Source organism: Vulpes lagopus, chromosome 12, assembly GCF_018345385.1.
Source record: "Vulpes lagopus strain Blue_001 chromosome 12, ASM1834538v1, whole genome shotgun sequence".
Taxonomy (NCBI): Eukaryota; Metazoa; Chordata; class Mammalia; order Carnivora; family Canidae; genus Vulpes; species Vulpes lagopus.
The window spans coordinates 81286423-81358511 of NC_054835.1; the positions used below are offsets into that span (position 1 = coordinate 81286423).

Genomic DNA, 72089 nt, shown 5'->3' on the forward strand with positions numbered 1-72089 from the left:
CTATTCATATTTTAGTAGATGCTCTTTAATCTCCAAGTGTTTGAGTTCCTTCCAAATTTCTTCTTGTGATTGATTCTAGTTTCAAAGCATTGTGGTCTGAAAATATGCAGGGGATAATCCCAATCTTTTGGTATCAGTTAGGATGTGATTTGTGACCCAGTATGTGGTCTATTCTGGAGAAAATTCCATGTGCACTGAAGAAGAATGTGTATTCAGTTGTATTAGGATGGAATGTTCTGTATATATCTGTGAATTCCATTTGGTTCAGTGTGTTATTCAAGGCTCTTGTTTCTTTGGTGATCCTCTGCTTAGAAGATCTGTCCTTTGTGGAGAGTGCTGTGTTGAAGTCTCCTACTATTAGCGTATTATTATCTATGTATCTCTTTACTTTGGTAATCAATTGATTGATATAATTGGCTGATCCCACATTAGGGGCATAAATATTCATAATTGTTAGGTCTCCTTGTTGGATAGGCCTTTTAAGTATGGTTTAGTGTCCCCCTTCATCTCTTTCTACAATCTTTGGTTTAAAATCTAATTTATCCAATATGAGGATTGCTACTTCAATTTTCTTTTGAGGACCATATACATGGTAAAAATTGTTCTTCACTGCCTCATTTTCGGTCTAAAGATGTCCTTAGGTCTAAAATGAATCTCTTGTCGACAGCATATAGATGGATCTTGCTTTTTTATCCAGTCTGATACCCTGTGTCTTTTGATGGGATCATTTAGCCCATTCACATTCAGAGTAACTATTTAAAAAGTTATGAATTTAGTGTCATAGCATTACCTATATAGTCCCTGTTTCTGAGGATTGTTTCCTTGGGTTCCCTCCTTTGCTTACAGGGTCCCCCTTAATATTTCTTGCATAGCTGGTTTGGTGGTCACATATTGTTTCAGTTTCTGTTTATCCTGGAAGCTCTTTATCTCTCCTTCTACTCTAAATGACAGCCTTGCCAGGTAAAGTATTCTTGGCTGCATGAAAGAATATTGGAAATTTTTAACCTAAAAGATAAATCATAAGGAAGAAACCTTGAGATCTCTATATACTATTTTTCCTCAGTCCTGGAGTTTCCAGGGCTGCTTGGTCAGTAAACTTGCTCATCCCTTGTTTTTCCATCTGGCCTTCTCGAGGAGGGGCCTGCTATACTGACTCTCAGGTGTCTGTGCCTGGGTAGAGATATCCCATCTCTTTTTGGGCTCAGTGTGAACTGCTTATCCTGTGAGACCTTTGTTCCCTAGAGGCCACACCTCTCCCAGATGAAATGCGAAAAGAAAAAAATTAAAATGGCGGTGGCCAGATCTCTAGCCCTGGAGCCAAGAGCTCCCCATGTGTACTGAACTGCAGTTTCTCAGTGCACACTGGCTCAGATCCTCCTGGGGGCAGGCGTGGGGGCCCTGATTCATACAAATTGGAGGGCAGCTAACAGTGGGAGAACTTTCATCATCCTGTGCACTCCCTGGTTCTGCCTCTCCTGGAGGGAACAGAGGATAGCACAATTCTGTTTGTTGCCAAGCCCTCGGAGTAGAGAGTGCTCAGCTGTTAGACTATGGACTGTGCATCCGGTACACCTCTTCCAGATGACCTGGGAGGGTTGCTGTGTTCCAGTCCTTTACCAGGACCTAGGACATCATCAGTCCCACAACCTGACCTCGGTTTGCAGTTTATGACACAAGTTGAGCTTTCTTCCTGGCGCCCCTATTCTTACTGTGTCTCTGAGATATTGAGACTTCACTGACCTCCTGTGATTCTTCCCTATTTCCCTACTGAGCACTTTTCAGGCAGGGGAGACTTTCTCAGGAGCAGATTCTAAAGGTCCTGATTATATGCTGCACTTCTTTCCTGCAGCAGCTTATAGAGGCTCTTTACCCTCCTCCCCTACATTTATCTTCTGATATATCCCCTCTGTTTCTCTTCTCCACATTCCTACTTTATCAGAAGTGATCACTTTTCTCTCTGTAGCATTCCAGCTGTTCTCACTTTACATCTCAGGTTGAATTCATTGATGTTCAGGATGGTCTGAAAGTTATCTAGGTAGGTTTGGGGGACCAGAGAAAAGGAGGACCCCCTACTCTTCCACCATCTTGCCTCTTCCCTTACTTCATTGTTTTTGTTTTGACTCCTATCTTATGAGATAATAGCATTGTTATTTTTTTGGCCTCTATTTGTTTTCTGTTTCTAAACTCATCCTTTAAAAATTGATATATGGGGCAGCCTGGGTGGCTAAGCGGTTTAGCACCGCTTTCTGCCCAGGGTGTGATCCTGGAGACCCAGGATCAAGTCCCACGTAGGGTTCCCTGCATGGAGCCTGCTTCTCCCTCTGCCTGTGTCTCTGCCTCTCTCTCTGTGTGTGTGTGTGTGTCTTAAATCAATCAATCAATAAAAATACAAAATAAAAATTGATATATGTGTATGATATATACACATATATATTTATTCTGTCTGAATGTTAAACCAATTCAAGCACTTCTGTTAACAGAAGCATTTCATCATTCTCCTTTAAAATGTTTCCTTCTTCCTTGTCTGTCTACAACTTCCATGAGAAATGTAATTTTTGTAGCAAAACATTCTTTGGAGGCTAGGATACAAAATTCCCAGTCTTTGAGAAATAATGACATTTATACAGGCTGAAAGCATTGATTTCTGCTAACTTGAGAAGACTGGAGTTATATCAAGCCTTAAATCCACATTGCCAAGAGCACAGTTGTCCATAGTGAGCTGGATGAGACCTAAAGAAAATTACCTGGGCAATGTCAGATCCCTTACCAATAAATCTTTTCCAAAACATTGAGTTTCTTTTCTCTAAGGAAGATTAGTGTTTTCTCCACTCCTCCTCCTCCTCCTCTCTAAAGTCTATTCTCAGGATGTGGTACTATGAGATTCGATGAGATGTGTACATTGTGAAGCTTAGTAAAGCTTCAGTCCTTCATAGAAGTAGATGACTTTGTCTTACTTGTGCATCTTAGACTGGAACATATTAGGTTCTGCCTGGACACAGATCCTTGAAAGTATTCTACAAATTTATAAAAGCTTTGGAAAGCTACTTCCTAATGACTTTTTAAATCAATTTCAAACTCTTTCAAGTTTATTTCTATCAAGTTTCAGAACACAAGAGGAAGTTGCTCTTAGATGCAATGAAGAAAGATATAAATTTGCCAACATTCCAAAGAAAACAGAGTCCAATTGTTGTTGAAAAATACCCTCTGCGTACTCTGAGCTATCACAAAATTCTAAGTGAGTCATGCGACCCCAAGTGAACTTTTTTTTAACCACATAAAATGCTTCTTTTTGTCTTTTAGTATATCTGGAAATTTAGGTGTCATATAATATCACAGGCTTCAACTACTTGTCCCCATATTCAGTGGGGGATATAATAAAAGTGAAGTTCAATATGGTTTTATAAATATTGATAACTAAAAATCTACATACCAAAAAGTAAAAATATAATTTTGGCACATTTTCAGAACACTTGGGCTTATAAATGTTCATGCACCTGAGGAAAATATTTCTATCTTTTTAGAAAAATGAAAGTGACTGTAAACATTTATCCACTTAAAAACTTGTATTGACTGGTCACAGGAATTAGCCTAAATAAATTAATCTGACTTACTAGAATTGCTTCAATTTAAAATATTTGGCTTTTTATCTGTTATTAAAATATAATGCTAAATATTCTTATTACTACAATTTAATGATGTAAAATAACTTCTCTACTGATGTGGGATTCTTAGAATATTGCTTTGATAATAAATCAAATAGATATAGAAAAGACCATTCTGAAGTGATTATAGAAGGGCGCATTTAAAAAAAAATAACATATCTCAAATTTTGTTTCAAAACTTTTAAGAGGGGATCTCTGGGTGGCTCAGCAGTTTAGTGTCTGCCTTCAGCCCAGGGCGTGATCTTGGAGTCCCAAGATCGAGTCCCACATCAGGATCTGTGCATGGAGCATACTTCTCCCTCTGCCTGTGTCTCTGCCTCTCTCTCTCTCTCTATATATATATGTGTGTGTCTCTCATGAATAAATAAATAAATCTTTAAAAAAAAAAGAAAGATACCTTTAAGAAAGTAATAAATTTCTAGAAATTGAAGAACACATTACTGTAGTGGTTCTCTAAAGATAAAAAAGATCACATATGTATTGTAGTGAAAAACATGCCACATAATCACATTACTTTTGAAAAAAGAAAATAAGGTAGTTATCAATGGAAAATGCATTTATCTAACATCTATCAATACAATTCTTTGGTAATCTCAAGAAGTAAACCAAAGCTGACTTGTATCTGATTGTATATAGATCTGATCTTCATATTGTTACATAAAGATTTTTAAAGAATTTAACCTAGCAGTGAACCATACAAGAATATTTCTTTGAACTAAACAGAAATACTGAGAAGATGGAAACTAATAAATAACCTTTAAAAATATTTTTAGCTTTATGAAGCTAAAATTAGCAGACTACCTCACGCAATCTTAAATATGAAAAATAATCTTGTGAATTTATGATAGAAAATCTGGAACTAAGAATTTCTGAATATTTCTGTTTTTATAACAAAACATCCACACTAGAATTTTCCATTTCTCATTTTCTAATTTTCAGTTGTTAAATTTAGTTTTATACAAAATATGGGCACTTTAAAGTTGATGAATTACTTACCAGATGCCTGTCTTAAAGAACTAGAGGTCCAGATTTTGTTTCTACAGAAATTGGTTACTGGAAATTTCCCTCTCTATATTGTTCAGTCAGCCAAGATAATCTGTTTTAAGCATTAAGAAGACAAAAGAAGTCTGTAGAGCTGTATGAGATTAATGATTAACTTTACAAAGACTGCTATTGGTTTAAGTGGTAAATGGTTAAGGGAGGCTTTTTGTTGTTACTTGTGGTGGTAGAAAGAAACAAAGAGCCCTTGGATATCTAAGCCTGGCCTCTGGAATTAACTGCTTTTCAATAATTATGTATAGTAAATGAAGCCCTTTACTTTTACTTTTGCTTCTCATTTCAACTGTAAAATCCACACAAAACACAGATGCTGTTTCATGACTCAAGTGCTCTTATTAGAAACCCTCACTTAAAGGTGATTTATCTGTACCTCTAGAACTGCATGGGCAAGTTAGACCAGCAAGAACATGTTCCCTGTATAGGAGCAAAGGGAGAAGGCTGTGAGGCCAAGAAAGTTGTAATATATTCTGTTCTTTAAATGATGCCTGTAATATCCAGAGGCAGATCTATATATTACTTTTTTTAGCCACCTAGTAATAGTGGTGATTGTGGTAAAAACTCTGTTTCAAAATAGGAAAAAATAGTTTGAAACTCTTGTCATTTTGCATATGATCAAAATATTACCTATGACATGGTTCCTTTTTGTCTCTAGGTCTTGAAATTATGCTGCTAACAAAAGTCAAAGTTATTTAAATCTATGGGTTTATCAATCTGTACAAAAATGGAATTTGAAGTTGAAGCCTGTCATTCAACAAAATATAAAGATGTGATTAAGTATAAAGATATATTATCATCCTCTGTGAACATCTCAAAGAGTGCCTTTGACACTAGTGGAAAAAGCTTTGTTAAGATTTTATCTTGTAGTCTGCTTAGGGAAGAAACTAAGAAACTAATTAACTATTAACTAATGTAAAGTTAATAAAGTTTGTAAAGCCTGAATGTCACATTGCTATGGAATTTCAGGAAGGCAAAATACCTGGAGACAATTGGATACTTTTTACAGATTAATCTGAAAAAAGGGGGAAATATTTCTAGTGTGCCTCCCCTTCAGGCTTTGCACCTAGAAAATGATCCTCAGGATTTTATCATGCGTCCAGTTATGTTCCTTGAAGGATATTGGAGATTTATGTTCTAGAATAATTGCAATTCCAGGATTCAGGATTTAGGGTCACTAGATGCTGCTGAGGAAAATGTGTCATTAATGAAAAGATAATTAAGTGATGAGAGGCCCTTCAAGTTAGTTTGATAGAAGAATATAGCCCACTTAATTTGACCTCATGCGAAAGACCCAGGGAAATAATCAACTTAACACTATTCTCCTCTCTCCTTCAGATCTCCTGCCAAATAGAAACTGGAGAGCCTCGCATCCTGTTGATGTAATCCATACACATTAGCCTTGCAGGGCAGAAAGCAGGATGGAATCTGGAAGGCTAAAATAAAGGTATCCAGCATAGTAAACTTGCCCCACTTTTCAGAGGGTCTACTTTCCCAAGCTCTAATTGCTATTAATTGTTATTTGTCTAAAAAAGCATTTCAATTAGATCGCTGAAACAATATTTTAAATATTCTTTTCTTGTAGGGATACATTTCATAAATAAATATTATTTAGGAATAAATTTTACAAATTTGCAGAACATTGTGAATGTGGAACATGTGTGACTATACACAAAACATGCACAGAGGGATCCCTTGGTGGCTCAGCTGTTTAGTGCCTGCCTCTGGCCCGGCGTGATCCTGGAGTCCTGGGATTGAGTCCTGCATCAGGCTCCTTGCATGGAGCCTGCTTTTCCATCTGCCTGTGTCTCTGCCTATCTCTCTCTCTCTCTCTCTCTCTGACTCTCATGAATAATAAATAAAATATTTTTAAAAATGCACAGACATAAATCATTATTGTAATAAGTGGAAAGATATTCTTTAAAGATAAATTATACATTGCATGAGACTATAAGTGTTTGAGGGATGGTGGTAACACAACAGTGGATTTCATCAACCCTACCCTCTTTAAACAATTCATCACACAGTACTCACATAAATCTTTGGACAAGACTGAACCTTAGGGCAAGATATCTCAAGCTTAAATCTCTGGTTTCTTATAATCATGTTAGTATGTATGTAGTATGTACTCTGAATAATCTTTAAGGTATGGAGCAAGGTATGCTATGGTAAGGTATGGTATGGGGAATTTCAGAGGCCTTTGTGTGAGCCTTATGTGATGATTTCAGCATTTTCACCAGAAGAAAATAAATAACTGACTGAGTTTTAGGTATTGGCAAGGGTTAAGAGCAAAACTGGGGAATGCTTGAACTCTTGATAGTAAAATTCTTCCTGTAGGATATCAAATCAATGTCATCAATTTTGCTTAAAAGGCTATAAAAAAATGTGAGAGAAAACCATGAGAGTTGATATATTAATGTGTGCAAATATTTACTGTCTTCCACTTTGCCTATGGAAGGAGAATACTTTCCTGCCCAGTGAATGACTTTGGATTTAGGTCATGATTTTTTTGACCAATTAAATGTGAATAGAAGTCAGAACATGCCAAAGACACTTTGAGAAACATTGCATTTTACTATGGATCTCTCATTTTTTGTCTACCTTGAGAAAGAACATGTTCATAAAAGGGTTGCTCCTTCAGCCTGAGACCTAAAATGAAAAACACATGTATCAGAGTTTAAGCCTGTCTAAAGTCTGGAACCATGGCAGAGTAAAGCACCATGAACAAGGAATAACCCTTTGTTGTAGTTAATAAGAAATTTGAGATTGTTTCATTTCTCTAGTAAAGCAGACTAATACAGTCTCTTTTCATAGAACTTCCCTAAGCAGTTGCTAGGTTGGAAACTAGTTTAATGTTTTTCCTATGAGCAGTTGCTCTAAAATGTCTACAATAAATATGACCCTTCGCTATATCATAAAGAGGGGGACTATCCAACAAGATCTAATGATTGTAAATATTTATGCCCCCATCTTGGGAGCACCCAAATATATAAAGCAATTAAATAACAAAAAGAAACTCATTGATAATAATAGTAGGGGACTTTAACACTACACTCCCTCAACAGACAGATTATCTAAGCAGAAAATCAACAAGGAAACAATAGCTTGAATAACACACTGGACTAGATGTACTTACCAGATATATTCAGAACATTTCATCTTAAAGCAGCAGAATACACATTCTTTTCAAGTGCACATGGGACATTCTCTAGAATAGATTGCATATTGGGTCACAAATCAGGCCTCAATAAGCACAAGATTAAGGTCATACCGTGCATCCTTTCTGACCACAATGCTATGAAACTTGAAGTCAACCACAAGAAAAATATTGGAAAGATCACAAGTACATGGAGGTTAAGGAACATCCTACTAAAGAATGAATGGCTCAACCAGGAAATTAAGAAATAAAAAAAAATACATGGAAGCAAATGAAAATGAAAACATGCTAATCCAAAATCTTTGAGATGCAGTCAAAGGGTTCATAGGAGGGAAGTACATACTTTCCTCAAGAAGAAAGAAAAATCTCAAATACACAACCTTCCCTTACACCTAAAGGAGCTAGAAAAGGAACATAAACAAAACCAAAGCCAACAGAAGAGAAATAATGAAGATTAGAGCAGAAATAAATGATCTAGAAAAAAAAAAAGTAGAACAGATCAAAGAAACTAGGAGATGGTTCTTCACAAAAAATAAAAATAAGTAAATAAAATTGATAAACTCCTAGCCAGACTTGTCAAAAAGATAAGAAAAAGGACCCAAATAAATAAAATCACAAATGAGAGAAGAAAAATAACAACCAAAAACACAAAACGACAAACAATTATACAAGAATATATGAAAAACTATATGCCGACAAATTTGACAATCTGGAAGAAATGGATAAATTCCTAGAAACATATAAACTACCAAAACTGAAATAGGAAGAAATAGAAAACTTGAAAAGACCCACAACCAGCTAAGAAATTAAATTGGTAATCAAAAATCTCCCAACAAACAAAAGTCCAGAGCCAGATGGCTTCACAGGTAAATTCTACCAAATGTTTAAAGAAGTAAATACCCACTCTTCTCAAACAACTCCAAAAAATAGAAATGGAAGGAAAACTTCCAAACTTATTCTATGAGGCCAACATTACCCAGATTCCAAAATCAGAGAATTCACTAAAAAAATAACGATAGGCCAATATCCCTGATGAGCATGGCTGCAAAAATTCTAGCCAGTTGAATCCAAAAGTTCATTAAAAGAATTATTCACCACAGTCAAGTAGGATTTATTCCTGGGCTACAAGTGTGGTTCAATATTTGCAAATCAGTGTGATACATCACATTAATAAAAGAAAGAACAAGAGCCATATGATCTTCTCAATAGATGCAGAAAAAGCATTTGACAAAGTACAACAGCATTCTTAATAAAAAAACCCTCAACAAAGTAGCGATAGAGGGAACATACCTCAACATTATCAAGGTTACATATGAAAGACCCACAGTTGATATCATCCTCAATGAAGAATAACTGAGAGTTTTTCCTTTACTGTCAGGAACAAGACAGGGATGTCTACACTCACCACTGGTGTTTATTTTTTTAATTTGTTTTAAAAAAATATTTATTTATTCATGAGAGACACAATGAGAGGCAGAGACATAGGCAGAGGGAGAAGTAGGCTCCTCACAGAGAGGCCGATGTAAGACTTGATCCCCAGACAGGGATCATGTCCTGAGCAAAGGCAGATGCTCAACTACTGAGCTATCCAGGTGTTCCTCACCACTGATGTTTAACACAGTACTGGAAGTCCTAGCCACAGTAATTAGCAATCAGATAACAAAAAGAAATCAAATGCATTGAATCAGCAAGGAAGAAGTCAAACTTTTCACTATTTGCAGATGACATGATACTCTATATAGAAAACCCAAAGACTCCACTAAAAAAATTACGAGAACTCATACATGAGTTCAGTAAAGCTGCAGGATACAAAATCAATGTACAGAAATCTGTTTCATTTCTATATACCAATAATGAAGTGAGGAAAGAGAAATCAAGGAGTCAATCCCATTTACAATTATACCAAAAACCATAAGATACCTAGGAATAAGTCTAAAGAGGCAAAAGATCTGTAGTCTGAAAACTATAACGCACTAATGAAAGAAATCAAAGATGACACAAAAAAGTGGAAAAACATTCCATGCTCATGGATCAAAACAACAAGTATTGTTAAAATGTCTATGCTACCCAAGGCAGTCTACACATATAATGCAACCCTTATCAAAATACCATCAACATTTTTTCACAGAGCTAGAACAAAAAATCCTAACATTTGTATGGAACCACAAAAGACTCCGGATAACAAAATTAATCTTGTGAAAGAAAAGCAAAGATAGGAGGCATCACAGTTTAAGACTTCAAGTTATATTACAAAGCTGTGGTCATCAAGACAGTATAGTAGTGGCACAAAAACAGACTTATAGATCAATGGAACAGAGTAGAAAACCTAGAAATGAACCACAGTTATAAGGCCAACTAATCTTCAACAAAGCAGGAAATAATATCCAATGGAAAAAAGACAGTCTCTTAAATTAATGGTGTTGGAAAAATTGGACAGCAATGTGTCAAAGAATGAAACTGGACAACAAAAATAAATTCAAGATGTATGAAAGACCTAAAAGTGAGACAGGAGATCATCAAAATCATAGAGAACACAGGCAATAACTTCTTTGATATTGGTCATAGAAACTTCTTACTAAATATGTCTCCTGAGGCAAGGGAAATAAAAGCAAAAATGAACTATTACGATAAAATTTTATGCACAGCACAGGAAACAATCAACAAAACTAAAAAGCAACCTACAGAATGGGAGATGATATTTGCAAATGACATATCTGATAAAGGGTTAGTATCCAAAATATACAAGGAACTTAAAAAACCAAACATCCAAAAAAAGCAAATAATCTAGTTAAAAGATGGGCAGAAGACAGGAATAGACATCTTTTCAAAGAAGGCATACAGATGGCTAACAGATAAATAAAAATATGCTCAACATTACTCGTCATCCCCACCTAGAAGCAGCTCCTCGCACTCCTTCTGGAACTTCTGCCAGGTTCAGCCTCCTTGCCTCCACACCAGCCTCAGCAGCAGCCTCCACCATGCCATCAGGGTGACTCAGAAGTCCTACAAGGTGTCCACCTCCGCTCCCCAGGTCTTCAGCAGCCGCTCCTACATGACAGGGCCCGACTCCCGCATCAGCTCCTCCACCTTCTCCCGGGTGGGCAGCAGCAGCGGCAGCTTCCGGGGTGGCCTGGACAGCAGCATGAGTGTGGTCGGGGGCTACGACGGGCCCGGAGCATGGGGGGCATCACGGCTGTCTCAGTGATAGAGCCTGCTGAGCCCCCTTAAGCTGGAGGGGGACCCCAACATCCAGGCGGTGCGCACCCAGGAGGGAGCAGATCAAGAGCCTCAACATCCAGTTTGCCTCCTTCATCGACAAGGTCAGACACCTGGAGCAGCAGAACAAAATCCTGGAGACCAAGTGGGGCCTCCTGCTGCAGCAGAAAACCACTCGGAACAACACAGACAACGTGTCTGAGAGCTCCATCAACAGCCTCTGGAGGCAGCTGGACACCCCGGGGCAGGGGAAGCTGAAGCTGGAAGTGGAGCTTGGCAACACGCAGGGGCTCGTGGAGGACTTCAAGAATAAATACAAGGATGAGATCAAATTGCGTGCAGACAGGGAGAATGAATTTGTCCTCATCAAGGAGGATGTGGATGGAGCTTACATGCACGAGATAGAACTGGAGTCCGGCCTGGAAGGGCTGACCCACGAGATCAACCTCTTACGGCAGCTGTAGGAAGAGGAGATCCAGGAGCTGCAGTCCCAGATCTCGGACCCGTCCGCGGTGCTGCCCATGGACAACGGCTGCTCCCTGGACCTGGACCGCATCATCGCCGAGGTCAAGGCCCACTGTGAGGACATCGCCAGCCGCAGCCGGGCGGAGGCCGAGACCATGCACCAGATCAAGTACGAGGAGCTGCAGACATTGGCCGGGGAGCGCGGGGATGACCTCGGCCGCACGCAGAGATTCCGAGGCGAACCGGAGCATCAGCTCGGGCTGAGATCGAAACCCTCAAAAACCAGGGGGCTGCCCAGGAGGCTGCCGTCGCGGATGCCGAGCAGCGCGGGGAGCTGGCATCAAGGACGCCAGTGCCAAGCTGGCCGAGCTGGAGGCCGCCCTGCAGCGAGCCAAGCGGGACATGGCCCAGCAGCTGCGAGTAGCAGGAGCTCATGAATGTCAAGCTGGCCCCGGACATCGAGATCGCCACCCCCCGCAAGCTGCTGGAGGGCGAGGAGAGCCGGCTGGAGTCTGGGATGCAGAACATGAGAATCCATACGTTGACCACCAGCAGCTACTCAGGTGGCCTGAACTTGGCCCATGGGGGACTCACAAGCCCTGGCCTCAACTATGGCCGGAGCTCCTTCCAGTCCAGCTTTGGCTCTGGCGGTTCCTTCAGCTGCAACAGCTTTAGCAAGGCTGTGGTTGTGAAAAAGATCAAGACTCAGATGGGAAGCTGGTGTATGAGTCATCTGACGCCCTGCCCAAGTGAACAGCCACCGTGGGCCCTCCCAGCCTCCTTGCTCTTGTGGCCCCCATAAAGTCTTTGGGGGAAGGCGCTATGCAGGGGAGCCTTGCCTACCAGAGACCCACCTAAGGCTCAGTCCCAGTCCTCAGCCTACCCTTAGGGGGAGTCTACTGCTCTGGGTACCCCTTCTGTCCATGCCCCCAACTGAAAGCCAATTCAAGTGTCTTTTCCCAAATAAAGCTGCTGCCAGGCCCCCCCCCCAAAAAAAAACCATTACTTATCATCTGGGAAATATAAACCAAAACTACAATAAGATATCACCTCACACCAGTCAGAATGGCCAAAATTAACAACATAGGCAATGACAGGGGGTTGTGAGGAAGCAGAGAAAGGAGAATCTTCTCAGACTGTTGGTAGGAATGCAAATTGGTGTAGCCACTCTGGAAAGAAAGATGGAGATTCCTCAGAAAGTTAAAAACAGAGCTACCCTATGATCCAGCAATTGCACTACTAGGTATTTATCCAAAGGATAAAAAAATATTGATTCGAAGGGATACATGCATCCCAAAGCTTATAGCAGCAATACCAACAGTAGCCAAATTATCAGAAGACTCAAATGGATAAAAAGAAGTTATATATACATATATATACACACACACACATATATATTACTTTTATTATATTATTAATTATATAATATATAATCATGTATATTATATATAATTAATATGTTAATATAATGTATATATGTGTGTATATAATATATATGTATTAATATATATATATATTAGTCACTGAAAAGAATGAGAATGAAATCTTTCCATTTGCAATGATGTGGATGGAGCTAATGAGTATTATCGTAAGCAAAATAGACCAGTCAGAGAAAGACAAATACCATAGGATTTCATTCATATGTAGAATTTAAGAAACAAAACAAATGAACATGGGGTGAGGTGTAAGAGGGACTAATCAGAAACAGACTCAACTATAGAGAACAAAGTGAGGGTTATTGGAGGGAAAGTGGGTGGGGAGATGGGTTAAATGGGTAATACATATAGAGAAGGGCACTTGTTATGAGCACTGGGCGTATATTGATATAAGTGATGAATCCCTAAATTCTATACCTGTAACTAACATTACATTGTATGTCAATGAACTGGAATTTAAATAAAAACTCGAATACAAAAGAAAAAGAAATAAATATGGCCTTTTATAGACAATTTTGGCTTTGATATTTAGAGATTTGAACAAAAGTACTACATAATTCAGTTAAAATTATGTCCAATGGTTTCAAAAATTGACATAAATGAAAAAAATAACATTTTCACTGGTAAATGAGTAAGGAATTTATTTTTTTAAATTCTCGCTAATAATAGATATGCATATGTACCTGAGTAGACATTCATTCATCAAATACTCATTAGTACTGTAGTGAATAAGTCTCCTTCCCATACTCTTTGCTTTGATCAGTGAATAAAACAAACTCTCTGCCTTTATGGAGTTTAACTTGATTTGGGTTAGAGAGAGACAAAGTAAATGTTGTCCTTGATTACTTGGTCAAGCTAGAGTCTGACAGCTTTTTATATCTTAATTTTAACATTTCTCTTTCTTTGTAATTAGTATTCTCTGGAGAGATACACTTAGTATTTGCAATATCCTATTCCACATTGGATTAGTTACATATTGTAGTGTAACAAATTACCCCAAAATACAGTGGCTTAAAACAAGAAATATTTATTATCTTACACAGTTTCAGAAAGTTAGAAACCTGGAAATGATTAGCAGGATGGTTCTCTCTTAGGGCTCTCACAAGTTTATAGTCAAATTGTTGGTTGGTGCTCCAATAATTTTAAGGCTTCATTTGTGTTGGAGAATTCAATTCTAAGATTCTTGACTTGATTGTTGGCAAGAAGCCTCAGTTCCATTCTAGTCAATGACAGATGACTTCATTTCTTTGCCATTAGGGTCTATCTACAGAGATATGTATACTTATAACATGGCAACTTTATTTGTAATCTGTTTTTATTTTCAGATGTTAAAAAGATAATTTATTTAGTTGAAGTAAGATTGACATATTACATTATATTGATTTTAGGTATACAACATAATAATTTGATATTTGTATTATTGCAAAAATCACTACTATAAGTGTACTTAACATCTGTCACCATACATAGGAATAATTTTTTTCTCATGATGAGAATTTTTAAAATGTACTCTCTTAGCAACTTTCAAATATACAATACAGTATTATTAACTATAGTCATCATGCTGTACATTACATCCCATAACTATTTATAACTAGAGGTTTGGGGATCCCTGGGTGGCGCAGCGGTTTGGCGCCTGCCTTTGGCCCAGGGCGCGATCCTGGAGACCCGGGATCGAATCCCACGTCGGGCTCCCGGTGCATGGAGCCTGCTTCTCCCTCTGCCTGTGTCTCTGCCTCTCTCTCTCTCTCTGTGACTATCATAAATAAATAAAAATTAAAAAAAAATTATAACTAGAGGTTTGTACCTTTTGACCATCTTCACTCATTTTGTTCATCCCCAGCTCTGCCTCTGGTTACCACAAATCTGTTCTCTGATCTATGACCTTACGGGGTTTTTTTGTGTGTTTAGGTTTTTTTTTTTTTTTTTTTTTTTTTTTTTTTAGGTTTCCAAAATAAATGAGATCATAGGGTGTTTATCTTTCTTTGTCTGAATTGTTTCACTTAAGCATAATGCCCTCAAACTTCATCCATGTTGCCCCAAATGGCAAAACTTTATGTTTTATGGATAAATAATACTACATATATGTATATGTATAATGTATGTATATATAAATACTACACACACTATATATGTGTGTGTGTGCATATATGTATATATATATATCCACTCATTTTCTTTATCCATTCATACATACACTGTTTCCACAGCTTGCTTATTGGATGGATATGAATATGATATATGAATTGCATGATGGCATTACATCAGTGTTGATTTCCTGATTTGGGTAGCTATGGTTACGTAGAAGGATGCCCCTTTTGGGGGGAATTACATGCTGGCATATTTGAGGGTGATTATATAAAGCTTGATCTCAGTTCAGGAAAAGAATAGTGATAGTGAATGGCTGTGAACATATCTGTGTGTGTGTGTGTGTGTGTGTGTGTGAACAAATGAGTGAGGGTGGGTGTGTATACACACAGAGAGAGTAGGAGAGAGAATGCATGTGGTGAGATGCGAATAATTGAAAAACATGCATGAAGCAGGTGTAGGATATTCATATCACTCTTTTAATTTCTCTAAGTTTGAAATTATGCTACAATGAATTATTATAAAAAAGAAGTAGGGCTAAATTGGAAATAAACCACTTAAAAATGTTTGAAATATCTCAATCCCTAGAAGTCAAATGATTTTAGGCATTTCCTTAGGCATATGGCAGAAATAAATGAATATTTTTCACTAGAGGAAGAAAATATTATCACAGGTTTTGAAATATTATCACAGGTTTTGAATTTAGGCCTATAAAATGTGATAAAAATGAGAGATAGCATTGTTGTACCGAAGCTTTAAGAGCTCATGCTTCTGCCATCTAATTACCCTTTGCCATGACACCAGCAATATGTATAGCCTTCTCCTTGAACTTCTCCTTGAACTTGAACTCCTGTGTTCTGGAATAACCATAATTAATTAGGGAAAGATGAAATAAAACCACCACAGCGAAATGTAATTTTATTCCCTGAAGATAGCAAATATTAATAATATGACAACAATAAATGTTAGCATCCACGAGAAAATAAATCAGGATTAAGAACAATGAAAATTGGGCAGCCCGGGTGGCTCAGCGGTTTAGCGCTGCCTTCGGTGGGTGTGATCCTGGACACCCCGGATCGAGTCCCGGTCCGGCTCCCTGCATAGAACCTGTTTCTCCCTCTGCCTGTGTCTCTGCCTCTGTCTCTCTCTCTCTCTGTGTCTCATGAATAAATAAATAAAATCTTTAAATAAATAAAAAAAAACAATGAAAATCTACAGAACTGACAACCCAGTCAATTGACTTGTATGTGGAAAAACAAGACATTTTTTAAGAACATATATACATAAATATTCAAAATGTTATTGCATAAAAGGAAGTTTTCTACTAATCAAATATCCATCAATATGAAAATGAGTAAATATATTACTACAAACATAGTGCAAATAAATATTCTATAGCTTCAAATGTCAAGATAAGTAGAATCTTAATAACATGACCTTGAGCCATGATAAAAGCAAGTCACAAAAGAACACACTGAATATGATAGTCTTTATATGCAATTAAAATTTGCCAATCAGCAAAAGGCTATGGGTTAACATGCAAGTGTGTTAAGCTATAAAGGAAATCCAAGGAAAATTAAATACAAAATTCAAAACAGTGATTATGTGGGGTGCCTGGCTGGCTCAGTAGATAGGGCATCCAACTCTTGATCTTAGGGTTTAAGTTTAAGGCCCTACACTGAGTGTAGAGGTACTTAAAAAAATTAAATCTTAAAAACAAAAACAAAAACATAGTGGTTATATTACATATGCACAGGAGATATATAGCAATGGGACTGGGAAGACATGCAGAGGGTCTTCACTGGTATTGATTAGTGCTCCATTTCTTAGGCTGATAGTGGCACAGTGATGTTCTTTTTGCTTTTATTCTTTATACCATATATATTTAGACAAATGCATATGTTTGTATGAATAGGTATATTCTTTTGTATTTGTAAATGTTTAATAAAATGATTTAATGAAACATTCAGAAAGATACAGTAGGAGAAGAGTAGGATAAGAGTAAAATGAAAAACTAGATACAGTGATTATAGATAATTCTTTAATGCTTCCAACATAAAGAAGAACAGAAAAATGTAGGAATATCTGGAAAATATTAGATGCAAATATTTGTTGTGCTTTCATTTGTAAGATATTCCAACATTTTTGTTGATGGGAATTGATCATGCAAGAGGAGAAAATAGTGAGGATACAGAAGAGAAATGTTAATTGCTAGAGTAGATGACAGTTGAATCTAGGGCACAAGTAGAGAGTTGGCATTACTCAGATACCAAAGACTGTTCATCCATAGTATAAGAAATTCAGATTTTAAGGAAAGAGCATATTTCTTGTTGATGGTGGAAGAGCTATTTTTCTTTCATTTGTGGTTAAAGGAAATAGCAAAAATCCCTGTAGCACTCATTCTAATTTTAATACTTATAATTTTTTTTTAAATATGATGTTTAATTATGGGTACAGATTAAGTCAAGATAAAGGTTTTAACTCCCAACACTTGTCTTAATAGACTCATGTACTTAATATAAGCTCTAAGACACTTGCTTCTAGCAATGTGGCTATCTAGATATTCTGAAAGACAGTCAACAAAGAGCAAGTAAGTTCCAGATAAAATATACCATTTGATGCATTCCTAGGCTTTCTAAAAATGGGAGATATCTCTTCACTTCTAAAAATGGAAGAAAGAAAAGTTATTATCTAGAGGAGAGGCTGGCAACTATAACCCTTAGGCCAAATCTGCATTTCCATTTGTTTTTGTAATTAAATTTTATTTTAACAAAGGTGACGCACTCATTCATTTATGTGTCGTTGTTTATGGCTGCCTTTAAGCTACAAAGACAGAGTCGAATATTTGTAACATAACCATATACCCTGCTAAATTGGAAATATTTACTATCTGGAATTTTACAGAAAAAAAAAAGTTACAAGAAAGAAAGAACTCCAAAGAGTTTCTGTATGTTCAGCATCCATTTTCCCCTATTATTAACCTCTTATACTTCTATGGTACATTTGTTGCATACTAATGAATCAAAGTTGACACATTATTATTTCCTAAAGGCCATATTTTATTAGAATTTTATAAATGTTAGTCTAATTCCTTTTCTTGTCTCAGGATTACATCTAGGGTACCACATTACATTTAAGAGTAATGTCTTTAGACTCCTCTTGACTATGACAGTTTCTCAGATTTTCCCTGTTTTTGATGGCCTTGATAAAACTGAAAAGAACTGGTCAGGTATTTTTTCTATTGTCCTTACTTCAACCTGATTTTATCTGATGTTTTTTTCTATGGTTATACAATGGTTTTAGGTTTGGAGGAGAGGGAAGATCAACAAAGTTAAGAGCCATTTTCATCATATACCAAGGACATGTCTATAATTACATCTTATTATTGAAGATCTTAACCTTGATCAACGAGCTGAGATAGTATTTGTCAAGTTTCTCCACTGTAAAGTTACTTTTTCTACACTATCCTATCCTTCATCCTTTCCATACTCTTTTGAGGGAAGTCACTATTGAATCCTGCACTTAAGGGATAGAATGGGGAGTTGTCCAATAGCTGGAATTCTTCTATATGAATATATATATATATATATATATATATCACTTAATTACTTATTCAATTAATTTATATCACTATGGATTTGTAGATATTTATATCTATGTGGATTATAATCTAGTACTATTCTATTTTTTATTTTGTTGTCCAAATTGAATTCTCAGGTGTTTTAGTCACATAAAGGAACTCTGTGGCATGGTTCAAGTTATATGCAGTTAAAATACTCATAAGTAAATGCTTACTAAACACTTTCTGGTCTCAACATGGTATTAATCAATCAGTCAACAAGCCTTTGTGTTTCTAAATATCTAGCACTTGTCCTGAAGATATTGCTCTAGAGATTTAATTATTGGGAAGCCTTAAAGACTAAGATAATCAGACATTTCTAGCTTTCCTGGAGGCACAGAACCAAAGCTACAATGGCTACCCTTGTAACCTCACCTCATGATGCTGTCCAAGGCTCTAAACTGTCTCCAGCTCACACAGACGTTAAGTCCAGGTTAAGGAAGACGACAAAGGAACTCAGAGGGTTTTAAGTTACTATTTGAATTTTAAGCAGATCCTAGTCTCTTTCTTTCTCCAAGAAAGTTACAAATATTTCTGGACATGCTATGGGGAAGTATGATTGGTCCAAATTTCAGTCAGGCCAATTTGGAATACATTGGTTCACTAAAGAACTAAAGTCAGAAAGATACATGAGTTTATTCTTGTTTAGTTTTAATATGTAGGCAAAACCAACAATTAGTTTTACAAACTACACAGTTAAAAAGCTGTTATTATAAACTATAATGATAAATGAAAAACAACCATGACAGAATAGATATTTAAAAAATAATAACAATTGTTTCTTTTATAGACTGAAATTCTACCTCACATCCCACCCCAACCAAATCTTAATAGTTTTTGAGATTCTCCAATTTTTGCATTATGTGTAACTGTTATACATTTTTTAAAAATTGCTTTGATTCTGAAAAATTATAGTTATTGAACAGAATGCTGATAAATCCCTAAATTTTTCTTCAAGGAAAAAGAGCACAAATCCTATCAGTTTATCTCTATCTTTCAGCTTAATAATAAAAGATGTAATATTCTAAAGACACAATTGTGATTGTGATCACAATCACAATTGTGATTTTTTCACAATCTTGTATGTCTTCCAAAGGAAGCTTTGAGTGTTATAATAAGCATAATATAGAAAAAAATCATCAATAAAATACAGAAAAATAGGAGACACAAGCCAAAACAGCAGTGCTTAAATAGAAAATAATAATTCCTCTTCTTACTTTTGTTTTTGCTTTGTTTTACAGGCAAATATCACATTCTTTAAAACTTTACCGAACTTATATTCATTACATTGCATATAGGAGAAAAGGACCTCTGGAGCATAAATATTTCTCAAGACATTCAAGCATAAATAGTACTCACTAGGATTATTGATATACATCTGGAAATCTGTTCTGTCCAAATTTATATTAGACTAAGGTAAATTCCAAATTGAGCCAGTTTGCAGAAAATGAAAGGATATCAAGAAGGAAATAGTAGGTATAGTTATTACCCCAAATGTATTTATTCTTTAATTTTTTCTCCCAAGGTCTTCAAAGTTCAGGCACAGTTATTAATATATATATTTGTGCATATATGTATATATAAATATATGCATATGCTAAATGTGTTACTAAATGGAAAAAAGTAACTACAAAAATAAAGAATTTGGAGTGTGATTCTGACAATTCAAACTATCTGTGTGTTCCTACATCATACACATAAATCAGAGATTTGTCATAATTTATAGATTAGAGATTTGTGTAATATTTGAAAAAAATCATAACAGGGAAAAAACTTCTTGTTTCTATATGAGCATCTTAATAATCATGTGAATCTGGGATCCCTGGGTGGCGCAGCGTTTTGGCGCCTGCCTTTGGCCCAGGGAGTGATCCTGGAGACCTGGGATCAAGTCCCACGTCGGGCTCCCTGCATGGAGCCTGCTTCTCCCTCTGCCTATGTCTCTGCCTCTCTCTCTCTCTCTCTCTGTGACTATCATAAATTTAAAAAAAAAGATTTATTAAAAAAAATAATAATAATCATGTGAATCTGATCATGATCCTTTATATAGTTCTCTACCAATCGATTTTTTTTTTTTTTTTTTTTTTTTGTAGAGAAAGAGAAAGAGGGAGGGAGAGCACAAGCGGGGGGATGGACAGAAGAGGGAGAAAGAGAGAAACTCTGAAGCAGGTTCCACACTCAGTGCAGAGCTCAATGCAAGGCTTGATCTCATTACCCTGAGATCATGACCTGAGCCAAAATCAAGAGTGGGACACTTAAGCGACTGAGCCACCTAAGCACCTAACAATTTAAAATTTGAAAAAAAAGTGAAGAATATGAGAAGAAATCTTAGATATATTTAATTTTAGGTATATTAAGAAAATCCTTTTTAAATCTCAGTTCTTAACTTCAGTGTAGACCCCTTCATTTGCTGCTCATAATGTATATCGAATTTCTCATTCAGGGCTACAGTAAAGTGATTCTTCCAGTCTCCAGCAATCCCTATAACAGAAGAGCAAACAGTAAAAAAATTATGTTTTCTAGCCAGAATTATGAAATTTTCTAATACTCATTACTTTCATTAATACCTGATCAAATTCTATTCTTAAATCTTCAATTATAAATAAAATATATACCATAAATAGTGTGTGTTTACATACATACATACATATATATATATGCACAAATATGTATATTCAAGCTTGCAAAGAAAGATTTGTCCTGATTCTTAACAAATAAGACCCAGCAAATTTCTTTCTCTGATTCTTTCTTCTTATGCTACTTAATTTTTCTTCTCTAATTGTCCCTGAAATACTAGAGCTCCTAAGATGAGGTCCATGCTTAGCCACGCTCTCCAAATTTCAACTATCATCTTCATACTAACTTCAAATCCAGGCTTATGTCTCCATGGCCAACTGTCTATATGATATTTCCACCTGGATTCCATACAACTAGCTCAAGTTCAACTTAGATCAAAATTAAATTCATTTTCTTCCCCACAAAATTGTGTTTTCTTTGTGTCCTTTTCCATAACCTGTTTAAAGTCAGCACCAGGTATCCAAAGCATAAATTTGGAAGTTGTCCTCAACTACATCTAATTCTATACTCATATTCAGACTTTCTTCCTATCCATTGCTTTCTCTCCATTTTTGCTGCCATTGACATGTAAGTTTCTCAGCATTTTCCACCTTGTGTTACTGCAAGACTAGTAGGTCCTTTTCTTTTGTTTTCCATCACATCTAACCTTCCCCTAGCAGAAGGAGTATTTTAAATTAGTAGTTCCCTTCCCCTTAGTTCAAGGAGCTCTAAACTTTCCCAGTAAAATAACCCCCAAAGACAGAAAATGTATGTTGAGAATTGGGTAGGGTCTAAGGGCATAGCACAAAGCAGCCCTTTACAAGGATAACTATTTTAAGTCCATTATGTCATCTTAAAAATACACGTGGACATTATGAAAAAGAAGACTGAGATCATCTGAAAACTAAACAATTAAAATATAATCCATATGCCAACTCTCTTTTCAGGGGCTTTCTGTTGGTGCCAGTGGCAGGTTTGTTATTCTTACTATCTTAAAAATTTCTGACACTGTCACTGAAAGTTTGGTCTAAAGAGCAAGATTTTCTCTATTCTGTTTCTGCTTCACTTACAAGTAGACCCATGCCCCAATACTCTACATATTCTACCTGCCTTTGGATTTATAAACTGACCACATCTCATCAGACCGTTCCTCCTTCCAATAGAATGTCACTTCACTGTATTTTGATATTTTGCTAAACAAAGCTGTTTTTTCCAGCAAGTGCTTTGAAATGTAATCTTTTTAAAACAGGTTTAATGAGGTTAACTGATATACAAAGAACTGTATGTATTTGTACAATTTGATGAATTTGGGTCTTGCCACTTGGTCTTGAAAAATATTTGCCACTTGGTCAAGGAAAAGCTAATTATTCTAGGCTTACTTCCTCATTTCAAAATGAGATAATAATAGAAGTTTTCCTTTGAGTGTCTGATTTTAATTTGAAGAGAATTAGAATTTTAAAATTATATACATTTATATAACATACACGGTACATCACCAAGGCATACAGGCTTTATTTATAATAGCTAGTAGGGTGTGGTATTAGTGCTGAGGCTGGGGTGGCTGCTGGCCATTCTTAATATGCTGCATATAATAAGTAATCATGAAGTAGTAGCAGTTTAGTAGCCGTAGTAGTAGTAGTACCATTTTAATGCCTCTACAGAACTGGTAACTCAGTAAAAAGATTGGTCAAATGTGCAACAGCTCTGAAGAAAACCAACTGGGTCCACAAGGCAAGAATAGACTTTAATAGGTGTTTGCCTATAACAATTTCAACTTGTAACTTCTGATAGCAACTGAGGCAAATTGCATGACTTTCTCACCCTTTCTCATGAAGGGAGAAACCTTTTGGTTCATGATTTCATCTGGTACTGTTGTATAATTGGTAGATGGATTGTTCTTCATCTCCTGGAATGAAGTATGCTGTACAATCTTGTCCACAAGCTCCTCTGTTGGCTGCCTTCCAAGAAATTGCATCACTTTTATCACCTCTTTTCTGATATCCTAAGAAGAAAAAATATTTTGAAGACTTAATTACTAAAGTTAAATACCAATAAATAAATAAATAAATAAATAAATAAAGTTAAATACATTTTGGAGGTATTTAAAGTTAATTATTTTAAATAATTACTAAATTAATTAGTAATTAATTACTAATTAGTAACTAATTACTAATTAATTAGTAATTAATTACTTTAGTAATTAAGTAATTACTAAAGTTAAATACTATTTGGAGGTGGCTGCATTATCTATATAAAGACAGATTTTTATATCTAGAGTGTTGTCAAATGCTAATATTTTAGAAATCACTAAATTGCCCATATGTTTTCTTTTTGTAAAATGTTTATTTAAATAACATAAAATGTTATATTAGTCTCAGATGTACAATAGGCCATATGTTTTCAATTTCTCACCTCCTTCATGTCTTCATAGAAAAGAAATAGCACATGTGGATTCTTTCTCTTTTCCCACCAAGATTTTGCATGTTTATACCAGGAACCATATGGCACTAAAGTCAGATAAAAATAATATAAGGGCATAGTATCATCCTTATACAGCTTGAAAACGAGTATTCAAACAACAGAAGCAACAAATAAATACAAATAAATGATCATGGAATGAAACCCAGAGATCAGTCACACATCTTAAGCGAATTTCTCTGCAGCAAGAGAGGCAAAGTTTGTTGAGTAATCCATGTTCAGGAACCTACTCTAAACTTTCATCATTCTGAAATTGTTTATGACACATAAAAAGTGCAGGAAATCCCTGTCCCATTAACTTGATTCAGAGCTTATAGGAGCATTTTTGAAGTATGTGTGTTTGCATGTGTGTGTAAAATCAAGTTGTCAGTGAAGAGAGTTGAGTTAGTAGAATTATTAATAATTTTATAATCTGAATTCAGTCTAGGTCTCCAATTTACCATTTACAAATTAGCTTTGGCAACTAAAGCTAGTAACTATGTAATTTTTTATTATACTACTTGCAGTTTATATAGTAGGGATGTTTTGTCAGGGCCTTTAGTGTTATTCTCATTTCAAAAAAGAAGATTTTGAAGATGATGTGATAAGCTGAAATGCTGTATCTCTCTTCCCTTATCTTGTCTCATATCCCAGTGTTTCACCCAATAACTTGCTGACAGAATAATGTAATGCTATGTGAGTCAAAGTATTCTGCTTTGTATTGTCATTAACTATCACTTCTGTTCTTTGACTCTATTGGCAATTGTTCTTAACAGAAAAAGTGAGATAATGATAATTATAGTGATCTTATTCATCCATTTTGCAGAGGTGCAATATTATCTTTCTCTGCCTTACGATGGGAATTTTGATGATCTTGAGGCATATGTTTAATTCATGATGCTTTAGCAGAATTTTTTCCAAAATGCAACAAACATAAAGTACATGTATTCTACTTTTATGAGTCAATAATATCTTGTATGGATATAAAGATGATATTATTATCAATTTTCCTGCAATTATTGCTACAGGATCAGAATGGCCTTCTTTACATAATACTGGACTTTCCTGAACACTTTCTTCCTCAATTTTAAATAGTTGCTGTAGTCTGGAGTTAAATAAAAAGGTAAAATTTCCCAGAATTTCTGCTCAAATAATTCTTGTATGGTTTTGAGAAATCTAGTTGAAACATTCAGACTATACCCTTAGTGGAAAAAAATAAGAACTTTGTAGATATTCAGACTTCTTTGTGAATTCTGACCCCATAAAGCATTTGAAACTTTCCTTGGAAACAAGTGAGCATTCTCTCTTCTCTATTTCCTTGCCCCCTTATTCAGTAGAGTTGTAAAGTTGTGAAACACCTTTTTTTTTCCCAACTGAAATGAAAGAATTGAACACCAAATCTGTCTTAGAGAGGAAAATCTCTTATTCCAACCTCCAAACACACTTTTATATATTTATTTTTAGGCACTGAACTGAAATGACCAGATTCTGCAATTTGCCATCCACATCTGGAAACCTTATGCTTGTTCTAGAGTTCAAAGGCTTTGGGAATTTCTGTGTTTTAATTAAGGATCAGGGAAGATAACAGATCAGAGCAGACAACAAAAATTTTTGCTCAGAAATGTCATTTGTCTTGTATAAAGAATTGAGAGAAAAGAAGCTGCCTTTACCTTGTCCATCCATGAATTTTTCCACAAACTCTTGAAAAGATCCAGGGTCTGGATGAGCAGTTATCATTCGAAAGAAATAATAATAAGAAACAACTACATCTTTGGCATTCCGGCAAAGATAGATCACCTAAGAAGATGAAATTATATATTAAATCACTAATTTTTTTCAAATGTAGTCTCATCAAGATGTAAAAAGAAAACACTTAATGCTTTCAACTACAAGTATCATACATATTCCCTGTAGATAGTGTTTAAAATATATAAAATTATAAAGAAGAAAAATTCTTCAGCAACTTGACATGACAGCATCCTCTGTACAGTTGTTCAGGGCTAGTTCTCATTTTTCGTTTTTCATGCCATTTTCACATTTTATAACTCATCTTAATGTTACAAATTTCATGTAATCTTAGAAGGGAAGAACATGTTTATTGGTCTAATTAAATGCTTATTGGTCTCAGTTAAAAAATAATCTTCACCAACATCAGAAGAATCACCAATATTACATACAGAAGAATCACCAATCAGAAATAGCTATCAGGAAGCCTTAGTTTTAATTGCCCATCTGGCACTAAAAAGTTCTATCATCTTGTGCAAAGCACCAATTTTGGCTCTAAATGTTCTGTACAATAAGTGAGTTGGGCCAGAACTTTATGATCTCTCCTAGGTCTGATACTCAATGCTGCAGGAAAAGATCTGCAGAAGTAACCTCCAGTATCTCCATGGGCTCCACTTCCATCTTAAGGCACCTGACCCATTGCCATCAGGGAAGGCTACTCATGACTCACCACTGTTTACTGAATTTGATTTGGCTCACTAGCTTGTCTTAACTCTTCAAGTTTCTATAGTGTCAAACAATTTTTAAAAATCCTCTAGTTTATTTTAAGAAATATAGCCCTCTCACTGTCTCTCAAAAAATATTTTAAAAAAAAATATGGCTCTCATTTTAAGATCCTGCTAGATAAACCTCCTATAAATAAAAAGTGAACTTTCTTTTCTTATCAAAGCTATCATTAGCCTTATGAACTTTTCCAACCTAATTTAATACTCTTCCTACTTCCTTTTGCATATTAGCTTTTTACATATAGCTTTGCCACTATATCCATGAATTTACTTCAGAATTTTTACTGCTTGCTTTTCTTCATTTTTACTGCTTGCATTTCCCTCTGTCTTGAATATTCTCTACATCTCAAAATTGGATCCATATTTAAAGCTTGGCTCCAGGTCTCTGTGAAGCTTTTTATTTCCCCAGATGGGATAGGGTGAACAAAAGTAATCCCTCTTCCCCTAAACTCCCATTAGTTTATCTTATCTCTGTTTTGGCAGAAACTATTCTATATCCCACTTTTTACCACACATGCTCTTCCTGTCTTGGAGGAAAATCTAGGTCTTTCCTGAAAATAGGACTTTGCCTACAGTCAAAGTTGCTAGTTTACCCACAATTCACTTGGGATCATAATCCATTTGAAACATTCTACATTTGAGGGATGTCTGGGTGGCTCAGTCGGTTAAGCATCTGCCTTCGGCTCAGGTCATGATCTCAGGGTCCTGGGATTGAGCCCTACCTTGGGCTCCTTGCTCCATGGGAAGCCTGTTTCTCCCTCTCCCCTCAACTTGTGCTTTCTTTTTCACTCTCAAATAAATAGAATCTTTAAAAATCTTACACTTGAAAAACCTCTGTTCCTGTGATATTCAGTTCATCCATTTCCCAGCTAAAGCCTTTATAAACTTGTGGTCATTCTCTTGCTGTAATTGAAAATGTGAACATCTGCCTTATAGTATTATTCTCCATTCCTAATCTTGTCCTCATCCAGTGTAATTTTAGTATCTGCATGAACCATCTGATTCTCTATGGTCTTGTATTCATTGATTGTTACTTTTATTTTTACTTCAGCTAACCACTTTTATGACCAAATTGTGAATCTTGTCATGAAACCCTAAAGGTTTCACTTTTGAAGCCCTATTCTGGAACATCATGTATTCTTCCAAGACAGTTTACGCTTCCCTTCTTCCTTATTAGTTATTCCCAATATACGTGTCCTGCAACAATTCTAGGGCCTCAAATTTTTTTATTTCAATTATTTCTCTTATCTATTGGTTTGATCCCTGTTCCCCTCTACTTTTAAAAAATCACATCTTACTTCTGGCTCACCACTCCAGATACACTTTTACAAATAGTTTCAATCCATCTATCTACTTGTCTCCCAGTGAATTATTCCAGAAATACTCAGTTCACTAATCCACTTGTTTGATGCATCTCTGAGGTGATGAGCAGTTTTGTGAAGATTAAGCAATTTAGTAAACATTGCAAAAAAAAAAAAAAACTAAGACTATTGCAAATATATCTATTTTCATTTGATAATTGAAGGGGCTACAGCCCATTGTGCAAAGGAAAAATGTGACTTGGTCAAGTCTCTTGAAAAATGATTACACATCTCCTGCAAAATACATAAATGGCATTCACTAATGAAAGAAAATTTATGTATGGAATAATATCAGCAAAATGTATATGTTCTATCTAGAATTGCTTTTGATAAAAAACAAACAAGAAACATTAGAATCTTTAGAATTTCGGACCATGGATCTCCATAAAAATGTCAAATAAACCAAGTAACTATGGAGCACAATGTACAGTAAAAATGTTTCATGACTGTGATAAGCCAGCCCCCTATTTTGTTATTATGACTGCATATAGTACTTCAACATCTCATATGTGTGTAGTATATATGGGTCATAGCTTATCCTAAGAAAAGCTAGAAAGGTCTTGAGAAACAGCATCAATGATCCAAGACTTAATATTTTAGGGTTACATGTATCACTGTTTGTAAAAAGCAAAACCGATAAAGTCAATCACCAACTTAAAAGGTCTGTAACTCATTGCTATCAAATATCATTCAAACTTCTTAACTTAGCTTCATTGTCTGTTGTGGTCAAGCTTTAGTTTATCTCCTTTCATTTATCCAGTCAATGTGTACATTCAACCTTGCAGCTAAACTGAACTTGTTTCAGATCCTCACTGCGGTTGCCTCTGGGATTATAAGAACTAACTCCTATACATCTTTTAAATATCAGCTGAGATGTTGCCTGCTTTTAGATACCGCCCCTGCTCTCAATGTCTGGGCTAGAATTCTCTTCTTACTTGACCTGTGGCACCTCCTACATTGTCTATTTGCCCCTTTCCCCCACTGGATCTTTGAAGACAAAGATTGCATGTGTCTTATTAATCATTGTGTTGCTGGCACATGATAGGCACATCACATGATAGGAACTTGGTAAATAATTATATGACACTTGTCTGGCTTATCTTTCTTTGACTAGTTCACTTGCATGCTTTATTATGCCAAGCACGATAGTTTGCAAAAAGGAATACGTCCAATACCATTAGTAAAAACAACAAATACAAAAGAAGCTACCATTTGTTGTTAACAATATACTAGATACTTTATTAAGCACTTAACAAGCATTACTTCATTTAATCCTTATAACAACTCCATGAAGAAGAAGATGGTATTAACCTTCTCTTACAGACGAGGAAGCTGTGGCTTATAGTTTCCAAATCATCCCTAGAGTTGGAGTTGAAATCTAGACTCTGACTATACTGACCTTAATCCACACTTATTAAATATCTGTCAATTGCATAAAAGAACAAACAAATGTGAAATTTTAAGAATAATTGACTCTGGTTACCTTACAGTTCTTTTCCCAAAATGAGGCTGGAAGAAGTTCAACTGGCAGATGGGTCTTCACTACTCTAGGAGATGCCATCTGTTTTAATTGTTTTACTCCTGTTTTTTAAAAAAAATTAAAGAATATATACAACTTCAAACATGATATTTATATGGATTTTACAGACATATTAAAAATGAAATTAACTTTAAGATTCCATATTGTATTCATAGTAATAACAACAATATATACCATGACAGAAGTTTAGATAGAGGAAATTGTAAATAAAAAATAAGACAAAATAAAATTTCACCATTCTGGGAAAATCATTATTAACATTTTGGTAGTCAGTCTTCCATATAAATACCCCTTGAACACCCCCTATAAATACCCCTTGAATACCCCCTATGCCCCTTGAACAACATGTGCTTGAACTGCACCAGTCCACTTATACATGGATTTTTTTTTTTTACAGTTCAGTAGTATAAATATAATTTCTCTTACTTATAATTTTCTTAATAACATTTGCTTTTCTCTATCTTACTTTATTGTAAGGGTACAGTATATAATATATATATATAACACACAAAATATGCTTCATCAGCTGTTTTTGTAATTAGTAAGGCTTCCAGTCTAATAGTAGACTATTAATAGTTAAATATGAAGAGAGTCAAAAGTTAATGTGCAGATTTTTTATTCTGTGAGATGTGGTATCTCTAACCCCAGCATTGTTCAAGCGTCAACTGTGGATCCATATGACCAGTCTCAGAACCATCTAAATACCACACATGCAGATGGAATTTTTAATACTTTCTAATTGATATTTTCCTCAATATATTTTACCAAAACTGCAATGTGAAGAAACATAAAACATCCTAAAATTTTTAATGATTTACATAGTGCTATTACTTTAAACTATTCTTTTGTTGACTAAAACATTGTTTCTAATTTTGCACAACATTAAAAGAATCTGTGATGAATATCTTTTTGTATATATCCTTGAAAATTTTGTGGATATTTTTCTAGTTTTTAATGTATTATCACATTCAGTTCATATAAAGATAAATGCTCACATATTACTAGGCTCTACTGAAGGCATATAAGAGCTATCCTTATTCACTCTATTTCAGACAAATGCTATACCATAAACTTTTTCAAGATTTATTTATTTTTTGTTTGTTTGTTGTTTTTGTTTTCATTTTTATTGAGGTTCAATTTGCCAACACATAGTATGATACTCAGTGCTCATCCCATCAAATGCCCTCCTCAGTACCCGTCACCCAGTTACCTCAAGATTTAAATTTAAATTTACATGCTTTCCATGGAGAGGACATAATACTAATTGTCTTTCTTACTTAACAGTCTTCTTTCTTGCACTGTCTATATCCATACTTTAAAATATATGTACATAGCTTTTGAAATCTACTTTTAAAAATCTACTTAAACATTACCATTCATGAGATTTTCTTTTCTGCATTCCAAATAAGGTATTCGATTAAAAATGACATCTTCTTTGCATTTTTCCACATCACCCTCTTTGCAGATCATGTATACAATTTCACTAACCCAGGTTGTACCTGTAAAAATTAGACAAACCTCAGTGTTCCACTGACCATGTCAGGCTGACAATGCAAGTAGTGTATTTATAACTGGACAAAGTAAGAATGTACTAATGCAATATTGTTTGAAAGATGTCAGAATAGCCACAGAACTCAAGAAACATTTCTTCTAATATTTAATCATGCAAGACCCCAAAATAGCTTCAATAAATGAGGATGAATATTGTAGTAAGACACAGCTGTCGTAGGAATCCAAATTTGTCCATGATGAATTGGGACATTGTGTAAGCAGTTGGGGATTTAAATTTTTAAATCTAAAAAGTAAGGAGGCTTGATTTATTGAATTCTTACTATATGAAAAGTATTGTATTTAATTAGTCATTATCAGGTAAAACAAAGATAAATAAGATATAGCTCCTGACCCCTAGGACAAGTTTTTTGTTGTTGTTGTTTCTTTAATGATTTTATTTATTTATTCATGAGAGACTAGAGAGAGATAAGAGGCAGAGAAATAGGCAGAGGGAGAGGCAGGCCCCATGCAAGGAGCCTGATGTGGGACTTGATTCTGGGACTCCAGGATCACGCCCTGAGACAAAAGCAGACACTTAACTACTGAGCCACCCAGGCATCCTCTGACATCTAGGATAAGTTAACAATAAATATATTTAAGCTGACTAAAGTTGTACAAGTGAAAATAATACACAATTGAATGCTGAGTTTAATTCAAAGAAAGAAAAGATGAGTATTGGGGAATGGAGGGAAAAAGCTTTCAGGTAAGTCTTGAATACAGATACTAAATACAGATGGTCAAGAAGGAAGAACGGAAAGAGTTGAAGAAGCCAGAAAGTAAGCATGCCCTCAGAATCTCCCATGCCCATATATGTGCTATTCTTTCAGCCTGGAACACTCTTCTAGGAGCTGAATCTCTTATGTCTTTGCTTTGCTTTGCTGACTCAAAGAAGCCTCTGAGGAGCCCCAAGCAAGGTGCTCCTCCCATATGTTCTCTCAATACCTTGGTGGACTTCCTTCAACCAAGGCACATTCATTCTGTAATATATCTGCCATCTAATTGATTTATACTTCCTACTGGATTATAAAATCTGAGAAGGTAGAGTTTAAATGTGTTTTATTCATCATTATATCTCTAGTGGCTAATATCACACTTGACCTGTAGCAGGAACTCAATAAAAATTTGCTGAAAGAATAAATGGGAAACAGAAATGGGGAAAATATGCAAAGAAATGATGAAGAGAGGGGTCAATGAGAAGATGTGTTCCCTACTTTTTTTGGGATAATGTGAGCAGGGAGGTGTCGTTCATTAATTGTTTTCAACACATATATATTGAATATCTGCTAAGTCACTATGCTAAATGCCAAGAATACACAATTAAATAAGATATATTCACTATGGTAGTGTTTCATGTGTTACAGAGACTTATTCTTCAAAGACATGTAGTTTGAGCATAGGATTTGGACTTTCTTTTCTGTCTAATAGATATATGCAAATACTGTACCAAAATAAAAATGTAAATTTGGAAAAAAGAAAAAAATATAAGGAGAAAAAAATAATAATAGATGATATACTCAAGCATGGTTCAACTACACATTTTACTGATAGTTTCTGATGCCTCGAACTGAGACCCAAGACAGAGGATACAGAAAAGAACATATCTGATCTTTGCCTTTTGGTGCTCAAAGGCACTTTTAAGAGTTGGAAACAGTGCCCAATAATTACAACACTTCTTTTTTCTTATGATGCTATAATACAAGTGGGCACAGGAATTGAAAGAACTGCAAAGGGGGAACATTTAAGTAAGCATGCTGCTCCCTCTGTGATGTTTTTACAAGAAATGCCTTCAAGACAACATGAGGATTCAACTTAGCCTTAACGTATTATTGAGATTAGTTCACCAGGTTTGTGAGGTAGAGAAGGGTTCTACCAGACAGAATTATTTTTTTCCAATCAAAGGTCAGACACTTAAGAATAGTACAGTGGTGAGGGAAAGAATTGGAAATAAATTATGAAGACACAATTGAAGAAGAAATGGGTGGGCAGAAGGCTGAAGAGGCAAGAATATGCCAAGCATAAAATGCCTAGGTGTTCACATTCGAGTTTAAGGTTTTAAAAAAGTCTGGAAGGGCAATGACATAAATTAAGCAAGAGAATGAGATTATCAGGGTGTGTTGGGGAAGAATTCCTACAGTGGCGGAGTAAGATAATAATGGAGTGAGATCTACTTAGTATTTAACTTATGTAAGTGTTAAATGTAACAACCAGAAAGAGAAGTCTAGGTTGGATCTTTCTAATTTCTAAAGGTGTATGATTGTGAGACTCCAGAACTATGATTAACAGTTGAGCTAATCTCAGGGAAAAAAAAAAAAAGATGTTGCTTAAAATAGAAGTTTGGGGGACAGATTTAAGGAAGGAGACCTGGTTAGCTGAAAAAGAATTTTTTAAAAGTTTGCAAAAATGACTTATACTCTGTTTATACAACAATGATAATAGTGACATTAGGTAAGCACAGTTGGTAGTTTAAAATTTTAGTTTTGGTTCTATAGTAATCCATTTATATCACATAGTTTTCTAAAGTGGCCAACAATACTACTGTCAATGTGCTGCTCAAGTTACAGGTACAGATTGTGCTCTTAGAATTGAATATCCACTTTTTTCCATATCTATACTAAAACTACTATATCTGGACTTTAATATGAAGAATGAATGTGGTAAAAGTGAACAGCTTAATATTTACCATTCAAGGTGGGTTTGCAATTTATAGATGAGAACAACATTAACATAAAGAAACTTACCAGATTTGGGATAGGTGGCAATGACAATATCATCTGGTCTTGCCTGGAATGTCTCCACATCATCCCAATATTCCATAAAGTCTTTATACATTAGAATTCCATGGATTTTGCCAAAGAATGTACAATAGTCAGGTTTGGAAGGCTCCATCCTAAGGATGGTGCACTGAAACAAAAAAGGTATGTTTTCCACTTTATATGTACTTTTAAATGTTTTAAAATTAATAATAGCTCTGTACATTGAGGTTCTCTTGAGTTTCCAGCATTTCTTAGCTATTGAGCATGTAGACTAAATGCATATTAAAGAACTGTATAATATAGTCTTGGCGCTTTAGGAATTTCTAATCCTATTAAGAAGGTAAGCCTAACAAGATAAAAGAGTAATAAAGTACAAAGCACTATAAAGTATTTAAAACTATGTAAAAAATAGGGGCACCTGGGTGGTTCAATTGGTTAAGCGTCTGACTCTTGGTTTCAGTCCAGGTCATGATCTCAGGGTCATTGGAACAAGCGCCACATGCTCAATGCAGAGTCTGCTTGGGATTCCCTCTTCCTCCCCCTCTGCCCACCCCTCATCTCTCCCTCTCTTTCTCTAAAATAAATGAATCTTTAAAAAATTGACATGAAAAATAATGTGAAGCATTTGTGTTATATTTATTTTTCAAAAAATTTAAAAATCTGATCCACACAGGCACCCTTGGATAATCCCCAAGATTTTTAATAATTATACTATGGTCTCTTCCACGCACCTAAAAAAACACCATTAGTGATGCCTAGGTGGCTCATTTGGTTAAACTTTTGCCTTCCACTCAGGTCATGATCCTGGGGTCCTGTGATCAAGTCCTGCTCAGTGGGGAGTCTGCTTCTCTCTTCCCCTCTTCCCCTCTCCCCACTAATGCACTCTCTCAAATAAATACTATAAAAATGTTGAATTATATTTATACATAATATATGCATAGCGAATTCCATGATGAATAAAGACAACAGAGCCTTCCATTTCTTTGTCAAAATTGATGGGGTATGTAAAAAGACTAAGAAGTTCAAAAATACAATAAAATTTTGGCAAATAATCACCCTGATTAATATGTATACATCAAATAACAATAAAAGATTGATGATCAGAATTGATAGCTACTGCCAGATCTCAGAGTCATAGCTTCCTTAGTTCCTGAATATTTTTCATTTAACAAAAAGATTCAAATGCTTGATGAGTGTATTTAAAAGATGAAATTAATGACACCAAAATGGATATATCTAAGACATGGGTTCTTGAAGCTATAGTAGATTCCTCTGGGACCTCTCACATTACCTTTACCTTACTCTCACACTTGATCACTAAGGTGGTAGATTTTCCCATTGAATGACTTATCTGAAACATATAAGGTTAAACAAGATGATTATCATTGATAATTCCCATGACAACACCTTTCATGTTTAGGGTTGGTCATAGGATTTTTAATTAAGCAAACTTTCCTTCGTTAACTTTCAACTTCTTTCACTATCTGCTCTTCTTCATTCTGAGTTTGTAATATAGCATCTCAATGAATTTTAGCCTTCTTTGATATTAGCCTCTCTAGATCTCCTTTTTACTCATCTTTGTGAACTGGACTAATACAAATCTGCCATGATGACTGCTCTGTGACCTGAAGCCTTCTTGAGCACATCACCTCCCCACATTCTTTTCTTTTGTTTAACCATACCCTTAAGTACACCCTTGAGGCAAAATGTCCTTGATTTGCTCTGGAGATATGACAATGACACATACTTGCTCTTTTAAAAATATTTTTTTTTTAAATTTGAATTTTAGGTTGTTAACATACAGTGCAATATTGGTTTCTAGAGTAGAACTCTGTGATTCATTACTTACGTACAACCCTCAATACTGATCATCACAAGTGCCCTCCTTAATACCTATCACCCATCTAGCCCATCCCCCACCCACTCTCCATCAACCCTCAGTTTGTTCTCTATCATTAAGAGTCTCTTATGGTTTATTTCCCTCTCTCCTTTTTTTTCTTTTCCCCTTTCCCATATGTTCATCTGTTTTCTTTCTTAGATTCCACATATGAGTGAGATCATACAGTATTTATCTTTCTATGACTGATTTATTTCACTTAACATATTATACTCTAGCTTCATCCATGATGTTTCATTCTTTTGATGGCTGAGTAATATTCCATTATATATCTATATCTATTATCTATCTATCTATCTATCTATCTATCTATCTATCATCTATCTCACATTTTCTTTATCCATTCCTCAGTCCATGGACACTTGAGCCCTCTCCATTCTTTGACTATTGCCAATAATGCTGCTATAATCATCAGGGTGGATATATTTCTTTGAATTTGTATTTTTGTATCCTTTGGGTAAACACCTTACTGGGTTGTAGAATAGTTCTATGTTTAACATTTTAAGGAATCTCCATGCTGTTCTCTAGAGTGGCTGCACCAGTTTGCATTCCCACCAACAGTATAAAACAGTTCCCCTTTCTCTGCATCCTTGCTAACAACTGTTGTTTCTAGTGCTGTTAATTTTAGCCATTTTGACAGGTGTGAAATGGTATCTCCTTGTGGTTTTGATTTGTAGTCCCCTGAGTAATATTAAGCATCTTTTCATGTGTCTGTTAGCCATCTGGATGTGTTCTTTGGAAAAGTGTCTATTCATGTTTTCTACCCATTGCTTAACTGGGTTTTTTGTATTTTGGGTGTTGAGCTTGTTAACTCCTTGTGGAGTTTGGATACTAACCTACACATTTACATATCTAACTTAATTTGTATTATATTTTACATTCTTTTTGTGCTCTATTTTTTCACTATATAATGTGAAATGTTAATACATAAATTCTCTTTATTCTTATAAATGACACCTAGCAGTCCCTAGTATGGGTGTAGCATAGATGACACAATTTTTTACTAATGGAAATTCCTGTTTTTCCCAAATGTTGTTTAGATATAAATAGTTCTGTAATTCATCTCTTTGAGTATATCTCCTTTCACACTTATCTTTGCAGTGACAATGGAAATACAAAAAAAAAAAAAGGTATGCCCATATAAAACATTGTTAAACTTTTTTTTAATGACTAAAATTATACCAGTTTGCACACTATATGAAATTGCCAGTATTTTCACATTCTCGCCATCATTGGAAAACCGTGTTTCAGGGATATTTTATATTTTTTCATGTTTTCATCTTTTATAAGTTTATTGGTTATTTTATTATTTTGATCCATTTTGCCCATCAAGATTGTTGCTTTTTCTTAACTGTTTCATAGCAAGTAGTTTATTGTTGATTTTATATTGAAAATATGTGTGGTATTTCTGTCTTATATGCCAGTAATCTTTAAGCTTAATTAATTATTTTAATAGTGTTGCATAGAAGTCTATTGTTCATATAATCAAATGTGTCAAATTTTTGCCATGGTTGGTATGGTTGATATGGTTGATATGGTTGCCTAAATATTTAAATGTGCTCATACAATGAGAAATATATATATGCTAAAAGTTTATATAATCATATTAATTTAGATGGCTAATGTGAACATAACAGAGAATAGAATATAGTTACTAAGAGTGTGGGTCATGGGAGTGCCTGAGTGGCTCAGTTGGTTAAGCATCTGCCTTAGCTCAGATCATGATCTCAGGATCCTGGGATCAAGCCCTGTATTGGGCTCTCTGCTTAGCTTAGAATCTGCTTCTCCCTCTCCCTCTGTGCTCTCTCTCTATATATTTCAAATAAATAAATTTTAAAAAGAATTTTTTTTTTGAAGAAGAGTGTGGGCCCTGAAGTAGACCATCTTGTTTAAATCCTAGCTCTGCTATTTGAAATTGCATTATCTTGGCAAATTACTTCAGCTCAACTGTGCTCCATTTTCTGAACTACAAGTCAAGGATAATAAAAATTATAATACTTACCTGAAACAGTTAACAGGAATTATAAATTCTCATTATAAATGTTTAATAAGTATGAGCTTATATTGTTATTATGCCAAATCCATATGGTAATACATAGAAGTTTGTAGAGCAAGATGGATGGAGTCTCTCATGTCAAGCAATAATGCAAGCAATTAAAGGTACTACAGCTAGGACATATCACTGGGACCAGCATCAATTGAACTGATAACAAGCAGAACCAGAGGACATCTGCAGGGATCAGAGACCGATTAAATCCCTTCAAAAAGGGGAGGATTTTGGCAACAAGCTGTCAGACTCTTCAGACACAACCCCCTCTATGTCTGACCACTTTAAAAAGGCAGCTGCCATCCAAGGCTCTTGCCCACTTGCTCTCTGAACAGAACTGAGATCCTTCACTGCTTGAGCATAAGAAGCAGAGAACTGACCCGAACTGGACCAAGGCCTTGTCTCAAATGCTAACCCACAGACTTCAGATTGGTTCCCTAACTAACTTCCTACACCCTTCTATTGTCTTTTTTTTTTTTTTAAGAGAGAGAAAGAACAAGTGGTGGGGGGGGAAAGGGGACAGAAGAGGGAGAGAGAGAATCCCCAGCAGGTTCCATACTTTGTGAGGAACTCCATGTAGGACTCAATCTCATGATCCTGAGATCATGACCTGAGCTGAAATCAAGAGTCAGACACTCAACAGACTGTTACCCAGGTTCTTCACCATTCTGTTATCTTGTTTGTTGTGTGGCTTTTCTTATGTTCTGCTCTGTATGCTATAAAAAGCCAGATTAATCATATAGTAGAAATGCCATTGAGTTTGAAATCTTGAAATCCACAGCATGCTCATGATAAGAAGCCAGATACTTAGGACCCTTTCAGAAACACTACACATTACATGGTAATGTCTCCCCTCTAAGCAGGGGAAATATATGTCGTCAAAATTCCCAAGAATATATTTCATAAATATAAAATTATCTGAAGAAGCATAATGAGTAATCTGTTTTCTCACCTGAGAGAATAAAATCTATAAATGTCCAACATGATTTTTACATGTGATTTCTATTTGTTTGTTTCTCTAAAAGTCTTTGGGACAACCGAATATGATATTTATTTCACTTTGGCCTCAGATTACACACCAGAAAAGAGACACAATGAAGGAGTTTTTCATTTGTTTGTTTGGTTTTGACTAAAGAATGGCTCACCATATGTTTTGGAACCCAGAACAACACTAGTCCTACATGTTCTTACTAAACATGAAAAAAATCCCAGTCCCTAATGGCAGGCTCAACTCTTTCAAGACCTCCCTCTCAGGTATGTTATATGTACTCTCACCAAAATTATGAGATTTTGATTAGAAATTAGGCTTATTAATAAATCAGCTTGTTCCCTAAATCTGCCTTGCTCTCAAAAAATGGAAATCTTTCACCAGAAGAAAGTGTATAATAGGTGTTACTTGCCCAGCCTATTGATTTGTTTATTCATGTGAACAATTTTCTTGGTCTTCTGCCAACTTAGCAAAAACTGGCTTACAGTCAGTTGGGAGTAGCTGATTTATCACTCGGCACTTGGCTGACTTCTGGCTGCCCCTTCTATTTTGGTCTCAGAGTTAAACTGAGTGGCATATAATAAAATCTCTTTTCTTATTAAGATCTGTTGGTAAATTATCACAATGTATGGACTCATCCTCCATACATGTGAGAATGTAGACATCACCTTTGAATTATTATCTTAAAAATCTCTCTGCACCCAGTCACATGCTTAATGGGGCAGTATAGAATTTCTTTGTAAAGTTAACTCCTGACACCATTTGAATTTAAATATGAGAATATAAAAAATAGAAGTCTCTAGCTTCTCTCTTCTTTATTATCAAAGGATGTATTTCAGTTAGAAATTGTCAGTTTAATTTCCTGAGTATAAAGGTTACTGTTGTCTAGAAATACCAACCTGAAAAAAAAATTGTTAAAACTGTGCTTTATCTTCAACTATTTCTACCCTACTTGCTCTATTTCCTCCTTAGTGAAATGGAGAATATATATAGCATGCAGAACCTACAGGGTCACTATGATACTGTAGTTTTATGTTAAAATTCCTTAAACAACAAAGCACTATATAATGCAAGATTTATTCTTAATGACAAACAAATGATTTAAAAAGCATTCAAAATGCTTTACATTATTAAGTAACTAAAGTATTAGTAAAGGCTTTATTCTCTCTTTTTTCTTTTTTAACAATTTTGTATAATTTGCTCCTAAATTTCCTATATCGAAAATCTAAATATTAACATCAGTAATAATAGTAAAAATACAACCTGTCCAGATGATCCTGGGAAAAAATACTGGGTGATCCAATTTAGTTTTTTTCGATCTCCACTCAGGTTTTAGGCCACCAAAATGCATCACTTATGCATTTGGAATGTTTCTGATGAGCTTTTATTCCTAATGCCAGAGAAGGAGGCGGGGATTAAACTGTGGGGCTTGGCTTTTTGGAGTCTGTGATGCAACAGAGTATCACAAGTATGTATACGTACCTGCTGATGCATTTAATCAGAGTCATGCTCATTCATACAGAAATGTGAAAAACCTCTGCTGTTATTTTTCATTCCTGGCTCATAAATCAAATTCCTAAATTTGCCAATAGCTATCAGTGGGTTGAGGAGAGAGAGGGAGAGGAGATGAAGAGGAAATGAAGGAGAAGCCGTTTGGAGCAAAACATAAGGGAGCTGGGAAGGGGGGGGGTCCTTTATTTACTCACTGAAGAATCATGAAATGAGATTGATCTTCAAAAGAATAAACTTCCTGGAGGAGTGAGAGGAGGGAAGAAAAGGACAGAGAAAAAACAGGAGGGCCGTGAGGACCCTGGATCAGGAGACTTAGCTCAGTTTACTGAGAGCTGTCAAAGAAGGCTTTGTAGTGCTTGGTTGTGTCCTAACAAGTCCACTAGAAAACTCTTCTGACTTAAGATCTTTGCTTTTAGCTCCGAAGCTGCCCTGAAAATCAAAAACAGATGACAGCTAAGGAAAGAATGTAGACATCACTCACCTGTGAAGTATTATCATAAAAAAAAATCTCACCTCTCTTTGCACCCAGTCACTTGCTTATCGGGACAGTATGGAATTTCTATGTAAAGTTAACCCCTGACACCATTTGAATTTAAATATGAGAATATAAAAAATAAAAGTCTAAAGGTTTGTGGAGCCCAAGAACCCTTCACCTTTCTTTTTTTCAGGCTTCTGAGCCTCACCTGTCTTCAGTCGAGGAAATTCTCCCTTGCTCCCGCCTCTCAACCCTCGTCAATACTTCCAATCCAGTTAGCTCCAAACCTGACTTGTTTTTGTCTTTTAACTTTAATGAGATGGCTCTTCCTTTGAAAGAAATGATATGACTCTTGCAGAACTGAGTATCCTTCTCAGTGAACTTTAAACCCTATACTCAACGCATTATCATTTAATCCACTGCACTGTAATTAGAATTGACTTGTGCAGCTTCCTGATAGTACAATAACTTAGGGACAGGAGGGACAGGGTTCTTTACTCACTAATTAGCATGTTGCATGGCATTGAGCAGGCTAAGCGCTGAATGCGTATTAGCTGAATGAAAGTGGCTGATGTGTTCAAGACAGCAGAAGTTTAAAAAAATGTAATTGTTAGTCATAGAGGTCACTAATATCTGGCCCTACCAAAAGTAAAAAACAACAGTTGAGCGGTTTTTGAGACATGAGGCTTTTCATGATATAAAAATCAAAGTACAGCGGAGTAATCAGAGGCTTGAATTTAGATCTTATGTTATTTGGTTTTCTGTAGTTGACCATCTTATTTTTTTTTTAATTTTTTGAGTTAAATAAAATGTGTGTTAAAACATTTAATCATTCAAAAATTGATTATGAGATATACACATTTAATATATAGATTATCATTTTTAACCCTGTTGCAAACCTTAACTTACTATTATTATTATTATTAAAGGTTTTATTTATTTACTCATGACAGACACAGAAAGGCACTAAACCGCTGGGCCACCTGGGCTCCCTTTTTTTTTTTTTTTTTTTTTTTTTAATAATAAGGATCTTGAGACTTCCTTTATCGTTTACCCAAAATAATCTTTTATTCAAAAAGTCAGGGACGCCAGGGTGGCTCAGGGGTTAAACACTTCTGCCTTTGGTTCAGGGCGTGATCCTGGAGACCCCGGGATCGAGTCCCACATCCGGCTCCCTGCAGGGAGCCTGCTTCGCCTGCCTTCTGCCTGTGTCTCTGTCTCTGTCTTTCTCTCTGTCTGTCTGTCTCTCTCTCTCTCTCTCTCTCTCTGTGTGTCTCTCATGAATAAATAAATGAAACACTTAAAAAAAAAAGTCAGGATACAAGTACAAGCTATCCTGACAGGTTTAACCCTCGGGCCATGTCTCTTATCTTTCACTTGTAAACCATAAGCTGCAGGGATGTTACAAATGCTTCTAAATCAAGTGATGTTGGTAACTTCCAAAGGCCAAAACAGTCAGCCTTAGAAATTCTTATAGATGATGAGGATTCACTTGCTGGTCAAAATAAAACAGTAGGCAAAATTGACCTTCATTCTTCTCCATGAACAATGAGTACAGAAGTTAAAAATGATTGAGTCCTTGGTCTGAACTTTCCTGCTTTGTATACTTATTCTAGGAGAAACAAAACAAAACCCATATAAGCATCTATTTTAAAAAAAAAGTGCGTGTTTTTTAAAGATTTTATTTATTTATTAATGAAAGGAGAGAGAGAGAGAGAGAGAGAGAGAGAGAGGCAGAGACACAGGCAGAGGGAGAAGCAGGCTCCATGCAGGGAGCCCGACGTGGGACTCGATCCCGGGTCTCCAGGACCAGGCCCTGGGCTGAAGGCAGCACTAAACCGCTGAGCCACTGGAGCTGCCCCCCAAAAAATGTTTATCTGGGCTCAGAATATGGGCAGAATTGATATCATACCACTGTCATTCTCCAAAACCCTGAAAACAAATGTGAGATTAGTATATTTGTGAGACAAAACGTTCCCAACACAAAAGTGGTTCCCTGTTCGTGACCATTGAGCTTTTCATTTTCCTTCTGTATTACATACTTATTTGTTTTGGGTCAAATTTGAGGGTCTGACTTATAAATGACAAGATTTCAATATTAATTATGAAAAGAGGAGTGGAACTGTGACTTTTTAAAAACTATTATTGTTAACAGACTTTATCTTTTAGGACAGTTTTAGGTTTACAAAGAAATTGATCAGAAAATACAGAGAGGTCTGCTGTATCTCTTCTCCCCTGTAGAGTTTCCCCTACTTTTTAACATCTGGCATTAGTGTGGTACATTTGTTAGAATTGATGAACCAATATTGATACTTTAGTATTAAATAAAGTCCATAGTTTACATTAAGGTTTACTTTTTTGTATAGTAAAGTTCTATGGGTATTGCCAAATGCATGACGTCCTTTGCCCACCATTATGGTATTATTTGGAATAGTTTCAACCCCCTAAAAATTCTTGGGCTTTCCCTACCAATCCTGCCTCTCCTCCCCTGAACTTATGATAACCACTGATCTTTTTACCTTCTCTGCAATTTTGTCTTTTCCAGAACATCACAGAGTTGGAGTCAAACAGTCATGTAGCCTTTTCAGACTGGCTTCTTTGACTTAGCACTATACATTCAAGGTTCTTCTATGTCTTTTGGTGACTTGATAGCTAATTTCTTTTTACTGTTCAATATTATCCAGTTGTCTGGATAAACCACAGTTTATCCCTTCACCTATTGAAGCACATCTTGGCTGTTTCCAATGTTTGCAATTATGAACAAATCTGGTATTTACATTAATGTGCAGGCTTTTGTGTGGACATAAGTTTTTACCTCATTTGGGTAAATAATTAGGAAATCTATTGCTGGATCATATGGAAAGACTATGCTTAGCTTTGTAAGGAACTGCCAAATGGCTGTACTATTTTGCATTCTCACCAGCATTTAGTGTTCTCAGTTTGGGATATTATGTGCTGTAGTGTCACAGACCTCAATTTTCTCTAATGTCCTCGTTTTATCTCCTCTTTTGTCTTCCCTTCTCCCCATTTATGAGACAGAAAGGTTAGATAAGTCTCTGACAAAATTTTTTTCCATAGTGACTAAGACTTTGTGGTGGAGAAAGGTTTATTTTTATCTTATTTTATTTTTTTAAGATTTTTATTTATTTATTTATTTGAGAGAGAGAGCACAAATAAGGGGGAGGAGCAGAGGGAGAAGAAGATTCCCCAGCCAGCAGGGAGCCTAATGCAGGGCTCAATCCCAGGACCCTAGGATCATGACCTGAGCTGAGGGTAGATGCTTAACTGACTGAGCCACCCCGGTGCACCTCTAGGTTTATTTTTGAATGGTTATTTACCCCCTTCCCTCTGCTTGAAGTTCAAGGAGATTTTTCTCCATTCATTTTTCACCATGACAAGCTGGTGAGACTCCCAGAAGTAAAGCTCATGAAAGCATGGAGGCTCCCTAAGACTAGGCCCCCTGGAGTTTTTAACTGTTAAACTAATCCACACTCAGCCTCCAGCATTTTACTAGTTACCATTTAATTGTTCCTACCAGTTTAAGATTTTTGTACTCTGCCTCTCCAGCTTTGGGGGCTGCAGTCTGCCCTGTGACCTCCTTTCGCTAATAAGCTTAAGAGTTGTTGACTTCCAGTTCAATTTTTGTCGTTGTTGCAAGGATGGAGTCACTGTGCTAATTACATGTCAGAGCTGAAGCCAGGGACATGACTGTGCTCTAATATACTGATGTAGTCTCTGTTTTTAATATTCCCTGAGCCTAAAAAAGTAAGTGACTACTATCTTCTCTCCCTATGAAAAGTCCCTGCGAGTCTTATCACAAAAGAAAGATATAAATATTAACCTCTTGGTACCATTCAATTGAGCATATGGGTACTTTGAAATGCCAGATATCTTAATGTCAGGAATTTGAAAACAATTTACAAAACTCAACATCTTTGTTTAATATTAGTCAAAGAAAATCATGAATTCATTTTTGTCAATGTCAAATTTATTAGTTTACCTTTTCATTGTCATTCCTATCAGATATAGCTTGCCATCTAATTGTTAGAGTTAGGATTTTTTTAAACAATGTATTTATTTATTTGAAAGAGACAGAAAGAGCATCAGTAGAGGAGGGGCAGAGGGAAAGGAGAGGGAGAAGCAGGCTTCCTGCTAGAACCTGACACAGGGCCCATGCCGGTCAATCCCAGGCCAAGATCATGACCTCAGCCAAAGTCAGATGCTTAACCAACTGAACCACCCAGGCACCCCTAGAGTTAGTTTTAAAACTAAAAATAGGAGTTTTGTACTACAAATTTCACCGTTAATTCCAAATTAGACTTATTGAATTACTTTAACAACCTTGTACATTTAAAAAATAATAAACTACATGTAAAATAGACTATAATTTGCATTCTTTTTCTACCTGTGCCATCACATAATTAGTGTAGTATTGCTATATCTTTAAAAATGGCATTGATCAATTGATAAAGAGTTTTGAAAATCCTCAAATTATGACCTATTTTTTTTTGTGGATCTATTTATTTTGTGGGGATTTCTTTCTCTTGAACTCAAGCAAGTATCAGCTCGTGGGAAGATTGTGAAATTACATTTTTCTTTTATTAATTTGATTCATTTCCTTCTCAGCGAGTCTGATTCTCAAAGATGATACCAATACATAGGTTTAAGTTTTTTTCCTTTTACCCCTCCCTGAACTCTCTACTCCAAATCCTTAGCAAATTATAAAATATTTTCTAAAATATTAATAGTATACTTATTTTGTAGTAAGTCAACCTTGTTACTGGTACCACGTTAACCTATATCTAGTTGCTGGGCTCTTTCTTTACTTTCGCATCTGTGGCAGCAACAATGACTGGAAGAAGAAAAAATAGAAATACATCTACTATGTGCCACACAGTTTATATATAGTTATCTGTGATCATTACATTTTTCATACAGAGATATGTCCTAGAATTGTATTCTCAGATTTGGTCAGCAAGTGGATATTGGAATGTTGATACTGTGGTACTGGAATCCAGCTATAAGAAGTAGCTTCAGGGTAAAGTGAGATAGAATATGGACTAATCAAACCCTTTCAAGAAGGTATTTTCTTCATCTTTAAAATGATTTTGATTTGAATTAGATATCTTGATAAAAATAAATAATAATTGCACAGTAGATAGGCAGAAGTTGCTAGGATGGTGAAATAGAGCATGGTGCAATAGGTAACACATATGTGGGTGTCAGGAGTCAGGAATTTGATCATGGGAGAGTCTGGTATTCCAAGGGCCAGGCAGTACTGTGATAGCCACCAGATAGGTCGGAAAGAGCAAAGCAGGTGATAGAGGTGTTGCTACACACCTGGAGCTCAGGAACAGGATTAGTTCCCAGAACAACAGGAAAGAAAAAAAAAAAGCAAGTCTAATTCCTATCTTAAAGGAAATAAGGTATTCAGATGAGGATTCAGATATGTGAAAAAATATGTGAGAAATCTGGGATATAAAGCAGCTTTGGGGTCATAAGAAAAAGTGCCTTACTTGATTTGTCAAAGTGCTAAATCACAGCTAAATAATGATAATAATAAAGTTTCACGAGAGCTTATTGCTTCTCAGAAACTGCTTTGTGCTCTACATAGATTATCGCTTTTCATCCTCACAATAGCCTTACAAACTAGTACTATCATCCTCATCTTAAGGCAAAAAAATGAAGCCCTGTGAGGTTAGTTATGTTGCACAAACTTATAGTCACTAGGTGGCAGACTTGGGTTATTTTTGTTTTTGTTTTTGATATTTATTTATTCTTGAGAGACAGAGAAAGAGAGGCAGAGACACAGACAGAGGGAGAAGCAGGCTCCTTGCAGGGAGCCCAATGCAAAGCTGGATCCTCAGACCGGGATCACGCCCTGATCTGAAGGTGGATGCTCAACTGCTGAGCCACCAAGGCATACCCAGACTTGGGTTTTGAATGTAAATCAACTAATCCAAGAACTCATTCGAGACCCCAGCACCAAAGGACTGTAGCAACTGAGTATCCTTAATCTCCCTGTACCACCCCTAGCTCCCTCCACTTCTCACTTCCTCTCCTTTCCTAGCAGGATTGGGAGATGCACAGCTGTGGAAACCAGAAAGACTTGGACTGGGATTGAGGTGTGTCCTTAGGACTTCTATCAGATTCCTGTTGATGGTCTCTGTGATAGTACATAAGAAATCCTTTTGGAGGGTGGAAGGAGACTGCTTTTTAGACTTCTCCCAGTTGTTCAGTCTAGTCCAGTAATTCCCAAACCTGGGGGCACCTGGTGACATTTAAAAATATTACATTGCTGCATCATGTCTCTTATCTTTTTCCAGTTCCCTATAGTTCTATCTCTGATGAGATCACCTAGTTAGACTTGAGTCAGTTTTGAAAGGGGCAACACATGGCATCAGAATCATTCTCACCTACTTAAGGGCTTTTGCTTCCACGTGCAGAGACTTGGGTATCCTATGTTTGAATTGCACACCCCCCCCCCCCCCAATCTTTCTTTGAACCAACAAAACCAGGAGACTGGTATTCCAGGGGCAAGTCCTGAAGGTAAGAAGCTATAGAAATAGCTTCCATTTATGCCAGTCCACTGTACCAGTAGGTTTCTGCTCTGATCTCCACATGGTAAGAAGCCCAGTTTCTACTACTTCAACCGTTTCTTAGGAAAGGATTCCGTCTTGAATCTCTACTCATTCCCTACTTCCTCAATTACTGGTAAGTTGTTTTTTGGTTTAGGGTTTTTTTTTTTAATATTTTATTTACTTATTTGTGAGAGACAGAGAGAGAGAAAAAGGCAGAGATATAGGCAGAGGAAGAAGCAGGCTCCCCCTGGGGAGCCTGATGTGGGACTCAATCCCAGGACCCTGGGATCATGACCTGAGCCAAAGGCAGGTGCCTAAGCACTGAGCCACCAGGTGCCCCAATTACTGGTAAGTTTTATAGTTTATACTCTTAAAAGGTCAGGGACGGAGCAGATGGAAGAAAAATGGTGGTAGATTTAGAATTTGTTTATAAGAAGTTATTTGACTTTCTACCTGTTATAGGTTGAATTATGTCCCCCAAAAATAGATATTAAAATTCTAACTTCTGATTCTTCAGAACATGACCTTAGGGTCATTACAGATGCAACTAATCAAGATAATATCTTACTATAGTGAGAGGGAAGTGCATAATCCAATATGATATGGGGGAAGGATTCCATGTGAAGACAGAAATAGAGACTAGAGTTATGACCTGCAAGCCAAGGAATACCAAGTCTTGATGAGTGCCACCAGAAGGTAGAAAAGAGTAAGGAAGGATTCTCAAGGGAAGATTTGTGGAGGCCGAGGAAAATTAAGGCCATCCGACCTAAAGTTTAGCATTAGCACAAGTACAGCCATCTTAGGTCCCTGTGAATAAGAGCTGAATTTTATGGGAAAAACTGCAGAATGTCCTCAATGTCCTTGGCAGAGAATCCCATATCAGAAAGACAACAGAACCCACGCCCATGGTAGAAAGTCCCATATTAGATCAAAAATAGAGCTCAATGCCCTTGAAAGCCCCATATGAGAATGTAAACAGAACTTGAGAAATTCCTCCACCCCTTCTGAAAATCCCCTAGACCAGCCTATTAAAAACGCAGCTGTAACCCACTTCGGGGTCCAAGTCCCTGCTCCTCTGTGTTGGGTATACTTGGACCCAAGCTCGAGCTTGCTAATAAACCCTCGTGCGCTTGCATCGGCTGTCGGTTCCTTGGTGGTTTCTGGGATTCGCAATCTTGGGCACAACAGAATGGCCTTGCTGACATCAGCAAGAACTGGGAGAGAATAAATTTCTGCTGATTTAAGCCTCTCCTTTTGCAGTACTTTGCTATGGCAGCCCAAGGAAATTAATGTACTGTCCTTGCTACCTGAAGGTAAAATATAGTTCTCTACTTCAATAATCTTAAAATTAACCGTGTAACTTGCTTTGTCCAAATGAATATGAATAGACATGACAATAGGCTATGTCTGGAACATCTTTGTGTTTTGGTTGTCACTCTTGCTTTATTTACCATAAGAACATAAGGCCCTAGGTAACATTTGTTCCTTCACCTTCAGTCCTCCAATGAGAAGACACATGAAATTCAGCAGAGCACAGCTATGCTATAATTGAGTGGCAGTCCTCAAGTAGCATGACCAAGGAATTAATTTTTCTCATTGTAAGTCCCTGATGTTTTGCAGTTGTCCGTTCTTTCCAAAAAATGCCAACTAAAAAAGGGGTCCTAAAAAATAAAGTTAGATTTTTCCAAATGAATGTATCTGATTAAATAAATAATGGCCACATCAACATAGGTCATAATGTATGTGATGTAGATGAAGGGAAGAACATTGCATTTTAGCAAAATATTACAGAAGACACTAAAGTCATATAAGACTTACGTCCTTTTGCACAGATTCAAGAAAGAAAACGTACTTCTACAATACACCAAAAGTTTCTTCTCTTATCTAAGAATTTTGAAGTGTATGTACTTAGAAGTAGGGAGCCATAAAAGACTACGGAAGTTCAGGTCTGATATTTTGAGGATTGGGCAACAGCAATTAACCCAATATTTATTTATTTATTTGTTTGTTTATTTATTTATTTATTTCAAAATTTAGAACTAAAAACATGGGAATATCAAGGTCAGATTAATTTTTTTTTTTTAAAAAAAAAAAGCATTTACCTAGGCCCTAGGCAGTGACAGGGAGAACATTTTTTCTAGATTGTAATATTGTAATGTCAGAGAGAATCTTCCAAAACAAAAACAAAAATGGACTTAGTAAGAAGGGATTTTATTTGAAATAATTCTTGCCAAGTCCTGGGGGCCCCGGGGGTGAGACTTTTGCACTAGGAGGAAATTCTGACCATGAGATTAGCAAATATTATAAGAGTTAGGCAAGATAAGTACTGTATGATCTTACTTATTTGTGGAATTGAAAAATCAAACTCATTGAAGCAGACAGTAGAATGATAATCACCAGGGGGTGACAATGGGGAGATGTTGGTCAAAGGATACCAACTTCCAGTTTACAAAATGAATAAATTCTGGGGATCTAAGATGGTGACTATAATAAATAGCATTGCACTGTATATTTGAAATTTGCTAAGAATGTATATCTTCAGTGTTCTCACCACACACACACATACACACACACAAAGGAGGGATAACTATGTGAGGTGATAGAAGTGCTCATTAGCTTGATTGTAGTAATCATTTCACAGTGTATGCTTACATTACACACTTTAAATATACACACTTTGTATTTGTCAGTTATGTCTCAGTACTGAGAATGGGGGTGGAGGGAGAGTTACACAAAGGGGTTTTTTCTTGCACACAAAGAGGTCAACACGACTAGCAAAAACCAGGCTTGGAGTAGGGTGAGAGGGTGGCGTTGAGGGAATAGCAGATGACAGTGTTTACCCTGAGGCCAGCCTATCTATTCTCAGAATGAGCTGTTAGGGGAGAGGTCATTAACTGATTCAGGCTGAGGGTAGGGGAGAGTTTAGAGTCCTGGAGGAAGGAAGGAATCTTAACCAAAGTTTAGTTAACAAGTATTTTGTTCCCATTGGTCAGCTGGACACCCATTAAGCTAATCAGTTACAGGGCAAGAAAAGCAAACTGCAATGTCCGCGTTTGGCCTTGTCTGTAAACAAGGGTCCATCCCTGAATCTTATCTGAGTCCTATGGGAAAGGGTATTACTCTGCAGTAAGCCCTTTTCCAGGACACAAAATGCTGAAGGGATTTCTTCAACCCCCCTCTTTTTCAGGAACATGGTAAAGTTCAGCAATGTCACAAAATTGTAAATACACTAGGATTACGAAAGAAATGTTCAAGAGGTCACAGTGCCCTCATTGAATACCATACAACATAGGACAGCAAATGAGAACAAACCTGATAATGAGGCTGCTCACCCTGCTTACTATAAACTGAGCAATGCAAGGTAATTAGTCTAATACTTTTTTTAAATTTTTTTTAGATTTTATTTATTTATTCATGAGAGACACACACACACAGAGAGAGAGAGGCAGAGATATAGGCAGAGGGAGAAGCAGGCTCCCCACAAGGAGCCCGATGTGGGACTCGATCCTGGAACTCCGAGATCACACCCTGAGCCAAAGGCAGATGCTCAATCACTGAGCCACCCAGGTGTCCCCCTAATATTTCTTAATATAAAAGATTATACCATGTATCTCCCCTGCTAAGTGGCAAGAGGTATTTAAAATTTCTGTAAACTGGAAAACATCAACACATGTTATTTTAATGTGTATAGAATGAACACTGGCAGAACAAATGTCTAAGTCCAGAGGTATAAGGAGAGAGGAAGAGGCCCATGTTCTCTCTTTGCTAATTTGTTAGAACATAGTGCTTCCTCTACCTTATGCTTGCCTCCATATCTTGTTCATGTAGAAAAGAAATTAAGTATAACTTGCCAGAGATAGTGACTCTGAATTCTCTTCTTTCCAGTACTTACCAAAAGTCTGGTTATGGGCAGCCCGGGTGGCCTAAAGGTTTGGCACCACCGCCTTCGGCCCAGACCAGAGATCAAGTCTCACGTCGGGCTCCCTACATGGAGCCTGCTTCTCCTTCTCTCTCTCTGCCTGTGTCTCTGCCTCTCTCTCTCTCTCTGTGTCTGTCATGAATAAATAAAGAAAATCTTAAAAAAAAAAAAAGTCTGGTTAAGATAAGCAGTATTTATGGAGAGCTGTTTGAAGAGAGTGGCTTCTATCTGTTCCTCTGTATATTTAAAATATTGCCCTTGGGTTAGGTCAGGCCATCTAAGAGCTATGTACTTCAACTGAATTATCTTAGACTGAATGCTTTATTAGTTACCTTAGGAAAGATTGTTAAGTGTATGAATTTGTGTCTTCCCGTGTAAAATCATAGAATCTTTCAATTACTCAAGTCTTCATTTGCATCTTTTTGTAGGCTTCATGTTTTTTTTTTTTTTTAACAAAGTCTTACATGATTCCAGCAGCATGACTAGGCATATATCATTTTTGTTGTCATTGTTGCTAGGTGAATAGCTGGCTTAATTCATTATCTCTTCTAACAGGTGGTTCAGTTATAATTTGCAAGTTCTTGCACTGACAGCTTCATTTCAAAGCCAGCCTTTCATCTGAGAAGGTGGAACTTTGACGGTGATTACTAAGCAGTCATGAGTTGAGTACTCTTGCCCTTCTATTTACTCCCTCATGATCAGATTTGGCCAATCTTAACCCAAACTAAGAAGCTAACACCAAATGTTATAGGCATTTTCCTCTCATTCATATTCTAATTTTAAAAGACATATATAGTCATTGTATTAAAAAAAAGCCATATAAACCAAAAATATTTCAATAGATGAAATGAAAAGTAAACATTCTTTATACTTCCTAGAAGCAGTCCCTCATTAATTTTTATTTTTCTGTGATATATAGTAGAGAAAGAAGGCACATGAATGAATGAATGATTGAACGAATGAATGAATAAATAAATAAATAATGTAAATAAGCATAACTTTCTATATTTAAGCCTCATGATCCAAGAAGGATTTGAATAAGATTGCTATACAAAACAAAAAGGAAAGATCACTGGTTAATTATAGAAATACCAGCTCTTTGAGGGTAAAAACTCTATCTTTTCACTCTTTGAATTATTATATTTTTATCTATGTAGTACATTTCTGTATAAAGAAGTAGAGGCAGCACCTGTCTGGCTAGGTCAGTAAAGCACGTGACTCTTGATCTCAGGGTTGTGAGTTCAAGCAAGCCCCAAGTTGGGCATGGGGTCTACTAAAGAATGAATGAATGAACAAACAAATGAACGAATGAACAAAAGAAAGAAAGAAAATTAGTTTACCGTTGAAAACCGTGCCACCTGATCAACTCCAGAATTTTTTGAAGCTTTAAGATGAGCTAGTTTTAAAGAAAAAATTATTCATGAAACTTGTTAAAGACTGTAAGACAGACACAGATGATTGCAATGTATAGAGATTACTACAAGGGGGGTTTGCAGTAGAGGAGAGAGCTTAGGCCCAGCTTCCAAAACAGCAAGGAAAAATGGGGATTTATAAGGTGCACATTATGGGGGAGGCGATTAATAGATGGACAATTACTAAGAGGGTAGAATGCAATTTTTTGCTAAACTGACTGAACAGATCTTGCTGAAGGTAGCCAGAATGATGAGATGTTACCCTGGGGGATAATCGAGGATGAGGAATTTGGTCAGATATTGAGGGTGATTAGATATTAAGCATCGGGGTTTCTTACCAAAGTGACTTGGCAGGACTCTTGCCAAAACTAGACTCCACAAGCACTGGGGTGAAGCCCAAGACCAGGCTTCATTGAGCAGAGGATGCAGAGGAGCCTGAAGAAAGTTTGGTCAAGAAGAGCATCTTTGTCACTGGCAGTACAGGATCATACTGTTCTCAAGTGGCACATATCAGCATCTGCACCAGATTGATGAGACAACATTACTTCATTTTTGAATTTCAGGCTTGCAGCACAATAAAAATAAAAAATGATCATAAAGTTTACAAGTAGCCAGTTATATTAATTTTCTGTTTTTTTAAGCTCTGTTGAGAGCAAATGAATCTAAGACTCATTTTTAATGCAATTCAAATAATTATTTTTAAAAATTAATTCCAGAACCAATTTCCAAGCATCACCTAAGTACCAGACATCATGTTGGTCACTGGACACACATACTTTGATCAGCAGTAGTTACCTTTAAGAAGCTCAGAAAGTGTCATTCATCATAATGGTAAAGTAAATGTCTTTACTCTCTTCATCCTTGATCAGTTGCAAATGAAAGATTTACAACAACAATGTCTAGTTTTTGAGCCAAATTTGCTAGAGCTTGGGAGAGGAAAAGAGGGTTTTTAAAAAATGTATTTTATTTGTTTATTTGTGTGAGAACAGCTGAGCAGGGAGCCAGACATGGGCCTGGATCCCAGGACCCTGAGAATATGACCTGAGCTACCCAACTGAGCCATCCAGTGCCCTGAGGAGAAGAGGGTTTTAATTATTTTTCTCATTCTAGGTTATTCCTCACATCAAAAAGGAGATATCAGGCTCAGAATGGAGTCAACTGTACTAAACAGCACCTCAGCAAATCAAGACTGACTGCCTAAGCTAATTGCACGTTCAGTCCTATCCCCCACCCCCACCCCCACCTAGTAAGGAATGTAACTTGAATCTAACTTTAACAAGTCAACCTGGAATTACCTTGTTAGCACTAGTGAGGTTACCCACTCCACAGGCCCTCCATTATCCAAGGAAGGCAACCTTGTCTGAAACAATGCACTCTTTGCAAATAATTTCCTTTTTCTGCCCCTTTTCCACCCTTAAAAATCTTTCCTTTTCCTCAGCTGTTTTCTAAAGCTCATTGCTAGATGAGATGCTGCTAAATTCATGAATTGTTGAATAAAGCCAATTTTATCATATTTAATCAGTTAAACTTTTGTTATTTAATGATCAGAAAAGTTTTTCTTTATCCACTATATTACTGCAACCTTTTCCATTAACCCCAAAAATGTATTTATCCACAAGAAACTACTTTTCCCATAAGCCTTATATTGGGACTGCTATTCTGTGTTGAGCTTCAACGAGAAGAGATTCTGACAAGTGCCTCAATTCTATCTCCTTTAGGATCTGATGCTTTCTCTAGCCACTCTGATTAGTGGGAAAATCCTTTTTCATAAAAGGATAGACCAGAACCCCTACATCCCACCTTTCTCCAGTTTATAAATATCACCACCATTGGGGATTGCCCACCTAAAACTCTTCCCCCATGAGTATGAATACTGCCCACAATCACCTACCAGCACATAGTCCCATTTCACTAGACTATGACTTAATTTATCATCCAGGGGTACACCCTCTGCACATGGTTCAATTCCCTTAATCCTGTGGTTATTCCTCTATTTCTCCTGCCTCACAGGATATTAGAATAGGAGTTATGGTGGATTGAATGGTAAGGAAAGCCTTCATAAAAGGGATAGCCTTTGAGTGAGGCTTTCAAGGGCAGCTCAGATGTCTTAAAAGAGGAAAATGAGAAATAGGGAGAAGAGCAGATACAAGACATCTAATGACTTAGCACTTAAAAATAATGATATGCATCTATTGAAATAAATTGTCTTCAAAATATTCTTGAGTGATAAAAATTGGGGGGAAAACAATTCATATAGTGTATTCTCCTTAATGTAAAATGAACTAAATATATATTTCTTAATTTATGTGTATGTGTCTTACTGTATGTATACATACAAGCAAATGTTTGCAAATTGATCTTCAAGGACCTCTGAAAAAAGATGTGAAATTGGGTGGCATCAAATAGTGACTTGCTTTATCTAGTTGTTTGGATTTATATTGTATGCTCATACACAATTGTATGGGTGTGTGTGTGTGTGTTTGAAGATGGCTGTCTCCCAGCTGGTTTTTTAAATCCCATCATTTTCAGTACACAGATTGAAAGACATTATTTTCATAGGGTTGCCTGGGTGGCCCAGCTCAGGTCATGACCCTGTGGTGGTGATCAAGCCCACATTAGGCTCCATGCTTTGGAGTTTGATTTGCCTCTCTCCATCTCCCTCTGCCTCTTCCCTCACTCTCTGTCTCTCAAATAAATAAATAAATAAATAAATAAATACTTTAAAAAGAAAAGAAAGATATTATTTTTACTTGATTTATTTCACATGTGTCTATTAAGGGCTTAGTAGGCACCAAGAAACAGGTTTAAATACCCACAGTCTTTTGGGATGAGGCAGACAATAGACAAACCAACAAACAGAAAGTCAAATAGTGATTAACTTTAATTTTTAAACCAAGGATAGTTTTAAACCAGGATAGTAGGGTGTGGATATTTTATTTAAATATGGTGGCCAGGCAGGTCCTTTCTAAGGAGCTCTAAATAAGTTGAGTGAGCCCTAAAGGTATTTTGGAAAGAGCACTCCAGAAAGGAGGTCACAGCTAATGCAAGTGTGCTAAGTCAAGGACATGCCCAGTATGTCTGAGGAACAGCAGGGTTAGTACGGATGCAGGAGAAAAAGGGACAAGAAGGAGGACATGAGGTAAGAGATGGGGAGCCAGATACAGGGTTTGTAGCCCACTGCAACTTCTTTGGCTATTCTGGGAGAGCTCATCACATGGTTCTAAGCAGGGCATGAAGAGATCCAAATTCTATTTTAAAAGATTCACCCTTGCCATTGTGTCAAAAACAAAGATGAGCTTGGAGGTAGGGTGAGAGGAGAGCAGAAAGAATAACTGGAGCTTTTGCAACTATCCAGGCAATATGGTCCATTTACTTGGGCAAAAATTAAAGTGAGGGATTTGCTAAGAAGTGACCCCAGGACTAATGGGATTTAGGAATGGGAAGTGAGCTGCCCGGAGGCTCAGGCAGTAGGCACCCTGTAACCATGGCCTTGGGTTGTGGTTTGGCAAGTGCAGTTCCCCACTGGCAGTGGCCCCGGCAGCAGCTGACCCCTTCCTATGATCCCACCCCTGGCATTTTCTGCATTGTGGGCTGTTCCCCAAAGGCAGGATCTGACATCATATGAAGAGAATGAAGCAATTAATATTCTAGTCCCTCCCTATAGCTCAAGCCAGTTTATGGCATCCGAGCATTATAAAACTACTAGAAAAGCCGGGGGTTTCTGGTTGAGCATGGATTAATAACTGGATCCACCGAGATATGACACTTATCTTCTTGCCATGGTCAGGGTACCTAGTAGTTTAAGTGAAAGGGGAACACCCCTAAATAGGAATCATTTGCAGTGATGTTGCTGGAATAATAATAACACAGACAGTGTTCTGTGCATTTGATGTAAACATGGGCAAATGCAATTAGGAACAATTTGGCAGAATCTGAAGTGTTTTGTCATAAGGGAAACAAATGAACCATGTCTATGTAGACCATGGAATTCCAAAAAGATTATCTGGTTCATCTCTTAATTACATTCATGGCATTCCCTCATAAGCTTTCCTTTTACAAGTATGAACTTGGTTCATACTGGTTCATCTCTTAATTACATTCATGGCATTCCCTCATAAGCTTTCCTTTTACAAGTATGAACTTAAGAAGTAGTTTTTTTTCATGACTAAAAACAAAATCCTGCCCCCAACCCTATATCCCCATTAATAAACTATCAGAGAGAAAAATAAGATGTTACTTTATAAGATGTTATTTAGATGGAACATTTAGTTGGATATTTACCAGGTTGCAGGAACCACTGCTATTTTAGTTCTTTTTTTTTTTCTTCCTTCATTTTTTTCCTTTTTATTCTTCCTTTATTTGTTCCTCACAAATCAAAAATACTTCCTATATTCATACTTTTTTGATTCCAAAAGTTGCAGTTTAGGATATTGAAAAATCCTTAAGCTGATGCCAAGTAATTAGGTTTTTTTTTTTTTAAGAGTTTTAAACTGCTATGTGGAAGTAGAACTAATTTCAAGGTGTTGCCATTAGCAAATAATGTTATCTCAAGTTTTTCATTACAGTTATGATTTTTAAAACATTCTAATGCTGTGTATTAATATAAACAATAGGTTATGTTGGAGCATAAATATGAGAACTGACCAACACTAAAAAGAAATATGAGAGCTGAATTCTTAAGTTCAGTAACACATAGCTTAGAAACCAACAATGAAGTACTGTTCTTAATTCTCACAATTTTACTCCACTAAAGAACACCTTTTAAAAAAACCATATTTTAACAAAAAGTAAATATTGCTTTAGAAAAGCAGTCATATAGAAAAACCTGAGTGACTCAATCAGTTGAGTGTCTGGCTCTTGGTTTCAACTCAGTTAATGATCTCAGGGTCATGATCTCAGAGTTCTGAAATAGAGCTCTGGAAGCCCTGCAGCTCAGTGTGGAGTCTGCTTGGGACTCTCTCTCTTTCTCCCTCTTCTCCTCTCTCTGGTCCTCCCCCGGCTCATGCTCCTGAGCTTACTGTCTCTCAAATAAATAGAATTTAAAATAAAATAAAATAAAAGGTAGCCATATAAATAATTATTATTCAGAATATACAGAGAGCTCTCAAAACTCAAAAAAATAAAAAAACAACAACAAATGACTGTAAAAAAAAATGGATAACAGATCTGAACAGCCATCTCAGCAAGACAGGTAGATAGATGGCAAATAAGCATATGAGAAGATATTCAGCATCATATGCCATTAGGAAATTGCAAATTACAATTGTGAGATATACTACGATGCATCTATTAGAGTGGCAAAATCCAAAACAATGGAAACATCAAGTGCTGATGAGGATGTGAAACAGTAAGGACTCCTGTTCGTTGTTGGTGGGAATGCAAAATAATGTAGTTTTGGAAGACAGGTTGGCTCTACACAATCTTACCATCTGATCAATCACACTCCTAGGTATTTATCCAAATGAGTTAATACGTCCATACAAAAGTGTGCACATGAATCTTTATAGCAGCTTTATTAACAATTGGCAGAAGCTGGAAGCAGCCAAGATGTCCCTCAATAGGTGACTAAACTGTGGAACATCCATACCATTAAATACTATTCAGCAATAAAAACAAATGAGCTATCAATCAATGAAAAGACATGGAGGAACCTTACATTCATATTGCTAATTGAAAGATGCCAGGCTAAAATGGAAGCAGGTTCCTGCTGAGTGGGGGCTAGATGTGGGGCTCCATTCTGGGATTCTGGAATCATGACTTGAGCCAAAGGCAGATACTTAACCCACTGAGCCACCCAGGCAACCTAGCTAGTCTTTCATGTAAAGTTTTGTTTTTGTTTTTGTTTTTTTTTAAGATTTTTATTCATGAGAGACACAGAAAGAGAGAGAGAGAGGCAGAGACACAGGCCCCAAGGAGAAGCAGACCCCATGCAGGGAGCCTGCATGGCGGGACTCCATCCCGCGTCTCCAGGATCACACCCTGGAAAACGCTGAAGGCAGCGTTAAACCACTGAGCCACCCAGGCTGCCCTCATGTAAAGTCATTTTAATGCAATACAAACTTAAGGATTTAATGCAATATAAACTTATAGGATTTAAATTATCCTTTATTTTAGGAAAATGGTTTAAAGTGTAACAAATCCATTTATCATATTCAGAGCTCTTAAGGTTTATTTCATAATTTCCATTGAAGGATTATTTAGAGGTAGCATCTGCCTTTTCTGCTGAGAGCTGTGTCTATTATTAAATGCCATTTTTGGCAGTTGGGAAGCAAAACAAAACTGCCCCCATAGAGAGTGGGGCATGTCTTATTATTAGCATGACTGATTAGAAGGGAACAATGTGATTTGTAGAGTTGATGTTATTTTTAAAACATTAGAAATCTAATTTAAGTTGAAAGTAATTTTTCTCCTTTAATTTTTATTTTTCCATAAAATATTTCTTACCATTATCTTAGTAAAAATGTGATGAACTGATTTCACTGAAGATTGTATTTTGTATGATTTATAAATATAGTAATGTGTGGAACTACATATGTTCCTAAAACTATTTTTTAAATGTTTTAAAGATTTATTTATTTGTTTTTTTATTTATTTATTTATTCATGAGAGACCTAGAGAGAGAGAGAGAGAGGCAAAGACATAGGAGGAGGGAGAAGCAGGCTCCATGCTGGGAACCCGACACAGGACTTGATTCCGGGACTCCAGGATCGTGCCCTGGGCCAAAGGCAGGCGCCAAACCACTGGGCCACCCAGGGATCCCTATTTTTTTAATTTTTACTTCTGTGATGTACTATAAAAAATATTATCAGATCACAAGAAGGCTTGATTTATAAAATAAGTATCTCAGTCATGTTTTCAGTAACAGAGAACTCACAATATTTTTAAGAAAACATTTGTATTCTATATAACAAAATACATAGAAAAATTAAAAATAATATTTCCATGTTTCAACACCAATGATGAAAGTAGTTGATACTGTTCTAGATTAAAGAAAAGACTCCAGAAAAAAAATAGTAAGATACTAAAAATAGAACTTTTTAAATCCTGATTTGAAAAATAGATTAAGAAATTACTTCTTACAGGTTATCAGAAACATTTGAATAAGTACTTGATGTTAAATGGTTTTAATAAATATCGTTAATTTTCCTGGGAATAAAAATGGCATTGTGGTTGTCCTAGTCCGTTTTGGCTGCTATAATGAACTTCCATAGACTAGATGGCTTATAAACAACAGAAATTTATTTCCCACTGTTGTGGGGGCTGGAGAGTCCAACAACAAGATGCTGGCAGATTCAGCATCTGGCTCAAGAGCCCTCTTCTTTGTCATAGATAACTGTCTTCTTGCTGTGTCCTCATGTGGCAGAAAGAGCAAGAAAGTTCTCTGTGGCCTATTTTATAAGGGCACTGATCCCACTCAAAAGGGCTTCGTCTTCATGACCTAATCATGTCCAAAAGGCCCATCTCCAAATACCATCATGTTAGGAATTAAAATTTCAACATATAACTTTTGGAGATACATATAGTATCTATGTATGGCATAGTCTATGGCAGTTGTTATATTTTTTGAAAATACTTTTTAGAGATTCACACTACAGTGTTTAGGGGAAAAATGGTATGATATCTGGGATTTGCTTTAAAATACTCCAAGAAAAATTGGAGTGGCTGAGTGGCTCAGTCAGGTAAGTGTCTAGCTCTTGATTTCAGCTCAGGGTCATGATCTCAGGATTGTGAGATGGAGACTCCAAGTCAAGCCCTGCATAGAGCCCTGCATATCTTTTCTTCTTCTTCTTCTTCTCCTTCTCCTTCTCCTTCTCCTTCTCCTTCTTCTTCTCCTTCTCCTTCTCCTTCTCCTTCTCCTTCTTCTTCTTCTTCTTCTTCTTCTTCTTCTTCTTCTTCTTCTTCTTCTTCTTCTTTTAAGATTTTATTTATTCATGAGAGACACAGAGACAGAGAGACACAGAGAGAAGCAGAGACACAGGCAGAGGGAGAAGCAGGCCCCATGCAGGAAGCCTGACATTGGACTGGATCCTGGGTCTCCAGGATCACACCCTGGGCTGAAGGCAGCGCTAAAGCACTGAGCCACCCGGGCTGCCCCATCTCTCTTCATCGCCCTCTGCCCCTCCCCTAGGCTCTCCCTCTCTGTCTCTAAAATAAATACATACATTGAAAAAAAAATTATAAAAAGTTTTTTTTGAAAAAAATTAAATACTCCAAGAAAAATCAAACTGAGGATGGGATCAGTGAAATAAGCTTTGAAAAATGTTGATGCTGAACTTGGGTGATGGGTAGATGGATCATGTTGTATTCTTTACATTTGAGTATGATTTAAATTTTTCATATTAAATACTTAAATCTCTGATGTTTAATTCTTTCTGTAATATATTTTAATCATTACTTTAGCTTTACTTCCAATGCACTTCAAAAAATCTTAGCTCCATTCAATTTGGTATGTTCTTAATTTTACACAGACCTTGTGTTTTCTTGATTCTGCACCAATGTTTGAGATTTTATATGTTCTAGAACATCCTCTTAGGTTTTATTTAGGCTTATGTTGGAGCCTCAGGAGTTAACTGCACTGATAGTTATCTGTTCACAAAGCTTATTAATTCATAGGTATAATTGAACCTCCTTTAACACTTCCCCAGAACTCTGAAATCAACTCGATATGTAAGTTTACCCTTCCCAGTCATAAATTCATCTGGGAATCGTCTCAGATGCTTGAAATAGGGAGCCTTTGCCCTTCGGTAGAAATAACGGTAAGATAAGAGCACATCCTTTACATTCTGAACCACAATCGATTATCTGCAAGTATAGAAAAGCACTTGAGCATATGTTATTATACTTTTAGCCCCAAAAGAAAGAATTTGCAAGCAATGGGAGACTTCCTCAAGATGGATACTGAGAGTGTCTGGTAATTTTTTATTTCCAGGTATGAATATAGAAGCAGAAAAATGTTATGAGTTGTTTTGTTTTGTTTTGCTTAGAGGAAAATGAGGAACAAAGTATAGAATCAATTAGAATGAAAAAAAATATGATCAAAGCATTAAAATACCATGAGATTTGAAATGGGAAGGAGGAAGAAAATGAATATATTTATGATGATTTGTGGTGAGGTGTGTAAGAGGAAAAAAACCTTGTGTTTTTATTTTATTTTATTTTTTTTTAATTTATGATAGTCACAGAGAGAGAGAGAGAGGCAGAGACACAGGCAGAGGAAGAAGCAGGCTCCATGCACCGGGAGCCTGATGTGGGATTCGATCCCGGGTCTCCAGGATCGCGCCCTGGGGCAAAGGCAGGCGCTAACCCGCTGCGCCACCCAGGGATCCCAAACCTTGTGTTTTTAAAAGAGAAAAGGAACATAATACTTAGCTAGATAGTAATAAAGTTGTCTGTTAAATGATGAAACAACTAACTTTGAGATTAAGCTTTCTAGAGATTACCTGGAAGGCATATCCCTTTAGAAATAAAATTGAGGGGATTCCTGGGTGGCTCAGGGGTTTGGTGCCTGCCTTTGGCCCAGGGCGCGATCCTGGAGACCCGGGAGATCTGGATTCCTGGGTGGCTCAGGGGTTTGGTGCCTGCCTTTGGCCCAGGGCGCGATCCTGGAGACCCGGGATCGAGTTCCACGTCGGCTCCCTGCGTGGAGCCTGCTTCTCCCTCTGCCTGTGTCTCTGCCTCTCTCTCTCTCTCTCTGTGTGACTATCATAAATAAATAAAAATTAAAAAAAATAATAATAATAAAAAATAAAACAAAATGGGGTTTTCCAGCACAAATTTCAATTGACAACAGAATTTACAATAATCAAATTTTAGTGGGCAACATAAATTTCTAGAACAAATATGATAGAGAAGTACAAACTCTGGTAACTTAAAAACAAAAACAAAAACAAAAAACTCTGGTAACTTAAGACCACTAAAGAAAACAAACTGACTATCAAACAGAAGTAAGATGTACACCACAAAGAAACACACACTGAATATATGTTTTACTTTTTCTAGCTGTTAAGTGTGATATATACCTCAAGAATACCATTAACTATACTTTAGAGCCTATTGCATATCAAACCATATGATGATTGTCCTTCTCTGATTCTCTTACTTTGCTCAGCATAACACCCTCCAGTTCCATCCACATCGAAGCAAATGGTGGGTATTCGTCTTTTCTGGTGGCTGCATAATAGTCCATTCTGTAGATATACCACTTCTTTTTTATCCATTCACCTGTCAAAGGACATCATGGCTCCTTCCCACAGTTTGGCTATTGTGGACATTGCTGCTGTAAACATTTGTGTGCAGGTGTCCCAGCATTTCACTGCATCAGTATCTTTGGGATAAATACCCAGTAATGCAAATGGTGGGTCTAGAGTAGCTCTCTTTTTAACTTTTGAGAAACCTCTACACTATTTTCCAGAGTGGCTGCAAGCTTGCATTCCCACCAAAAGTGCAAGAGGGTTCCCTTTGATTATGATATAGTGTCCCTTTTCATCTCTACTATCGTCTTTGGGATAAATTTTAATTTATCTGATATGAGGATTGCTGCTGGAGCTTTCTTTTGAGGACCATTTGAATGGTAAATGGTTCTCCAACCTTTCATTTTCAGACTGTAGGTGTCCTTAGGTCTAAAATGAGTCTCTTGTAGACAGCAAATAGTTGAGTCTTGCTCTTTTTTATCCAGTCCAATATCCTGTGTCTTTTGATAGGATCATTTAGCCCCTCACATTCAGAGTTACCATTGAAAGATATGAATTTAGTGTCATCATAATACCTATTCAGTCCCTGTTTTTGTGGCTTATTACCTTGGGCTTCCTCTTTCTTTTACAGAGTCTCCCTTAATATTTCTTGCAGAGCCGGTTCAGTGGTCACATTTTCTTTCAGTTTCTGCCTATCTTTATCTCTCGTTCTATTCTGAATGAGAGCCTTGCTGAATAGAGCATTCTTGGCTGCATGTTCTTCTCATTTAAGACCCTGAATATATCCTGCCAGCCCTTTCTGGCCTGCCAGGTCTCTGTGGAGAGGTCTGCTGTTAATCTGATTAACTTACATAGGGAATTTTCTCCCCATATAAGTTAACAATCTCTTGTCTCATGCTGCTTTAAGGATTTTCTCTTTATCTTTGAAATTTGCAAGTTTCACTATTAAATTTTGAGGTGTTGAATGGTTTTTATTGATTTTTTGAGAGGTGCTCTCTATCTCTTGGATCTGAATGCCTGTTTCCTTCTCCATATTTGGGAAGTTCTCAGCTATGAGTTGTTCAAATATATTTTGTATTCCTCTCTCTCTCTCTCTGTCTCTTCTGGCATCCCAATTAGATGTATATTCTTCCTTCTCTAGCTATCATTTATTTCCCTAAGCCTTTCCTCATGGGCTCTTAATTGTTTTTCTCTTTTTTCCTCAGCTTTCTTCCTTGCCATCAACCTGTCTTCTATGTCACTCATTGTCTCTTCCACCTCATTAACCCTAACAGTAAGAACATCCAGTTTGGATTGCATCTCATTTAATCTATTTTTAATTTCAGCCTGATTAGATCTCAATTCTGCAGTGACTAAGTCCCTAGAGTCCTTTATGCTTTTTTCCAGAGCACCAGTGGCTTTAAAATTATACTTTTGAATTGAATTTCTGATATCATATTGAAATCCAAATGCTGTAACTCTGTGGCAGAGAATACTGTTTCCGGTTCTTTATTTTGTGGTGACATCTCCCTTCTACTCATTTTCTCCAGGCAGACTGGCTGTATGAGCAGGCTGAGTCAAAAATATCAACCACAACCTGAGTAAAATATACCCTAGATGATTCTGAAGAGGTCAGAAACCAGAAAATAAATAAATAAATAAAATAAAATAAATAAATAAAATAAAATAAAATAAATAAATAAAATAAAATAAAATAAAATAAAATAAAATGAAATAACAGAACAGAACAAAATAAAACAAAAGGACTGCTAAAGTGAAAAACAAATTTTAAAACAAAATAATAAAAATAAAAAGCCAAAAATCAAAGCAAAGAAGAAAAAATAAAAAGAAAAAAAGTAAAGAAAAGAGGAAGAAGTTGAAAAGAAAAGGAGGAAGGATGGTGGTGGTGAGGAAATGGTAGTGGGAAGAGAATGCAGTCTACCTAAGGGGTTCTAAAGGGTCACCTTCTTGGCTCTGAGTGTATTTTGTTCTGTAAATTATAAGATGCTCAATCCCAAATTTATATAAACCAGCAATACTTATAAAGCCCCAACACTGACCACTAAAACATAAACAAGATAAAAGAGGGGGGCAGTGTTGTGCCCAAGATTGCCTATCCGAGAAACCACCAAGGAGCTGACACCCATGCAAGTGAACAAGGGTTTATTTGCAAGCTCGAGCTTGGGTCCAAGTATACCCAACACAGCGGAGCAGGGACTTGGACCCCAAGGTTAAGAGGCGTAGCAGGGATCCCTGGGTGGCTCAGCGGTTTCGGGTCTGCCTTTGGCCCAGGGTGCGATCCTGGAGTCCCAGGATCAGTCCCACATCAGGCTCCCTGCATGGAGCCTGCTTCTCCCTCTGCCTGTGTCTCTGCCTCTCTCTCTCTCTCTCTGTGACTATCATAAATAAATAAAAAATTAAAAAAAAAAATTTCAAAAATAAGTCTTAAAAAAAGAGGCGTAGCAGTTTTATAGGGGCCAATGGCCAATGAGATTGTAAGGCACACAGAAAGTTGCATAGTCATGTCGGTTCACACGCAGGTGGCCAATTGAATTACAATTTACCCTACAGGGACCTTTTGAACTAGCCTATCACTCTGGTCAGAATTGGTGCGCAGGTTCGGCGGGCAAAAGGCGGGGTTTACATTCTTATGAGCCGGTTTTCAGTAAGGGTGTGCTCAGCAGCTTGACTAGGGTGGGGGAGTGCCTTAAACAATAAGCAGGTCATGTGGGGGTTATACATGAGATGGTGGGTGTAGCACAAAATGGAGTTAGTCCAGCTCTGCTTGTCCAGGGGTAGGGGATTTTTGTTAAATTCATTGGGTCCCACAGGCAGAATGGGAAAGAAGAGAGAATATAATCTCACAGGATAAACCAACATGGTGTTCCACTTGGTTCTGGGTGTATGTTGGTCGTGTTTTAGAAAGTACTAACTTCCACCATTATAACACAAAATGAGGCAGAAATAAGTTTAAAAATAAAAAATAAAAAAATAATAAAAAAACATATCTTGTATATCTACTGAAATTAAATTAAATACATTGAAGGGAACCCAGAAGCGAAAAGTATATCTAAGACATGTAACTGTAGAAATATGAAAGTCAAAAAGGAAAAAACTTAAAAATGAAGATCTGGTAAAATATTGTAAGTTAAGGTGAGAACAGGTTAAAATATTGGAAATTTTTAGTCTGATATAAAAATAAGTCATAGGTCAGCCCAGGTGGCTCAGCGGTTTAGCGCCGCCTTCAGCCCAGGGCGTGACCCTGGAGACCCAGGATCGAGTCCCACGTCAGGCTCCCTGTGAGAAGCCTGCTTCTCCCTCTGCCTGTGTCTCTGCCTCTCTTTCTCTCTGTGTCTCTCATGAATAAATAATAAAATCTTCAAAAAGTAATAATAATAAAATAAAAATAAGTCATAATGGAAAAAGAAAAAAGAAAAAAAATGGACCCTCTAGTTCTATATACTATTTTCCCTCCGTCCTGGAGCTTTCCAGTGATGCTTGGTCAAAAACTTGCTCTTCCCCTGTCCTTCCAGCTGGTCTTCTGGGGGAGGGGCCTGCTGTGCTGATTCTCAGGTATGTGTGCCTGGGGGAGCTGCCCCACCTCCTGCCAAGTGCAGGGATCAGTGGGAGCTGTTTACCTGGTGAAGCCCCTCTTCCCTGATGGCTCTGCCTTTCCCAGGCACACAGTGACACAAGGAGGAAGAACAACACTGGCAGCGGCCAGATCTCTTGCTCTGGAGTCAGCTCCCACAGTAACTAACCAGTCTCCCAGTCTGCACTGGCCTGGATGCTCCCAGAGTGGTGGGGGGCACTGATCTGCACAGCGTGGGGGTGCCCAGCAGCAGGAGAGTCCTCGCTGTCTTGGGCCCTCCCTGCCTCCACCTGTCCCGGGGGGAGCACAGGATCCCAGCTGTGTCCACTTGGAGCCCTGGGACCTGGGGCCCTGTGCTGCTTGGAACTGTGCTCCCAGCGACTGTCTCTCCTGCAGGGAATAGGGCACAGCCACCTCCGCCCAGAGGTGGCCCACCTAACCCAGTGGTTTCTCTCAAATGTCCCAGAGGGCTGTGGTGCTCAGCCCTTTACGGATACCAGACCACGGTTTGCAGTGCAGCAGTGCAGCAGTCACGGTTTCCCCCAGACGCTGCTCCTCTTATGTGACTCTCAGAATCTGGAGGCTTCACTGCCCTTCCTGCGGTTCTGTCCAATTTCCCTGCTAAGCACTTTTCCATCAGGGAAAACTCCAGTGTGGATTTTTAAAGTTCCTGCTTCTCCGGGCCTGGGCTTTCCTGCCCTGGAGGCTTTTGCTGCTCCCCTTTAGCCTGAATACTCGTGGTTCCCCTCCCTCACTTTATTCTGTTTTTTTTAATTGTTTTTTTGTTTTTTGTTTATTTCCCGCCTTCCTATCTTGTTTGAAGCAAAAACTTTTCTCTGTAGCATTCCAGCTGTTCTCTCTTTAGGTCTCAGGTTGGAGATGTTTCAGGATGGTTTGAAAGTTATCTAGGTGAGTTGGTGGGGCCAGGTGAGTTGAGGACCCCTACTCCTCCACCATCTTACCCCTCCCTCTCAAAAAAACTTTAAAAGGTGAATAATTGGTTTGCTCATCATTATTCAGTAGAATGTTATACCTATTTTAAAATTGGCTGCTTTGAAAAAGGAGACATTTTTACACTTAGAAGTTAATCACATAATTATTGAAATAATAAATTCTCTAGATATTAAAGTAAAATTTCAAATCAGCCACCTAGGAGATGAAGTAAAGAATTTTGGGGGGACAGATTACTGCAAAGGTCAAGAAGACATAAAATGTAGAAGAATTAATATGTACCTGATATTCAAAGGTACCTAGATATTCAAAAACCCATTTAATAAGTATTCTAGAAAAATAGACATGAGAAAATGCAATGCAAAGGAAATAGAAAAAGAAACCCAGACAAAGTAGCGTTTTTTTAAAAGAACTATTATAGTGACAAGCAGTAAAAATGAAAAAACAAACAAAACCAAACAGAACTAAACAGACCTTTCCACATCTTTTTAAGAAAGAAACTTTCATTAATATCTTTAGAAACAAACTGATTAGATTTTGCAAGGACTTTCTTCTATTTGCTGATAAGTAAGCATTTTCTGTTAAATCTGACCTTTTTCTCCATGTATGATGTAAATATAAAGAAATCAGAAAGGCAAATTATAAGTCATGTTGTAGACTCTTGACATCCAAAGGCAGAGGTCTGATGAGCTACTTCTAATGGCTAGATAGAGAGTTAATTGCTCTCTGCATAAGCACCTTTAGCACACCCACAGAAATGTTCTTTTCCATAGTGAAATAGCAATGCATACAGAAAAAATATAAACATGGACACCGATATAGGACATCTGAAGGTAATCAAGGAGAAAATTCAGAGCAGAGGGCCCTGTAGGCATCAGAGTAAAGGGTAGAGCCCCTTGTCCAACATTATAACATAAGGCTTGGTTCTAGGATAACTTCACTAAAACTTTGGTGAATGGTGGTGCTGAAATTCTTCCTTGGGCAGATTGACTTACAGAGCTGCAGTGACTCAGCCCAGAATAGGTAAATGATTCTAGAATCCAACCTGCTGAAGGATCCAGGCTGGAAGAATAAGAAAATAGATACTCCCAACTCAACTTCCATTGTGGTATTTGGAAAAAAATAATAATAATAAACATTTGGCATATTCAAAGTTGCGTGAGTGTATTGGTAAGACACACAGACTCATTAAATTGTAAGTGTGGACAAATAAATGTTTACTTTCTGAAAGAAGTCCTCTTTGCAGCTGTTACCTGGTATAACCTGGTTCCTCCCAGAAGACATATTTAGACATGTACACAGGTAAGTGAAACACAGTGTGACAAATCTAAGATGGAACTATGCACAAGGCTGGGTCACTTCTACCTGTGGAATTGAGAATCATGCAGTAGATGAGGTCCGAGCTGAGAATCAGTGCCCCAGGCTCTCACCAATCAGATGTAGAATGGGAGAGAAACAGCATTCCAGGCCATAAAGCAGTGCTAATAAGGATCAATGAGGAAAACAGACTAGAGCCTTAAGAGAACTTCACACAACTTGGATCAATATAATGTAAGACATGGCTAGCGAGTCCTATGGGCAAAGACAAAACGTGAAGTGTTCGGTGTACATCCTGCAGGCAGGATATTCAGGAGAGTTTTATAGTTTTTAAGCAAGAAGTTGAATGCTCAGATTGACATTTTAAGTGGCTCTAGACCAATTTCTGGGTAGAATGGAGAAGCTTGAGGCAGGAGGCAAAAGGCCTGAACCTTACTAATTTGATAGAGAGGAGATCACTGGCCACATTTGATAGAGGGCTTTCCTTGGAGCAACAGTGAGAGCAAAGCTTGAAGAGTCACAGAGGTGGTTAGCTTTTTACTTTGGGAAGCTTATAGCCACACCCATGACAGCAACAATGTGTCAGGATGGTTACCTGCAGTTTTTTTTTCCCAGAGGGACCTGGAAATAGGTGAATAAGTCTTTACAATTCTCTGACAAGGCAAGGCAGTCTATTCAAAGACCCCATACCTTAAAAGGCATCCATGAATTGTTAAAGGATTGTAGGATGCCACAGGTTTGTAATAGTCTTCCCACATAGTTTTAACCAAACAGTTCTCAAAATGGGATAGCCCTGGACCAGCAGCATCAATATCATTGACAGTTGAAAAATGCAAAATCTCAGATGCCACCTCAAACCCAGTGAATCATAAACTCTGAAAGTGGGGGGTCTATAATTTGTATTTTAATTAGCCCTCGAGATGATTCTGAAGCATGTTATATTTGAAAACCACTAGTCTAACTCATTCCAAAGATCACATAAACAGATACATTAAGTAGAGGAACTAATTAAGGCCTAGTATCAACCCACTTAAGGAATTGTAATATTTTTTTTCAGCAATGTCACAATTGGATTTATTTGTGAATATTTATATCATATATATTAAGTCAAATTCTATGACATTGTTGTGCCCAAGATTGCGAATCCAAGAAACCACCGAGGAGCCAACACTGATGCAAACACACGAGGGTTTATTTACAAGCTCGAGCTTGGGTCCAAGTACACCCGACACAGCAGAGCAGGGACTTGGACCCCGAGGTGGGTTTCAGCTTAGTTTTAAGGGCTGGTCCAGGGGACCTCCAGAAGGGCTGGAGCAATTTCTCAAGTTCTGCTTACATTCTGATATGGGGTCTTCAAGGGCATTGAGCTCTGTTCTCATTCTAATATGGGGCTTTCTAGTGTGTTAAGCTGTAAACTGTTTTCTTCCTATAACTGAAGTAAGGTAAGTTTCAGCTCTTATTCCCAGGGGCCTGGGATGGCTGGACGTGTGCTAACGCTGAACTTGAAGTGGAATGGCCTTCATTTTCTTGGCCTCCACAATGTCACACAGCTCGGTAAGGGCAAGCTTGAATAAAACTTGCCATTTGCATTTTCAGGCATAATCAACTCTGACTACAACTCGGTTATAAATAAAAATCTTACTATATGTTGCCCCACATCTATTCTATTAACAATAAAATCATGGTTAATAATCTGGTCTATTATTTTATTAACTCTGGTCGTCTTTGACAATACTCACCTAATAGTTTTCCCTTTCATTTTAAGGAGACGTCACCACTGTATTATATTACTAGCTAACATAGATTGAATGTTACCATTTGCCAAGTACTATTTCAGTCCTCAGAAAGCTCTATCAAGTCAAAAGAATTATCATCTACATTTTGTATATAAAGAAATAGAGGCACAGAATTGATAAGGAATGCATGCATCATCCTTCAACTAGAAGGTAAGAGAGCCAGGATGATTGTCCCAGAATCCATAGTAGTCATTTTTCTAAATAATATTTTAAATTTTTTGTTTGTTTTGTTTGTTTAAATCAGATATACTGAGGCATAGTGCTAGAGAGTAAAATTCACCATCTTTTATGGGCCAGTCACTGCCCATAATTCATTCTTTTCCTTTACAATAGTGGTTCTCATACAAAGTATGGTCCCTAGACTATTAGTCTCAACATCACTTGGAAAGTTGTTAGTCTACCTCAGTCTTACTGAATCAGAAACTCAGGAGGGAATGAAATCCAAACACAAATTGTGTGTTATATTTGCTAAAGTTAACATCAACAATGATAATTCATTTAATTGTGTATATTCTTGATATGCTGAAATGAAAATAGCACTTACTCTGCGTGCTGCTCCTCCCCAAAACTCATGACTTTAGTCTAATGATGAGAAAACATTAGACAAATCCTAAGTAAGAGACATTCTACCTGGCAATTATCCTCAAAATTATCAAGGTCATTCTGTCCAAGATTGCGAATCCGAGAAACCACCGAGGAGCCGACACCGATGCAAACACACGAGGGTTTATTTACAAGCTCGGGCTTGGGTCCAAGTGCACCCGACACAGCGGAGCAGGGACTTGGACCCCAAGGTGGGTCTCAGCTTAGTTTTAAGGGCTGGTCTCGGGGACCTCCAGAAGGGGGGGAGCAATTCCTCAAGCTCTGTTTACATTTTGATATGGGGCCTTCAAGGGCATTGAGCTCTATTCTTATTCTAATAGGGACTTCCTGCCCTTGGCTTGGACTCTGTTTTTATTCTAATATGGGGCTTTCTAGGACATTAAGCTGTAAGCTGTTTTCTTCCTGTAACTGAAGTAAGGTAAAGTTCAGCTCTTATTCACAGGGGCCTGGGATGGCTGTACTTGTGCTAACACTGAACTTAAAGTGGAATGGCCTTAATTTTCTCGGCCTCCACAGTCATCAAAAACAAGAAAAATTGTTACAGCCAAGGGGAGCCTAGGAGACATAAGGGCTTGTTTCTAGTGTCCTAGATAGGATCCTGGAACAGAAAAAAGGATATTAAATAAAAACTAAAAGTCTGAATCAAATATGAATTTCAATTAATAATAATGTATCAATACTAGTGTATTCACTGTAACAAAAGCACAATAGTAATGCAATATGTTAATAGAAGAGAAAATTGGGTTGGGTTATGTGAGAAATCTACTGTCTTCCACAATTTTTCTATAAATATAAAACTGTTCTAAAATTAAAAGGCAATTAAAATAAACACATAATGAGATAATCATTCAACTTAAAAGAAAAAATAATAATATATCAGAATAAACTTCAAGTATGCAGAAGCCAATTACAAACAAGAGCAGAAAATGAAAGAATACTTAGAGACAAAAAAACAAAGACATGTAATCTTTCTCTTTAAATAAATATTACTCAACAAGAGAAAAACAAGAACCATATGATCCTCTCAATAGATGCAGAGAAAGCATTTCACAAAATACAGCATCCATTCTTGATCAAAACTTTTCAGAGTGTAGGGATAGAGATAACATTCCTCTGCATCTTAAAAGCCATCTAAAAAGCCCACAGCAAATATCATTCTCAATGGGGAAATACTGGGAGCCTTTCCCCTAAGATCAGGAACAAGACAGGGATGTCCACTCTCACCACTGCTATTCAACATAGTACTAGAAGCCCTAGCCTCAGCAATCAGGCAACAAAAAGAAATAAAAGGCATTCAAATTGGCAAAGAAGAAGTCAAACTCTCCCTCTTCGCGAAAGACATGATACTGTACGCAGAAAACCCAAAAGACTCCTCCCCAGGTTGCTAGAACTCATACAGCAATTTGGCA

At 36.9% G+C, this 72089-nt stretch overlaps 2 protein-coding genes, 1 long non-coding RNA gene and 1 pseudogene across 5 annotated transcripts in view; 2 read left to right on the plus strand and 2 right to left on the minus strand.

The window, feature by feature from the left end:
- Window positions 1-4787, minus strand: part of LOC121474201 (sulfotransferase 1 family member D1-like) — a 36017-nt gene extending 31230 nt beyond the window's left edge. For both annotated transcript variants that reach the window (XM_041727102.1, XM_041727101.1), the window contains exon 1: window positions 4659-4787. The gene's annotated coding sequence lies outside the window, so the exon portion shown is untranslated. The remainder of the gene's footprint in view (window positions 1-4658) is intronic.
- A 5566-nt stretch (window positions 4788-10353) lies between these two features.
- LOC121474086 lies at window positions 10354-12306 on the plus strand (annotated as a pseudogene).
- An 8642-nt stretch (window positions 12307-20948) lies between these two features.
- LOC121473601 (sulfotransferase 1E1-like) lies at window positions 20949-39739 on the minus strand. The gene is made up of 8 exons (XM_041726124.1): window positions 39617-39739; window positions 33407-33569; window positions 30491-30616; window positions 29061-29158; window positions 25377-25503; window positions 23662-23756; window positions 23071-23251; window positions 20949-21174 (listed from the first exon to the last, which is right to left on the minus strand). The coding sequence occupies exons 2-8, from the start codon at window positions 33552-33554 to the stop codon at window positions 21062-21064; spliced, it is 888 nt and encodes a 295-aa protein (XP_041582058.1). The 5' UTR covers window positions 33555-33569; window positions 39617-39739; the 3' UTR covers window positions 20949-21061.
- Window positions 39740-50229: 10490 nt separating this feature from the next.
- On the plus strand, window positions 50230-53730 carry LOC121472649. Of its 2 annotated transcripts, XR_005982964.1 has the most exons (4): window positions 50230-50282; window positions 51396-51501; window positions 52969-53083; window positions 53363-53730. It is a non-coding gene; the product is annotated as an uncharacterized LOC121472649 (long non-coding RNA). The 2 variants fall into 2 exon arrangements; XR_005982965.1 differs by lacking the exon at window positions 51396-51501 and having other exon boundaries at window positions 50241-50282.
- Window positions 53731-72089: the final 18359 nt, after the last annotated feature.

Bases quoted from the DNA above. Each gene is read 5' to 3' on its own strand.
- LOC121473601 (XM_041726124.1), bottom strand. From the start codon at position 33,554: ATGGAGCCTTCCAAACCTGACTATTGTACATTCTTTGGCAAAATCCAT. The intron at 25,504-29,060 runs GTAACCAGAGTC...TCATCTTCTTAG, and splicing joins TTTGGGAAAAGAACTGTAAG to GTGATCTATCTTTGCCGGAA. The intron at 21,175-23,070 runs GTGAGAAAGTCA...CTTCTGTTATAG, and splicing joins TTCTCCCTTCATGAGAAAGG to GGATTGCTGGAGACTGGAAG.